Source organism: Mchenga conophoros, linkage group LG12 (assembly GCF_057382185.1).
Source record: "Mchenga conophoros isolate Kocher_MC1m ecotype Shallow Benthic linkage group LG12, M_conophoros_male_GT1.1, whole genome shotgun sequence".
NCBI classification, from domain to species: Eukaryota; Metazoa; Chordata; class Actinopteri; order Cichliformes; family Cichlidae; genus Mchenga; species Mchenga conophoros.
The window spans coordinates 11,725,206-11,795,309 of record NC_140537.1 but is presented as its reverse complement, the minus strand read 5'-3'; the positions used below and the strand labels follow the sequence as shown (position 1 = coordinate 11,795,309).

The following is a 70,104-nucleotide window of genomic DNA, read 5'->3' as shown; positions in this document are numbered from 1 at the left end:
GTGTTATCTGATTTCATCCTATTTCATAGAATTATAAATCTGACATATAGTACTATGTAAAAGACAGTCCTCATTGTTTTTATATTTTGGAACGAAAATGGTAAATACAATTTATTTGCAACATGTAAATACAAATACAGTATACGAGGCAAACACAAAGTTTAATTCTTACAAGATTGAAAGTCAGAATCACCTTTATTCTTCAACACAGTCTGGACTCTCTAAGGAAAGCTTTCTTACCATTTCTTTAAGTAGTCTTCAAGAATAGTTCTCCAGGCTTCTTAAAGGACATTCAAAGCTCTTCTTTGAATGTTGGCTGCCCTTCTGTTCGGTTCCCTGTCAAGACGATCTCACATAGCTTTAGTTGAGCTTTGGTCTCTGGGGAGGCCAATCCATGACTGACAGCATTTCATTCTGTGTTTTTCTATATAAACCTTTTTTACTGTGCTTGCAGTGTGTCCAGCTTTTGTAAAGCTTGGTTCTTGTGTCGGGTCTTTGCTGGATTTTTTTCCTATTTCTTAAGGACATGACTTTAAAATATTGTTCTTCGCCTGCCACTTTTTTCCTCCACTTACAAGAACACACTGCAAAGCACGCTGAGATATGCCTAGTTTTCAGCTAATAGAACATTGGAAATCACCTAGTTGGTGCAAAAATTCTCTTTTGTGCAAACTTTGGCATTTTTCATAAACTAAAGAAATGGAAACAATGATGTGTTTTTGCGACAGGCTGCGAGTAACAAAGTGCTTAAAGATACAATTTAAAATTTGTTATTTGCTAAGATGTCCGTTAAGTGTAGACTAGGGCAACCAACTGTCCTCTTTTTATGCACTTGTTGACTTATAAAAGCCTATATGACATTTTTTATTTCACCATTCATTAACCGCACAAAGAAGGCATTGTTTAAATATGTGTTATATATATTATATATGTTTAAATATAAGTATTATTAAAGTTCTTCATGACTGGGCCAAGTGTCCTCTTTTTTAGAACTCAAATATCGTCACCCCAGTGTAGACACAACACAGGTTTATCCCTTAACTTAAATGCCATTTTTATGCTTGAATGCTTTATAGTTTAGTGGCTTACCAAGCAAACAAAACAAACATAGAAAAACAAACACATATTCCTCTGAAAATGGTCACAGAACTGAACTGAAAATGAGTGAAAAACCAACCAATGTCCAGCTTTAAAGAATTATTCCTTGCTCTGGCTCCTTGCTAGCCAAATATAAACAAATGAGCATTTTTGTTCAGTACTATAGTCAGACTGGAAATCTGTGACTAAATTTAATATGTTTTTTTTAATGTACAGAGAAAGTATCTGACATAATGTATCCTCTTTAACGGTAAAGCAGTATATGTCACACACCTCCCCTATTTGAATTTGACTTCTTTGTGTTTTTGTGTGTAGTCACTCCTGTCGCCTTTGGCAGAATTCCCAAGACTTAATTCAAATTTAAAATACTATAATATTCCATATTTCACTTTGAAAAGTTTTTCTTAGCCCCGGGGATCCGAATTCAACTACCAAGACCCTATAACATATGAAAAAAGATGCATATTGTTACCACAGGGGGCAGTGTAGAGTCATAATGATCCCTTCAGGTGACTGTGAAAGCGAAGATGTCCTTCAGGCTACAGTTACGAGAATAGCTGCAAAAATCAAACGGCACCACGTATGCGCGTATGTGTATTGTTGTCTGTGCTCAGAGTTGTTCCTTTAACGCCATTATTTCCCGTTTTGTCACTGCCGCCATAGCCTTCCTTGAAACATGAAAATAAAGTTTTATGTAAAAAAAAAAATGCAGTTTCTATGACGTATTTTTAAGGCGACAGAAGGAGGGCGGTTTGAAAGCAGAGAGGGAAAATATTTTTAACACGTTTAAAATACGCCAAATTTACTCATAAGACAAAACATCTGCAGGCTAGCCGTGCATACGCTCTGATGTATTTTTACTTTTCAAACGACTTAGCTAGCGTTACATTAACTCAGTACGCCCGGTTGCTGGCTAACTAGCTAGTCACCGCCGCTGTGATGTGCAGCTGCCGACTGTCGTTAAAATTCCTCTCTGTTAAATGCTGACCGAGCGCACGTCAGAATCGATGTGAACGCTTTGAAGATGGCGAGTGTGCACGAAAGTTTGTATTTTAATCCCATGATGACGAACGGGGTCGTCCATGCTAACGTGTTTGGCATTAAAGACTGGGTGACTCCGTATAAAATCTCCGTGTTAGCGTTGCTGTATGAAATGACTGCCTCCAAGATAACACTGCCAGAGAGAAGGCGACTTAACAAGCTCATCCTCCCTCTACAGCAGGTTGGTTTTTATGAATGTCGGAAACTAAAACTACCCTTGAACCTATCCACCTTGTTGCATTGTTTACCTTGGCTCACTGTGATCTACCAGGGTCCAGACCTGACTCTCGGCCAGTTCCTCAAGACTGTGGAGGAGTGTTGTCCACAGACTGCATATGCTGTCAAACTGAGGTAGAAATCGATTTTTATCCCATTTGATTTCATTCTACCATTTGTGAAAGAAAAAAGACGATGCTTTAAGTTCACATGGAAAAATCTACACGCCAGTGTCCAACTCAATTTGTAGTGTTGGTCATATATTAGCTAATTTTGATCTAAGTGGGCAGTGTAAAGAAGTTTAACGGAATTTTTATCCCCGATATATCTCACTATAAGGAAAGAAGAGCAATTTTAGCAGTAGCGCTCAATTTTTCAACATGATTTAGGAATGTTCTATTAAATTAAAAGAAATCTGTAAGCACAATTCTGTTGGCTTTAATTGCAAGAAATAAATCTGTAAAGTGGAAGAATAAGGCCTGGTAGCTCATTGACCAGATGGTCTTGTAAATATACAAAAGAGAGGATTTGTTAAGCCATAGAAAAAATCATTTTTATTGTGGCTCATTGTAGGAAATACAAAAGAAAGAAAGAAAATATTCAAAAGTGGATAATGAAATAAACAGGATTTTTTTCTCTTTATCTGTTATATCATTACTTTTGGTTTAATATGAAAGGCCATTGCTGAGGTTTTTTATCTGTAGGAAAAGCTATAAAAATTAGAAAAATACAGTTAAAAGTCCCAAATTTGTGCCCTCTTTCACATATTCCAAAGCCATCCATTGGGCTGGACTGCAGTCTTTGCCATTTAAATTCTGGTCCCTAGGCCTTAGATTTCACTTCCCTTGGTGTAATATTAAAACACAATAACGTTTAAATGTTGATGTTGTAGTCAATCACGGTGTTGTTTCTCCTTTAAAGGCTCCATGAAATGGCAGATGGAGAGCTGAAAGACATGGAGTACTTCTTTTCTACTCTTCCCACTCCATTCACAGCTTTTGATACCGAAGCTTACAAAACCAGTGTAGTAGGTGAGTAATTTGCACCTTATTGCAGTCCTGATTATAACTCAGTGGAAGTCTGATTTGAGAATTGTTAAAATTGAAAAGTATTGTATTAAACAATATTTTCACCCCTTTTCAGGTCTTTTTATGCGACACATGCTTCTGGCCTACAACAAGCTTTCTTTCAGTCAGGTTTACAAGCTGTACAAATCCCTGCAGCACTACTACCACAGTCACTATGCCAAGCCTATGGACGGCCAGGTGCCGGCCTTGGTCGCAGACGACTCGGAGATGGACCTGACCAGCATTGAGGATACTGTAGGTGACAGAGTGGACAAGGAGGAGCTGGACACTCCACTGCACGAGTCAGAGCTTCAGTGAGTGAAATATGCACCAGTGTTTCAGCTGACCTGAAATATTTTGCCATTGTTGTTTTTGATTGGCGCCACCTCCTAATTTGTGTTGCAGAAGTGACAATACTCCAAGCAGAGGTCCCCTCTCACAAAAACAAGCAGAGTACTTTCTTGCTAGACAGGTGAGTGTTGATTATAAGTGGACATGAAACACTACATGTATGAACGCTAAATTAAGCCCTACTCTAAAAACTGCATTAGATTTAGCTCTGTCTGTGAAGCCAAATTTGAGAAATAACTGTTGAAAGTTACTTTTTTTTGTTTGGCTGAAACAGGAAAATCCACCTGTTAGTCATGCTTGGATGTGTTGATTTGCTGATTTATGTTTGTAGCTAGCATAAACTAATCTAAATCTCTTAGCAGCAATCAACCAAGCCAGTGATGTCATGTTCTGCACTGGCACTAGATGGCGCTAAGCATGCTCTTAAAAACAAAGTTAAAGCTATGATAGTTTTTTTAGAGCAGGGCTCCATGGTGCAAATTAGTTAAGACATGCAGTGTTTCATGTCCACTTTAAGGTGGGACTCTAAACCTTTGTACATACTGGAAGCTATTTGCACATTTCCTTGAACATGATTGCTGGTTACTTGCACACAGTCCAAGTTCCAGTTGCATAGGTGACGCTTTAATGTATTTGCTAGCAGGTCATATATCAATCAACAGTATTCTTCACTGTCATTGGTAGTCGTCTGGTAGGTGAGAATAGTTTATTGTGGGCTCCACCCACTTCACGTTACCAGCATATCAGCATATTCTCATTTTTATTTTCATGTCTATTTAAGCTTAATTTATAACAGTATGTTTGCACTGAAGCACCGCAGCAATTTCCTAATGTTGTAAACCCACTCAACATTTGGCAATAAAACCCTTTCTGATTCTGATTTTTCAACCACGATTACTTTAAGTCGTCAAGCATCGTTCACTTTCTGTGGTCTCATCATCGCTGCAATCTGCTACCAATGTGTATACAGCTTTAGAGTCTTCATATCAACAAATTTAATGAAATAAATACATTTTAAAAATTCAGTTATAGTATTTACAGACACCATGTTTAAACTTTCTGCAGGCATACCTACTCAAGAATGATGAGAATAAAGCTCTAAAGCCTGCTGCTCTGCAGGAAGAGCTCAACAACATGCTGAAGTTTAATCCTGACTTTGCTGAAGCGGTAAAGTTCATCTCCTTAACTTTTCCTTACTATATAAACAGATCAGTCAGCGGGTTGGTGTCTCCTTCATTAGCTCTCTTTTCTCTCTCTCTCGCTCCTCAGCATTATCTGAACTACTTGAACAGCATGAGAGTCCAGGACATCTTCCTGTCAGCCCACAGTCTCTTGCATTATTTTGATCGACTCATCTTGTCTGGAAATGACGGAAAGAGCAATGGGGACGAGGGCTATGGTCGAAGTCTCCGCTACGCTGCTCTTAACTTGGCAAGCTTGCACTGTCGCTTTGGCCATTAGTGAGTACTAATGGAGGAGTTGGAGGAGTCCAAGTACGTGGACAAGTTCCATAGAAAAGAATAAAAAAGAGATTTTTTCCCTTTTCTCTCCTGTTAGTCAACAGGCTGATCTGGCTCTACAGGAGGCTATCCGGATTGCCCAGGAGTCCAATGATCATGTGTGCTTGCAGCACTGTCTGGTACAACAGTTCCCACTTCATTATCTTCACTTCAGTGGTTGTGCCATGATGGATTGTTAATTACGTCTGAATCTAACACGCTCTCCTCCATCAGAGTTGGCTCTACACACTGGAACAGATGAAGGGTTCTGACAGCACTGTGCTAACCGAGGATTCAGTAAAAATGGCTGCCCATTTCTGCCTGCCAGTGAGTGCAACATGAGGTGTCACATATGAATTCCTCTATTAAAGTGATTTGGATCTTTATTATTTGTAAATTTCTTTGGCCCAATTTTCATAAGCATGTAAATTTCTCGGAGAATGCTATGCAGAAAATAATTGGATAACATACGAGCAGCAAAATATTATATTTGCTCACTGAAATTGACTTATTATTAGATTTTAAAATGTTATTAATCCTCTCCATTTACAGTATTTGGCATCTCTGGGCATTCAGTCATTGGTCCAGCAGGGGGCAACACAGGGTAAAACGGCACACAAGCTGATGGATGCCCTGAAGGACACAGACATTCTTCACTGGAAGCACAGTCTGTCGGAGCTGATCGAGATCAGCCTGGCTCAGACGACTTCCATATGGAGGATGTATGGAAAGAGGTCAGGCTCTTCACTCTGCCACCGTAACACACAGTTGCCACTTCTGCTCACTTTTGACTGCATACTAACACTGCAGCTTCTTAACCATTCATATCAAATCAAATCAGTGAAGTGGCTGAAATGCCTGATGTTGTACGCATGGATTAATAGCATTAATAGCAATAGCATGGACAGCCAGACATCTCCCACACAAGTTCGACTTTTCAAGTGCAGAAAAACGTGGGTTTTTTTGTAAGTAATTAATGTGGCCTCCTGTGTCTCCTGCAGCACGATGTCTCTGCAGCAGGCCCAGCTGCTTCTCAACATGAGCAGTCTTGAGCCAGTTAACTTCGGGGTCCAGCAGAACAACACAGAGGGCTTCGCTGTGGTCCTCTGTCACCTGGCCGAGCTACACGCTGAGCAGGTAACGTGTTTGATTTCATCTAGTCTGCCTGCTGTCTGCCCTGCTGTTGCGTATCTTAGACATTAAAGAAAAATTGACCAGGTCTGCTTTCGTGTTCTTGGCTGTAGTTCAAAACGTAACTCACGATCCCATCTACCTCTGCTTGTGTTGCAGGGCCTGTACGGTGTCGTTTCAGAGATTATTCTGCATCTGAAAGAACAGTTTCCTCCTCACACACAGCATGCCAAGGTACATTTTCTGAAACACACTGTGCTTCTCAGCGTATCAGTGCAGTAACTACAAAGAGGACAAAGTCGAAAAATAAGAGTTTTAAGTTTTCAGACCCAGAAAAACTTGTTCCAAAGCCTTGTTAGATATTTTTATATTCTCGAAAATAACTGACACGTATCACACGTTTACTCGCTACTTTGTACATAAAAGGTTGTACGTGAAAGGTGGACATGGGCAGAAAAATGCCTGTATTCTTTCAAATGAGCCCACAGGAGGTGGCGACTTCTGGGGGGGGGGGGGGGTGGGGTGGGATTGTATTTATATCTGTGGGGAAAATATCTCTTTGGCTCACTTGATCTGTGACTTCATTAAACACTATCATGGTTTGTTTATAGAATGCATTTGCCAGTTTCAAGTCTTTCTCAATATAATGAGATTTCCTTGCAGTTTATCCCCTTTAGTGTAAGAGAGGGTGATAAAGCTGAGTATGCTTTAGGGTGGGCTTCCTCGTGTTAGGTGCCTGCAGTGTTCTTTGATTTCTCAGTCACTTGTCACGTCTGGTTTATGATGGTGTTATGGTGACTACCTCCATCTTTTTTATGTAGTCTGTGCTTTGGAAACAAAAAAGGGAAATGATTATGTTCTTTCAGCTTCTCAGCTTTACCATTAAATATGAGATTTAAAGTTGGATGAACTTCACCAACCCGCATTAATAATTTGAGTCTAGCCTAAAGTGGAGAGGCAGATGTAGTTACTCTGATTTTTAACAGTGGTTCATGTGGAGGATTGTTTTCCCTGTGATAATTATATTTTGCTTCCTTGTGTCAAATAGCAAACTAATTACCATGTGTGTCACTTTCAGAATTGTTTCAGAATTGTACACGTTGTTTTGACTTAGATGTAATACACTACCAAAATATTAAAGTAACACCTAATAATCATCAGTAAAACACAAAATAATTTATACGTCAGGGGTTTCAGTGTGTCCAGTTAAGAAGAATAAAGCAGTGCAAACCCGCTTTACCTGCTTTGGTAAAAATGAAAGTGGCAACAGGTGCAGTGGAAAGGCAAGAATTCCCAAAAAGGGAATGGTTTAGCCGGTTGTGGCCCCAGGCCATTGCTTTCTCTTTCTCCCTCTTGTGGGATTTTTTTTTCTCCCCCCCCCCCCTCTATAGCTTTGCTTTGTTTTTCTTGTCACTGTTAGTAGCATGGCACAATACCCGCAGTCCATTGAGGTTGCAAAAGTAGTCTAGCTCCTCCAGGATGGTACAACCCAATTTGCAGAGTTTAGGAGTGCAGTGTAGATCAGGGCGGTAGAAAGGCATGAGCCCAGCAGCAGGACCAATGTTTCACACATGTTTCTGACCAGACACAAATGGACTTCATGAGGGTGGATTGAGGGCCTGACGTCCTTTGTGCTCACAGCCCAGAACGATGCAGCTCAGTTGGTATTCGCCGGAGTAAACAGGAACTGACTTGTCTGTTACTGTTATCCTGTTATCTTCTCAGATTATGTTGTAGGCATCGAAACATTTACCACAGTGTTTCAGACTTTTCCATGTCTGACACATTACTCGGTGTGAACCTCATCTCATCTGTGAACAGAACTGGGTGCCAGTAGCAGACCTGCCAGTTCCCATTCATTGGTGTTTGCCCAGCATTCACTTTTTGGAGGTTGTCTTATTGTTTCCTCTCTAGTCCTCTTTCATTTGCACCAAAGCAGGTGAAATGAATTCACAAAGGTGTGTGCTTCCTAACTGGACAGATTGATCCCCAAAGTTTAACTATATGTTGTAGTCTAATGATCAAGTGTTTTACTTAATCTTTCTTGGGCTGTGTAGAATTAGTAAAACAAACATTACAGAGTTCATTTATTCTGTAATTCATGGTATAATTTCACTGTAATGAAATTACTTTTCTGTGTCCCAAATGCAGCTCTGGATGCTGTGTGATCTGAAAATCCAGTTTGAGAGACATATGAATGAAGGGAAATATCACTTGGCAGAGCCTCTAGTCACAGCTATCGCTGCATTAAATCAGACAGAGGGTCTTTACAGGTAACTCAAATAAGTGAATCTGCAGGCCTTCTTATAACATATGCTGCCCTATACACTTTTTATTTGAGCTGCACAATAACTGTGTGCTCTGTGACAGGAAAGCTCAAGTTCTGAAGGCTCTCAACCGCAACACTGAAGCATACCACATCTTACAGCAGCTGCAGGCTCGCTGTGAGAAGGCTAAGTGTACAGAGATGGTTATCAGGTAGGACCCGGTTTTCTCATACCGTTACGGCTCCATTCAATTTGAGTAAATGCACTTATTCTACTATCATTTATTTTTATTTGTCCAATCAAACTTGTTTAAAAGGAATTAAGTTCAAACTATACATCACCGTTGCAAGTCTTAACTGTTCTCCTGTAAGATATAAAGATCCCAACATAAATGTATTTTGACCTTTATGCTTCAGAGATCACACAAAGTCATTTTATGTCTCTTTCAGAGTGATGCTGTCCACTGCTGAGCTCCACTGGGAGTCGTCTGGCTTCTCCACAGCTCTTCCTGTCCTCCTGCAGGCCTTGGCTCTGGCTAGACAGCACCACCTCCAGTCACTGGCCTCGGAAACCATCCTTCACCTGGCCTTCACTCAGGTCAGCTGCAGCATTAAAAGAGACTTCACTTAGCTGTGCAAATACCAGCTTGCGTTTATGCAAAAATCCCCCACATGGTTTATTTATTGCATTTGTTGTCTCTCGTTTCTGCAGCTGATGTTGGGGGTTCCTGAGCAAGCTCTGAATGTGCTGCATGAAGCCATCGAGCCTATTCTGGCCCACAGAGCAGTCATGGACAAAGGTCGTGCCATGCTGCTGGCAGCCCGCTGTCAGATGGCAGTGGCTGGGTTCAAGCCAAACAGACAAGGGCAAGCAGGTAACAGTTTGCTCCCCTGACACACCACCTCACCACATATATTGGTCCTCTGCTCATAATGCTGCATGGTTTTCATCTACATTTGCATACTGCTGTTTATGTCCCAGCAGATTTGTGTTTAGCAGCTTCGGCTCTCGACACGCTAAACGAGGCCGCCGCCTATTTCTCCCAGCTGAACTGTAAGGAGCGGCTGCGGGACGTGCACTATCTGCAGGCTCAACTCCACCGCTCTCTGGGACAAATCTTGGAGAGCAACAAAAGTGCCATGCTCTTCCGGCTATTGGACCAGGAGCTGCAATCGCCAGCACCGCCGGTCTCCATGCGGCTCTAAACTGCTCCCACTGCCCCATCAACAAAAACTGAACTGAATCACTGCAACTCACCACTAGATGGTGCCGAGGCTCTGTCCTGTTTTCTAGACTAAAACATTTCATTTGTGGCTGTGTTGAAAGAGAGGTGTTTGTGAAACATTTTGCACGGAGTAACAGGATGATAACTAAAAATGTAACATGACAGCAGCCATGAATTAAAATGAGTTTCCAGTACAAGAAGAACGTGTCCATTGTGTGTTTACTTACAGATATATGCGAATTTGAATGATGGTCCTAAATATAACATGTGCTTTAATGCCTTCCACCATAGCAAGTTAGTCTGACAGAAGTACATGTCACGCACCTGTGTAGGTTTAAAAAGAAAAGAAAGAAAAGTCAAAAGTTTAGATCAAAAGCCGACACGTGGCGTCCCGATGCACCCGCTGCGTTTTGATGAATGAGGGTAATATCAGAGTTGGCGACGAGATTAATGCATTCACTAGTGTGGATGATCCTGATTTTGCAGGAGGAATACTGATGAAGCCAAAGGCCATATTAGGAAATCATATCAACACTGTGTATATAAATGGCACATTTTTCTGAATTGTTTGCAGCAGTTATGTTGATTTATCAGAAACAGAATACTTTATTGATCCCTGGGGGAAATTATTTAATGTGTTCTGCCTGATGCGTAATACATTCATTGTGTCATGTGCTTCCTTAAGGAAAATAATTGGCTTCATCTTGGTTAATTTACATTTGGTCTGGCAAAAGTAGTCACAGGAAACACCTGCAGGAGGAATATGCTCACGCTAAGGTTCTCAGTCGTTGTGCTCGAACCCCAGAAATTCCAGTTGAATGAGTTTAAGTGGCGTGTTTGTCTTCCTGTACTTCTGTTGATAAACAGATTTCTAGTAAAGGCAGCCTTGTTGTCTATGCAAATACCACAGTGCTGTGGTAATTGGCACAGAGCCATAAAATACATGTATTTACATGTTTAGCATAATTGCAAGTGTCACCGAGTAGACTTCATGTAGCAGTTCCTCAATTTAAAAAGTGACAGTTTGTGTTATCATAGAGATTTGTAGCATGTGGATTTCAGTGCATGCTTTTTACCCAGTCAGAGCGGAGCTGTCTCCAAGAATAAAGGTAAATTTCACAAAAGTAACGCTAATAGACCTTAAAAAAAACTTGTTTATAAGAAAATGATGCCATTTCTCCTTTTGAGTTATTTTCAGTCCTTTGCCTTAAAAGCCACACAGGGAAAAAATAAGTGTCTAACCGATCCACTAAGCCTTTAATCTTTGTTCATTGTGTGTGTTCTACTGATTAAAGTAAACAAGTTAATAGTGTATTGTATAAAATGTATCTATTCATAGTTTGTGTAGCTGTTATATATAAAACGGCAATAGAAGCAGTCCCTGCACCCCTCCCCCCACTCTGTACAAGGCTAATAAGTTCGCAGGTTTTGCTTCTTACTGATCTAGTGGAAATAATCTAACTGAATGTTGCTTTTGAGCCCTGTCAAGTCCCTGAGTGCTTTCCATCTTGTGAATGCCTGTCTAAGGTTCATACTTGTCTTACTTGCAGTTTCCGTGACTCTCTTGCTTTGACTTCTTTGCCTCCCCCAGAAGGGCATTAAAGAAGGCAGATGCAGGGTGGCTGATACAGGTTGCAAGATTACTCCAGGTCCAGCATCCATTATGGAAAGCTATCTCGAAAACAAAAATGCTTCTTTTTTTTCTGTTTTCAAGATTGCACCATTACCTTGGGAGATGTTATTCCCAGTGGGAGACAAAATTTCATTGCTAAAGTCAGGACAAAAGGGAGTCAATCTGAAGGCTGATGTTGTCATTAGTCTACAGCCATAATGCAATTGACATTTAATGTCTTAGCACAACTGTCCCATCTGTTTTTAGTTGGTTTCTAGCAAGTCAAAGAAGGTGTGCAAATAAAACAAAAATAGAAAAAATAACAACTCAAGTAAAGTACAAATCCCTGAAGATTGTACTTAAGTACAGTAACAATGTATTTTCACTTCATTGCTTCCCGCTTCTATATAAAGACCAATACAAGAAGTTTGTGAAGGATATTCCAAATTTTACCAGTGCTGTTAATCACACCAGATGCAAAGTATAATTTCCCATTGTCTACTAGTATTTCATCATGTTGGAAACCCTCAAACATTCACCCCTCACAGGACACAGGGTGAGGCAGAGTACAGCTGATAATTGGAATCACGCTTCTGAAACCTCTTTTCACAAATTGTTATCCTTACTGTTACTATCCTGTGATTTCACTCACTTCTCTCCAAGTCCTTTTCTTTCACTCCTCAGCCATATAAGGCTGGGGTATTGTTGTCTGCTTACCAGGCAGGTGTGTGGCCTGAATATGCAATAACTGGACAATGAGGCCACATAGGCTTTTCAAATTATACCATAGGAGTATAATTGCTAGGAGCCTGAGCAAATACTCCTAGCTATTTGTTTTTTGTTTCGTTTTTTTGTCCATCTGAAAGAGAAATTGAACCTTATAGTTCTACCTGCTTTTCTTATTATCAATAACATCAGAAGACTCTTCATGACTCTGATGGATCCCAACTGATGGATTGTTGCAACACAGTGTTAAGCAAACTTTTTGCTGTAGCTGAAATATTTTCACTTGCACACAATCTCACATCAAAAAATCTTGTTACACAGAGTTTGCATTTTGAAATAATGTTGCTTCACATTTGGTGTGAATGCACCAATAGAATCTGTGGAAGCAGCTTGCTAGCCAAGTTTGCTAGCGCTAGCTAATAACATACACCCATTTGTGCTCAAATGGTAAATTCTGCCCCACCAAATTGCGCTAACAACACCAACACTGAGGCTCTCTCCAAAACCAATGGGTGACAACATAGTGTCAGTCTTTTATATTGAGTCTATGGTTTATTAGGCTGCTGTAATCGAATGACTTTAAAAACGGCTGTTCAGTTAGTCCAGAATTTCAGACTGAAAAGTCTGAGCAGCTGGAAGAAGCTGGCAGATATTTGTTGCCATCACAGTCATTCTTGTTTCACTGTGAGCTTCATAGTAAAATTTGTCAACAACTACTGATAATTTTCCCAACATTTGGCATTAAAACATATTTTCCATTACGATGGTTCAGTAACTCTTAATTTAGGCAAAGTACTTGAATTTGTTTGTAACCTCTGTAACTACTGACATTTCCATGAGGTTCAGCTGTAATTGTTGTTTGTTTTTGGCAGATGTTATTATATTAGTATAATGCACCAAGAGAAGCGTAAACATTCTATCTCGCTCACATTATGTATGATTGGTATTTAGCTAAAAAACAACATTATAGCTCTGTGTGCTTATAGTAGTTTTCTTCAGGTCTGGATATTAATGGTTGTTGTTTGTTTTGTTTTTTTAAATTGATTTATTAACCTCCTAGGACCTGGCATCCACATATGTGGACATCACATTTTGGGTGATGTCCACAAAATACTTAAATTTTCTCTGCAAGGGCCTGATATCCACTTACGAGGACATTATACTGAGTTCAGGTCTTAGGAGGTTAAAAATGAAAAAGAATTGATGATAGCGCTGGTATACAGACAGACAGAATCTGAGTAACATTGAATTTTGGGTCATTCTGACATTGAATCCATGCTCTGGAAAACAAACTCTCACTAACCTCAGATTTCTTGCCAAATATCCCGGTTCAGAAATAGCACAGCTTCTGTGGTAAAATATAACATCTTTGTTCAAAATGTTTAATAACAAGCATGGCAACAAACATGGCATATGAACAATGCATGTTTAGAAAAATATATCTGCAAATGTATTTTTCAGAATACACTATACATCGACTTAACCTCTACTCGATATTAAACATTTACAATTCAGAAGTGATAGTGTCACGGTAGAAAACAACACGGGCAGTTTCCTTTTGAATAGTGTCCATTTCAGGATCAGCTTACGTCAGGAGAAAAATGTGGGCAGACATTCGAGTAAAACAGGCAAACAACCTGAGATGTCTTCATGGTATACCTGCTTGCAGCTGTTTTTTTTTTTTTTTAACTCATGCTTCTTTATTTTCCCTTACCAGTTTCACATAAACAAACCCTCCTTTTCCAAACAAACTGTCCAGGTATTAACAAGAGTTTTTCCTTACAAAAGAAATGATATTACCTCGCGGACAACCTCCAACTTGTTGTTGAAACCTATGAACATTTCTTAATATGACATTCCCAGCGTTGGTTTATATTTGGATGTTTATAATAATGATGTGTCATACATGAACTGAAATGAATGTTCAAATGGTTTCTGCTTCAGTTCTCAAATACAACCCTGACCAGTATCCAGTAGTGATGATACAAGAGTCAAACTAGATACAACCTCTCATTTTACTTCAGAACACAAAATTAATGCCAAAAAAAAGAAATGAAGTGATGTTAAATAATTGAGTAAAAGAGGTATTGAAGTGGAGTTAATTTCCATGTTTGATTAAATTAATCTCAGAGAAGGCGCAGTGGCTGTGTCTCCGTAGCTTAAATAATGCTTAAGTCTTCAGTGCAGACACCGTCTCATTGTGATTCTGTCCAAGTGTCTTTGAGGAGACTGTCCCGCTGAGGGGAGCTGAGAAGAAATTGCAGCAATGCTCAGTATCCCGCAGGATAGCCTCCTTTCCTGGGGTCAGACTCTGCACAGAGACGCTCTCCCTGCCGCACCACAGCCTGGACCACCGAGTCTGGAGTCCTTAGCAGCTGCGTTACATGGTTCTTCTGGACCAGACCCTCCAGGACACTCTGGCATAGTTCCACCACACATACAAAAACATAGAGAAATAGTCTTGTGCAGGAGTTTTGGCTTTGTAATGCATAGAACACATGTGGAATTATTTTTTACCTTCCTGACTGCTGGCACATGTGTAAAAGTCAATGTGCATAAATCTAAAACTTGGTTGAGATAAGTAATATATAAAGAAACACTTGATTCCCTTTCCTTATTATCAAATCTCATTGCTATGTGTTTTTAACCCTGCTAAAGGGATGTCTAAAAATGTGTAGACCTTCAATGTGTCCAGAGGATGAATCCTTGTAACTCTGGTGATGTTATGGCTTTTCTTTCAGTACAAGGTCTGGATCAAGGTCTGATGACCAATTGCCAATTTAGGGAAACTGAAGGCCTCACAGAAAGAAGGAAATAAAAAATCGAACACTTTCATGCCTGAGTCATCTTAACGGTCAGAATCCTCGGAGGTGGGAACAGAGGAGTAGCAACAATCTTTCACTCTAGCTTCTTAATCAACCAAAGATGGAGACAGAGTTTTAATTCATTTGAAAACCTGACTCCTAACCTACACTCTAATAAAAAAATAAATAAAAAAAAAACATTTTTAGTTAAATTTCATCCATCTCCCCATCCATTCTATCCAATTTGCCAGTGTTTTTATCTGTTTTGGTTCAACTGTTTGGTTTTGTCAGTTCAATTGTAGTGGGTGATTTTAACATCCATGTAAACTGTAAAAATGACTGCCTCAACACAGCATTTAATCTATTCTCTCAAAATGTTAATGAGACCACTCACTCTTTAACCATACTTTTGATCTTACTCTGACATGTGGCACAGAAACTGGACATTTGACTGTATCGACATTAACTGCCGTAACTAAGTTTAATATCTTCAACACCGTGTGCCAACACAGTACAGAGCAGCTACCCAAACTTTGCTCCCACAGTGGTTGATTATTTTCTTATAAGTGTAACATCCTCACAGCATACAACCCTAGATAGTGTGGTTCCTCTTAAAAAAAAAAAAGAAAGCATCAAATCACAAGCGCTTGACTCCCTGGTGTAACTCACAAATGCACAATTTAAAGTACGTAACTGGCAGAGAAATGGCATCTGATTAACAACGAGTTTGTTGCTCTATTTGTTTTTGTTTTTTAAAAAGGACTCTGATTGATCTTTCTGAGTTAATTTCAATAATTGCTTCCTAAAAATCATCGACCTGTCTATTAGGACCCATTAAGACTGCTCAAAGAAGTCTTACCGTTAATTAATGCTTCAATCTCAGATATGATCAGTCTGTGCTGGCAAGTGTCATCTGCTCGTCACAGTACACAAAGAGTGCTAGCTTCTGTACAAAGGATCATTTTATTGCCTGTGACAGTGGACTCTTGTCCTGCTTGACTTCAATGCAGCATTTCATACTGATGACCATAATATTTTATTACAGAGATTATAGTGTGCTGTAGGTAGGGAGGGATTCCTCCTTAGACACCAATGTTAATTTTGGTGTCCCACAAGGTTCTGTGCTGGGATCAAGTCTGTTTACATCATATAGGCTTCCATTTTGTAACATTATGAGAAGGCATAGCATACATTTTCCTTGCTATGCACATGATACCCAGCTTTATCTATCCATGAAGGCAAATGCGAGACACCACATTGAAGGAATATCATAGAGACCTAAAGGTCTGAATGACCTCTGGTGCTAAATTCAGATAAAATTGTTGTTATTTGGCCCTAAAAATCTTAGAAACGTGGTCTCTAACCAGATACAATGAGTGGTATTATTTATAGAGAACATATATATAGAGAACACTTCTTCACTGCTCTAGAGTCCAGTGTTGGCATGCTTTATATCACTGCATTCAACACTGCATTTGGTGATGTAAGGCTTGCATGCAGCTGCTCGGCCATGTTAACCCATTTCATGAAGCTCTCTACACACTGTTCTTGAGCTAATCTAAAGGTCACATGAAGTCTATAGGTCTGTAGCAACTGACTCTGCAGAAAGTTCGCAACCTCTATGCACTTTCTTCATCCGGTGATCCTGCTCTGTGGTTTTATGTGACATACTCCTTTGTGACTGAGCTGCTGTTGCTCCCAGTCACTTCACTGTGTTATAATACCACTAACAATTAACTGTGGAATATTTAGTAGCAAGGAAATTTTACAACTGGATTTGTTGCACAGGAAACATCTTATAATGGTACCACACTGAAATTCAGTGACTTCCTGAGAGCCACCCATTCTTTCACAAATGCTTGTTGAAGAAGTCTACATGCCTAGGAGCTCATTTTTATATACCTGTGACCATGAAAATGATTGGAACTGGAATTTAATTATTTGGATGGGTGAGTAAATACTATGGGCAGTATAGCGTATTGCATTTCAGTAACATTTGTGATATCATAACATCTTGTCTCAGGGTGAGCTTCAGTGGAACCAGCTCTGCCCATATGGAAAAGAAATAGTAAAAACATATATGATTTACTCATGAAAGTGGCCACTTTCTCATTACTTTCATATATTTTTTTAGTAAGTATACAAAACATAGTTTCATTATATGATTTTTCAAGGGATCTTATATGTGTTTTCACTCTTGTATGCTTTTCATACAAGTTTCATACAAGACAGATAAAAACTTTAAAATATTTATATATATCTTTTCCATATGGGTGAGTTTGGATTCATGAAACAGAAAACTTCTGTACCTCTAAGATTAGGCTTAAAACTTTCCATTTTGATAAAGCTTATAGTTATGCTGTAATAGGCCTAGGCTGCTGAGGGCTTCCCACAATGAATGGAGGGTTTCTTGTTCACTCACTTCTAATCATTAGTTGTTATTAATCTACTGGCTCTCTTTCATAGTGTGTCTTTTGCCCAGCCTTGCTCCCCTCACCCCAAACCGGTCATAGCAGATGGTTGTCCCTCCCTGAGTCTGGCTCTCCTGCATGTTTCTTCCTGTTAAAAGGCAGATTTTTCATCCAGCTGTCACCAAGTGCTTGGTCATAGAGGGTTGTCAGATTATTGAGAGTTTTTCTGTATCATTGTGGGATCTTTACCTTACAATATAAAGCACCTTGAGGAGGCTGTTTTTGTTTTTTGGTTCTTTATTTAAAAAGGATTCGATAAATGTAATTGAAATGAATTGTTTTCACTCTTTTAAGGCTAAAAAAAACCTTTTTAAAGAAGTGTCGTGAAAATCAGTACACACGTTCTAGCATGAGGAGGATTTGTTATAGCTCTAGTGACCCTTTTGTTTTGAACTTTGTTTTTCAAGTCAAAGATTCATTCTTTTATATTATACTTATACTACATACTATATACTTATACTATACTACATTCTTTTATACTTCCCACTACACTCAGCTAAGTAGCAAAATGCTGCACTCTAAAACAATAAACAACTATTGTAAACAATATACAATCTAAGTATGAGCACAGCAAATTCATTCTACAAAATATGCATAAACATTGCGGTGGGGTGTGGTTTGTGGCTCAGCTGCAGGAGTGGAGCAGTGGGTTCAGGGTGTATTGTCAGGGGAGGCTGACTCACACACCTGACCTCATCACCTAATCATGCGTCCCCTGTTAAAGATGTTGTTCAGGAGGCTGTGTGTGCCACAGAAGCAGGACAGCTGGAAAGCTGCACCTTGGAAAAGTGGTCAATAAAAGAGGTTTAAAAACTGCAACTCTGCTGTCGTTGGATCCTCGTTGTCACACATATTTTTGTACTTTTGTACTTGATCCTGTTTTCACAGCAATTTTTATAGTCATAGTACACTAATGGTCACATGCATGGTACATTCATACATGCACATTCTTTGCTTATGATACAACTGTAATACTGCTAAGCTATGTTGCTGTCTGTGTGACCCACCTTTTCAAAGCCCTGCTCCACTACTGTCATATTTGGATTAAGCTGATTGTGAAGTCGTGGCTCTGTCACGGCTTTCTTTAGGTCATAGTTGAAAAACAAGGAGTTGAGGATTACCTGTTTTTAGGTAAGAAAAATGACAACATGTATGGGAGGTTTCACATTCCCAAGTCAACATGAGGGTGATGCATTTGAATGAATTAGACTTACTAATGCTGTGGCTGTGGTTATTTTTGTGCCCCCGGATGCTCCTACAACCATCTTCACTTGGTTTTCTTGGTCAAATATGATAGTAGGACACATGGAAGACAGCGGCCTTTTGCCTAGAAACAGATTGTAAAAAGAAGGTGGATTTGACTGCCTGATAGTTTTAGCAAAGTCATGCTGAATGTCAACAACTCAGCTCAATCACATCATAGTCTATTTGAGACACTACAACAAGCCGGTGACCCACAGAGTGAGAGAGGCGATTAGCTTATTGTATGGCAGCAAAACTGAGGATGAGTAAAAGGCCCTCCTCTGAATCATCCTCACCAGAGGAAGAATCTAGTAACACCATCTATCTTTGAAAAACATGAGGCTTAATTTAGCAAACACTGATATCCATCAACACTGACTAAAGGTCACTGCCCCACAGGGGATTAGAGAAGTACTAGTGTGATAACTCATTTCAGTCACACCTGGTTGAATGAAGTTGTTGGGTGAAGGGGGGATTCCAAACCCATTGGTCATGTATGGAGAGCTGAAGTCATCCATTTCATCATTAAAAATGATCCCAGTAGATCGAGACATGACCTTTGAACCAAAGCTGGGGAAATAAAGCCATTTTTTAAACCTTCACTCAGTGCGCTACATTGTAGTGAAGACAGTTCATTTACATGCATGGCTTTTGAGAGGCACATTTACTGACTTGATGTCAGCCTTGTCAGAGAAACTCACTATAGATTGATGGTGCTGGTTGCTGCCACAGCACTGCCATCCTCAGCAATGACTGACAGATGAGCTGTCCCGTGGTTGTCTGGAACAAAATACTCGGGCTCATAGTAGCTGTCTGGGTGGGTCGTGTCATCTGTAATTTTGCTCCTTATGCCATCAGCAAAGTAGTCTGAGGTCATGTTTTGGATTAGCTGAAAGGAGCAAAACAAATCAATTAAAGAGGAGAAAACAGGCATTTCAGACTATTTAAGAGTTAAAGAGTTTCCAGGAGACAATTTTATGGCCACAGTGAGAAAAATTATGCCGTAAATGCTCAAAAAACGAATGAAGAGGATTATAGCTGGAGCCCTTACATCAGTAATGTTGAGATACCGAGGGTCCCCCAATCTGCTCCTCTTGGCGTAAGCAAAACGAAAAGCCTCTACAATGCGATGGTACGTCAGAGTTTTCTTCTCTGCTGTAGAGACGCTCGTGTCTGAGAAGTTGTACCCTGCAATATATCCACAGGAAAAATACATCTGGAGCGAATGACAGTTAGATGACAATTTACTGGCCTGATCTGATCTTCTCTGTTATTGTGCTAAAAGTCAATGGCATGTTATTAAAAACTGCAATACAAATAGAATAAATGTGCAGGCACGCACCCCTCCAACTTCTTATATGAACACATTCAGTGCTCAATTTAAATGAATGATGCCACTTTTATTATGAAGCATGGCTTAATGATTCTCTGCCTGAACAGATGGAGTGTTGATGGTAAATTAAATTTGGCAGGCAGAACTAAGCAGCAGCTCAGTTTTCTGCTTCCAAAGAAGGGAAAGAAACATTCTAGAGATGACCTGGGGAAACCTGACATCCTCTCTTCTGCATGGCTGCACAAACACTCAGCCAGGCTGCTCACCATCCACTATGTTGAGTATGAGTGCCAGCACAGGGCCACTGGAGGGGGCATCTGGGACATGTATGGTGTATTCCCCGACGTTCAGCTTCAGAGGGTTCTCATTCAGCACGGGCTGGTACTCCAACAAATCTTCCAGGGTGATGATACCACCTGGAACCAGTACAGAAGTGTCGTTGTGAATTCAATAGGAGGAGTAACAACTGAAGCATCTGAAGACAACAGCGGATGAGGATACAGCAGAGCACCTGCCGCCTGGATGTCCTCAACAATGTTCTGTGCCATCGCCCCGTTATAAAACACATCAGGCCCCTCTTCTGCTATTCTTTGGTATGTTTCAGCCAGCTTTGGGAATCTAACAATATCATTCTCCTTCAGGATGTTTCTCTGAGAATCACAAAAGACCTCGCTGAGAGAGGGAAGAAAAGAAAACATGTATTAAAGAATATTAAAGCCATTGTAAGTAGAAATTGAGACCTTTAAAAAGAACCGCTGTGGTAAACAGCAATGCACCCAATTATCAGAGCAAGATAAGGGTGTAGAAAAGAAACACAGAGCCACTGAGTAATATCTGAATAATTTTCACAATGTGTTTTTAAAAGATATATATATATATATATATATATATATATATCTATATATATATATATATATATATATATATATATATATATATATATAAAGGCACAGTTTGACATGAAGCACAGTTATTATAGATATTTTATTTCCATCTAACATTTTGATTCATTTAGGTTTTGGTACCTCTGTCATTTCTGCTAAAGCACACCTGCTATGCTCATTTCCATCTTCTTATTCTTGTATTCTCTAAAGTAGAGAATAGTATATAGTATATAAATGGTAGACTCTAGGAAGACTGTTTTTATTTCAGTGAAATAAACAGGGTCAGCCATTTATTTGGCTCAGATTCTGAGGTAATGATGAGGCATTTATCATTAGATGTGCTGCTGGGTGGGTTGCTTTACCTCCAGCAGCAGCAGATTCAGACAACTGTTTTCCCCTGTTTCTGGTTTGATGCTGAACTAAGCTAAGAATAGTCTAATAAGCCAAGAATATCTACTGCAACATGTATTAGGCTACTGGCTGTAGCTTAATACATGCTGGCATAAGCATAGTATTTTCTCCTCTAACTTGTAGTTAAAGTGAACACATTTCCCCAAATATCTATTTCTTTCGGTTTACAGTGTATTATTAAGTATTCAGATATGAGAATATCACCCTCACCACATGTTGGCGTCTCCTTGAATGGAATCCTTGCTTTTTAAGATTGCATGAGCCAGGGCTTTTCCAATCGGAAATCCGTCACGAGCCAAGGCAATGCTGGGCTCAAACAGCTCCTTCCATGGCAGCCGGCCATGCCTTTTGTGTGCCATCTCATAACCGCGGATCTCTCCCGGAATGGCTATGGACAGTCCACCTGTCACGCAGAAACAGCAGTACCACTGATTTTAATTTCACAAGCTCTCTTTCTACCCCTTCTCTGAGTGAGGGACCACCATGCTAAGAGACATCAAGATAGTGTGAGATATCTATCGCTAAAGTGTTCTCATCCCAGAGCTTTTAAATGGGGGCAAAGGAAGGTATAATAAGGTTGTTAAGAATGTGAGAACATCTGACGAGAGCTCGATGGACTCTAAATCCCTATTTGATCTTGGGTAGCATCAACAACCTTTGAGAATTAAATGAAATCTGGTCTACATTTGGCCAATCAGCACCCGGGAAATACTCCAGCAGAGCACAGCAAGGTGCTACCTGTGCGAGAAAGCTTAGTGTTGTTGCCAAACATGTCTTCAGTGGCGTTCATGGGTGCAGTCTCCCTCGCATCAATGGTTTCCACCTTTCCTGTTGAGCAGAAAACGAGGACTGATTGATCAGCGTCTCCTCGGTTGTCTGTGCTGGCAATTTCTAACTAATGAGGCACGCTCACCTGTGGAAGCGTTATAGATGACAAAGAAGAGCCCTCCTCCGATGCCCATGCTGTGAGCGTTCAAAAGGCCAACACACAGCAAGGCAGCGATTGAAGCATCCACAGCAGAGCCGTTTTTCCTCAGAATGTCCCTGGAAACAAGAGAATACACTTAACAGCTAAGACGCGCACAGAAGAGCACGGCATCTGCTATATGTCGTCTTACCTCCCCACTTCCGAGCACTTTCCAGCATCAGCAGCCACGGCGGCCTTTGAGTAGAAGTGGTCTGAAGTGGGAGGTGTGTTTTTCTTCCCCAAACCCATGAACACCCCCAGGAACAGGCTCACTGCAGCCACCAGAAGGACCACCAGACCAGCAATCAGGGACTTCCCAACCATTTCTCTGCCGGGAGGGGAGAAATCAGCACACCTCGGAAAGACACCGGATTCTTCAGCTCAGAAGCAACAGTCTTCTCCTCCAGACATCGCCTATCATTATTTTTTAATTGGGAGCCAAACATTTACATATGTTTAACAATCTGAAGCAAAAAGAACACCACATTTTTATTTCACTCACCTTTGGTTTGTTTGTTTCACAGACTCATTGGAAATGCTGGACAGAACAGAAGGAATGACCTGACTCTTACTGAGCCTTAGCAATAATGACAGTGTTTTATATAACTAACTAAAGTCTCCGCTGATGTGTGCTGTGTCATCTTGGTTTGAAGGTGTGACTTCGCTCGGGTGTCACACTGTGATTCTGATGAGCAGTCCTTTCATATGAGCAATGCTGTTTTTTTTTTTTTGTTTGTTTTTTTATTAAGAAGAAGAAAAAGAAATGTGTATATATATGGAGAGAGAGAAAAAAAAGCATAGAGGAAGATGAGAGGTGGAAAGCAATCACCATCAAAGCTTTCTGGAGTGCCTACTGTGTGTGTGTTAGCTCTTGGGGATGTTGGAAGAAAAACAATAAGGTTCAAAATTCTGACAGAAAAAAAAACACATTTCCAGACATCCACATTCAATTCTTTAAAAAAAAATCTGAATTTAGGTGCTGCAATCTATTATTTCCATCATATTTCTCTCTTTAAACAACAACTGCTCTTCGCATCACTGATCACTTTGGAGTGAAGCTCTCAAGTTTGTCTTTCTGGTGCTCTATAACTTTCCATTTCACTCGGATATCAATATGCCAGGTTTGACAAAGTGAAGGTGAGAGTGATCTGTTTACAGATGCAAGCAGCATTCAGCTCTGACTCGGGGCTCTGTGTGATTGGCTCGGCCAGCAGCGTTGCCATGCTCAGTAACCGTGTCACATTCTATTTGGCTTTTTCTGCAGGCGTCCTCAGACCGATTAAGATGCCTTCGCCTTCGCCCGGGAGCACAAGTCCAAGCTGGCAGCGTCGGTGACGGTAGCTGCAGAACAGCAAATACCCTTCTGTGGTACCTCGGCTAATCCAGCGTGCACTCCTGTTGCTGGGCCACACTGATAAAGTGCTGTCAAAGGAGCCTGTGGTCTGCTGCTGCTGCTATGATTGTCTCTAAATCTAATTACTATATCCTGTTCTGGATCTCCCATGTTCAGAGCCACCCCAAGAGAGGGGAGTTTGTTCAGCAGGCAGAGCTGATTTATAGCAGAAGAGAGCAATTATATTTCTGTTTAGTTACAGATCACAGTGCTTCCTTCAGTTTTAATGCGAACAGCACTGTCACTGCACCGGAGTTGTTGTGTGAAATATCAGCTGGAGCTCTTTTCATATTTTTATCCGTCAGCTTAGAGGCTTATAGGTTTCGTTTTGACTTTGATGGGAGCAATGCACTCACACTACCCACCATGTTTCCCTCCAGTTGTTTTTCGTACAATAAAGAGGGAGGCTTGTTTATTCCTGTATACGCAGCAGCAGATCTGATCACACGCTGCTGTTGTTCCTCGGCGACAGGTGAAACGCAGCCTGCAGAAACATGGAGAGCAGAAAGGTGATGTAATGTGTTTTTATGGCCGGCTGCGCTCCTTTTAATGATAGGGACGCCACAGACAGGCTCTGGGATGTGTGCTGCAATTAGGAGTTGGTAGCTAAGCTGCTTCTGTCATAGCAGCACTGTACAAATGAGGGAGAACAGAGGCCACCCAGTCTTTTTTTGTTTGCAACCTCTTACAGTGTACATGAACGGGTCAAATTTAACACAGTGTGCAGTGTTGGGGGGATTTTTGACTGATTTTGTGAGTTATAGGCCAAGGGGTGCAATTTGAAGTGACGGTATCGCTGCTAGGTGGAGTGGGAAAACTGAAGGCCACAGCCACTACTTTAATAGGCCCACACAACAACAGTGAAACCTGATCGGTGGTATGTGCACAAATTAAGAGAACTGGAGTTACATTTTTTCTACAGCAGCTGTTTTTGGATATATGTATGAGGACAGGGATCGTAGGGTGAGGTGTGCAATAAGACTGAAAGGTGGGAGTGAGATTTTATCAAGAATTGACTCTAAGACCCTTCTTGTTTGGAGTGCTGATGGGCAGGCTGACAGATGAGGTCAGGCAGGAGTCTAAATGGACTGTGATGCTTGCAGACAGCTTTGTGATCTGTAGTGAGAGCAGGGAACAGGTGCAAGAGAGCCTGGAGATGTGGAGGTATACTCTGGAGAGAAGAGGAACGAAGCAAGAAACAATACATTTGTGTGAATGTGAGGGAGACAAGTGTAACAGTGAAGCTGCAAGGAGTAAGGGTTATGAAGGTGGATGAGTTTAAATACCTGGGTTCAACCATCCAAAGCACAAGAGAGGGGAAGATGAGAGTAGAGGTAGGGTGGAGATTAGTGACAGGGGTGATATGTGACAGAGGAACAGCAGCAAGCATGAAAGGGAAACTATACGGTAGTGAGACGTGCTATGATGTTTGGTTTGGAGACAGTGGCACTGACAAAAAGAGAGAAGGCAAAGCTGAAGATGCTGAAGATTTCTTGGGGTGTGACGAAAATGGATGGGATTAGAATATCAGAGAGAGCTCAGGCTGAGCAGCTTGGAGATAAAATCAGAGCGGCAAGGCTGAGATGGCTTGGACTTGTGCAAAGGAGGGATAGTGAATATATTGGACAAAGTGTGTCCGAGATGGAGCTGTCGGGCAAGAGGAAAAGAGAGAGACCACTAAGAAATGAAGGACATGCAGAGGGTTGGTGTGACAGAGGACGATGCTGGGGATAGGGCGTGATGGAGGCTAATGTTCACTGTGGTGATCTATAGGAGAAGAGGCCAGAAGAAGAAGAAATTGCTTATTATATATGAGTCATCATAATATAATTAGATGTGACAGTAGTAAACGGCCACAATAGAACATTACTATTGCGTCTACACGGATTCAACAGCAGAACAAAAGCTCAGTTTTGCCAACCCCAGAAAAATGGTTGCTACTCAGAGTCAGCATCCTAACCACTAAGCTGCTTGGGGGCAAGCAAATGACATCACTGTTTCACTGTTATCCTCTTGGGCTGCGTGATTTCTTTGCTATTTTGACCATGACCTGTTTTTTGTTTTTTTTTACTATTTCATTTGTCGTGCTACATCATGTTGATATCAATTAACCTGCAGTTCATAAACATCTTCAGGTAGAACAGTTATAGATTAACGTGCTTTGGCTTGTCAAGACAGAAAAGGACAACAAATACTGAATATTACAATAAGAGAATTCCCCATATTGTAGATAATGGGCTGATGCAAAGCTTAGAAGAGCTTTAAAATAGTAATAAAAATGTATGTATGTGTACTCATTAATTTGTCCCATTAGACCCTCTCTGCCTGTTAAATGTGAGTCTCTTTCAAACAGCGATAACCCTGCTGCCACTGTGAAGCTGCAATCACACAGGATATAATAAAGCTGACAGAGTAGTGCTCCCTGCGATATGTAAATCAAACAGAATCTGTGCACCTTAATCATCACCAGACCCCACCAAAAGTTGGCCACTGGGTTGAGAATCTTTTTTTAATGTCCATTAACTGTTTCTAGGTGCAGATTTAATTCTCTTGTCACAAAAACTTTGCAAACCTGAAACAGGAAAGCAGCATTTAGAGCAAGCTGTTCAATTGGGTCGCTTTACCGGCATTGCTCCGAGAGTCAAGGATCTGACAAAACAAGTCAGTGCCGTGAGGATGCTGCATTAAATTAAGGGCACTGGTCAATCATAATTACAACCTCTAAAAAAAATATGCAGCTGGGCCGGTCCAGAGCCAGGGAAAATAATTATTAGACAACAGATCACAGCGCTGTGCTCTCCACTAAACAAGAGTGAGCCTGAATCATGAGAGCAAATAAGGTCAAGTCAGGCTCAAAGTCCTTAAAGCCACAATGATGGGAGCTGGGCTACAAATAGAATAGGTGTGGATGGGGGCTGAAATAACTGAGAGCTGTCTATTATGTCGCTGGCTGCACCTCAGGGGCCCCCCATTCACCGACCTCCGTGGAAATAAATAAAGAGAGATGGCAATGTGACAAAAAGACGAGATGTGGACATTTTTCAGTGAATTCTGTGATTTAGTGAAGCTGTGATTGATGCAAACAGGAGCTGACAGCTCATGCAAAGGCTGAACAACAACAAGACTGCCAAAAGAGAAATTTCAGATTTATACCGGGGCCCATGGCGAAGCACGTACTTGAGAATCTGGAGCTAAAAGACAAACTTTCAGGTCTTCTGGAAGATAAACCGAAGACCCCCCTAAGAGAAAAAAAAAAATCAAACTGAAAGTGGCACATTCAAAGCATTTTTAAAAAATCCCTTTCTTTCAACGATTCTTTTGCTTACATTGGTATCACGTGCTGAATATTCTTGTGATTTGATTCCCCTTTTTGCAGCTGCACGGGGAGGAGAGGGAGAGGGCTGAGGGGGGTTTATGGCTGGGAGGAGAGACGCGCAGCAGGCACCAGATGCTGCGATTGGTCGGACTCTCCACGTTGCACAAATCTAAACAGCAGCGTAAAAGCAGACACGACCGGAGGATGAAGCAGCCGGAGCATCATCATCATCATCTGAGCCTGGCGCACGTAGCGCACAGTGGCGGCGACGGAGGAGAAAAACAAAGCGAGATATACTAACGCGTGACGGGTGCACGAGGCAACGATGATCGTTTAGAGCGTTCTAGGATATTATGTGGCTCTGTACCGGATCCCCAGCCATCTGACAGCCAGTCGCAGAGCCAGACAACACGACGCTGTTGTTTTTTGTTTTTTTTTCTCTACCATCCACTTAGGAGCATCTGCTGGAAACGGGCAACTGGAGCTCGTCATGGGATTGTCCTTTTGGTAGTGGTGCTGTCTGACTGTGTCAAAAAAAAGAGAAAGAAACAAGCCAACAAACAACAACAACACCATGGGCTCCAGACTGAGCAGGCAGAGCAGCTTGGACAACGAGAATTTCTCCAAAAGGCGACGCAAGCTCCTGAACAGCGCCGGAGAGAGCGAGAGGGGAGGTCGGGGCGGCGGGGACTTTCTGTTTGCGCTGATGCTCAAATCAGACAAACTGCCTGGAATGCTGCGAAGGACTAACCACAGCCCGTACATGAGGAGAGTGGCGTGGATCAAAGAGATCCAGAAGCTGCTCCGTGACCGCAGGATAGACCAGGCGACCGACGTGCTCAAATTACTGAGGAAGGTAAGGAAGAAACCTGCACAGGGCATGGTGAAGTCGGACGTTGTTTGCCAACAGCAGCGCTGCCCTAAAGCCTGCTGTGGTGTTGATGCGGGCATGCATTGTTTTCCCATCTCACAGAGAGCGGTGAGGGACTGTGTACGTGCGTGAATGAGTCTTTTGCATGCATATCCAAAATGTAGCGGTGGCACAGGTGCACTGTAGTGTTCTCCAGCATTTTCTGTAACGGCCTCTGACCTCTGACCTAAGCCCACATTATTCGTTCATTTCCCTTTGCGGTTACTACACGCGTGTGTGGGCTCACTCCTTTGGCCACTTCCTCCTGAAGCATTTGTTTTTTATGGAAAGTAGGCCACTGGCAGAGCACTGTACCTGTGACACAGTGTTTCATTGGCAGACACAGCACGTGACTCACCACTCTCTCTCACTGTGGCTAAACGTGCTCAGTGTTGACATTAGATTTGATAGGATTACCTACCCACCAAATGAGGAAATGTTCAAACTCCACACTGTGTCATCGCATTACCTCAAATTTGATTTTCTCCTGATGGTTCTGGATATTTCCTGAAATGCAGAGCACAAATAAATCTCCATCCCTGTCTGCATTTGTCCTTGTTTCCCTTCTCTTCTAAAGCCAGAGTTTCACCTTTTCCTTAGGCTGTTCTAATGTGCCCATTAGAGCGACCTAGCACCTCCATCACTCCCCACTCTTAATGTCTCTCTCTCTCACTGTAATGGCCTGTGCTCCAGCAGCAACAATGAGAGCCCTGAAGTCTTGTGTTCACCAATACAAAATATTATTCCACTTCAAAAGGTTTTATTAACTCTTACCTAAAGAAATGAAAATCTAGGCCACTGTCATTGCTTTCCTTATTTATTTATTTTTGTAAATATTCTAGTGTGTGTGTGCCTATAGTCATGTGAAGATTTGGTATTTTTGTCATTTTAAAATGAATTGAGGAAACTAAATCAATTACCTCTAAAATGCATCATCATCAAGCTAAGAACACACTCAGTGCGATGATTTGATGTAGTTTTTGCAAAATTAAGTAGGACGAGTTTTCTACACATGACCTCAAATGTCCTACACTCCACCATACAGGATCTTAATCAAAGGGCTTCTTTAAAGCCTCTTCTCGCCTGCTTTGGCAAATGTGTAAAACACGCATGAAAGGATATGTGGACACATCAAAGATACAGCAATATCCTAAGTGATCTCATTTGTTTGCTTGCCCTTAGGGCTTTCCTCTGTCTTTTAGCTGTCCGGTGTTAATTACTCTGAAGCCTTGACACAGGAGAGAGTGGAACCTCCTTAATCAAGCCAAGGAGATAAACTGGCCTGGCCAGGCTCCATGACAGCCACATCACAGGGGACGGGAGGCTCACTTTCCCCTAAATGAGCTCTACTTTTATTAAATGATCCTCACTTTATCTTTTTTTTTTCTTGCAGAGTTTGCAGCAGATATTGACGAGATTCTGTTCTCAGAATTAGCTGCAGATTTAATTGGTGTGTAACAGCGAGCTCTGCCGCAGATAGGAAAGAGATCTGAGCTTCGTTGCAGATATGAGGACGGATCCAGGCTTGGTTTCACACTCGCACGTGACAGTTGATCAGGCATGAACACTGAAGGGAGATATTTTTACACCTTCTCTTTCTTAGAAGTCTTTCTTAGAAGAGCAAAAGCAGCTTCTCCCATGCTTTGGGTTCAGTCTGTGTTTACTGCCACCCTTGTTAAAAGGACTGCCAGGAATGTGGAGCTGCAAGCCTCCCACTCCAACTGTCTTTTACAATCAATGCAGATTGTGTTTAAGGAAGGAAAAAAAGCGGATGTGTCTGAATGTGTGTGCATGCGCGCAGGTGTGTGCGTACCGTATGTAGTGTCTCAAAGGCTTTCTTTTCTCATTAAACTTGCATGGGCTGCACAAGTGCTCGCCATCATAGATTGGCTCATTAGGACCTTGAGGATGGACATGTGGATGAAGGCGAGTTGGTATGGTTCAGCGCGCACAGCAGCACCGCTGACTGCTGCTTGTCTCATCACTCTCGAAAGGTCATCTGACATCTCCTCTTTTTAGTTGGTTTGATTTCTTTTTTTCACCGCAGATCCTCTCGGATTCATCATAACTGCGTGCAAGCTGCCGTGACAGCTGTCAGTTCTGACCTCTTTGCAGATGTATTTACGTGCAGCACAAATGAAATGTATTCAAACTCTAACATATTGAAGTGCCACGGCAAGAAGAGAATTATAAATGAGGAAAAATAGATGCATGTGCACTGAGATATTAAATGCATTTGAAAGTTATTGGGTTGAGTTGTTTTTTCCCCAAGTTTTAAACAACCAATGAAAGTAGAGCATGTAGAAATCAGAGGTTTGATCTGAGGTATTAAACATGAGGTCAGAGAGAGTCAGGCATGGGTTGCTTTCTGCAAACAGTAAGTACTATGGTATGTCAAGATATGCCCTGTGGATAAGTGCCACCGAGGGGTGATATGTCCAAACACAGCCTCTCCCCAGTGACTCCCCCCCACTTACATTTCACTTTGCTACTGTAGATGAAAACGCAGCCTGTCTTCTTTAATGAATATTTAAAACAAAACGCTTCTTTTATCTTTCCATTAGGAGTCACGATGCCCTTGACACAGTAGGGACCTGTTTGTCGGACTAAATCAACATTCTTAGACCCCTAATTGTGTATTTCTGCAACTGCATCTTGCTGGGTTTGTGATTCTTTTTTGTTATCTTGTCTTCTCTGGTAGGATCTGGGTTTAGAAGGCACATCGCTCAACGACATCTTGTACAAAAACGCTGCCTTCCTCAATCTAGTGGATCCCATCTCACACGAGCTGCTGCTCAGTCTGGCTCGAGAGATGCAGTGTCCTAAGAAGGTCAGGTTTCTTTCCTTTTTTCTGTGTGTTTTTGTGTTTCCCTGACAAGCTTGGTGTTAGCACTCTGCAAAGGAAAGCTTTCTCCTAAGAACATTTCCCTTATGAATTCCGTTTGTGAATCGCTGTCTTCTTAAGAAAATCTCATCCGAGGATGTTATTGACATTCCTACAGACAGATGTTCGAAAGAAATTCCGCCGACACATGTTACTCTCGAGGAGCTAGAAATAGCTGCTCAGTAAGAATCCTGGAAAACCGCTTAATGCAGTTTGTTAAATTTTTCATACCTGAAACTCATAAAGCTGGAGTGACCTGACAGTGCCAGCAAGATTGAATAAATCAAAATAGCACCTTGAAACAGAATAAGGTTGAATTTTATGTACAGATGGGAATGTGTAATTCAGCCTGTCTGAAAAATCAAAGATGAAAACTGAATCATTATTATTATTTTTATTTTTATTATTATTATGATGATGATGATGATGATGATGATGATGATGATTATTATTATTATTATTATTATTATTATTATTATTATTATTATTATGTAGGCAGTGGTCACCAGGAGCCACAGCATGATTAATACATTGAAATTATCTGGGTTTATCAGTAGCTGCTGTATCTCACCTCTGCTTACTACTTCCTGTGTTTTGCTTCCCAGTGCATGCTGCATGTGATTAGATTTTCTTGCTCCAGCAAGTCAGTTAAATTGTATTTTGTTCAGGAGTAGCTCAAGGCTTCAAGAATAATAATAAACCATTAATATTTCTGTTCAGGTGAAATATGGTGGAGCTACAGGTTGATGAGTGTAAAAAAAAAAAAAGAATCGAGGAAACTTGGCAGGATTTAAAACCTTGAGAGGTATAAGAGCTGCAAAGAACTGTTTTTCTCTTTTACTTCCACGGGCAGAAAAAGCTGCTGCCTTAGTACTATTACTCTCATGCTCTGTGTTCCTTTATCAGCACTCTTTCTGTCCTCGTCTACAGGATGCAGACACCATAAAGTCTTCTGATAAGATTTGCAGACAGCTGATCTATCACCTGACCCCACACTCAAAGTGGTTGAGGCAGAGCATGTCCAGACGGAAATCCCAGGCCTGGTAAGCCCTTCTGTCCAGACATTCAGTCTGTAATAAGTCAGCCGCCGCACACACAACAGAGAACAGGGCTCGGCTCCATGTCGAGCAGTAGAGATTTTCATCTTTGTACCTGACACTGAAATACGACGGAGCTGGCCATGGGCTGACCTGATAGAAACGTTAAGAATAACCACAGCTGTCAATCATATCTGAGAGGACCGTGCGGTGGATTTGCATCGCTACTGGCGTTTCGCTCTTCAAAAGTGGCAGCAAACGTGTCATCTGTATGCCAAAAAAAGCTGGGAGGGTTGTGCTAAAATGTAATTGTAGCTATTTTCATGAAAAAGTGCATTGCTTTTGATGTGCAAATGATGAATAGAGAATTAGGTTGCACACAAATAACACAAACAAAATTTTTTGTGTCTAGGTGTTACTTGGTAATCCTATTCATGAACAGAAAAAGCCTATCATAATTGTTTCTCGTGTAATTGCTTATTCTACATCTGACTACACACTGCAAATAATGGATTAATTTTAAAGAGATGAAAACAATCTGAGGGCTGAAAACGAGACGATGTGAGCTCAGCGAGATCAGACGGGTTTATTGCGAGTCATTCAGAGGTGACACGCAAAAACTGGAAGAAAAGCTTATGTAGATCAGACATTTCACTGTTTAGCTGCACAGGCAGGGCTTTGTTGTCCTCACGGACATTTATTTCAGCTCGGAAGAGGAAAAAAACACGACTTTACTGAAACTGACAGCTTCTCTGAAAATGTGTGGAATCATACAGTCGCTAAATTCCGATAGCTCTTTTTCACTTAGTCTTGTTGTTGGCTTCATAAACCTGCAGTGAGACGGTGTGACACTGGCTGAGACAGCAGGAACAACATGAATCATTAAAACAAGAAATCCACCCTAAAACAGAATATTAATACAGCAGGTGTTGTGAGCTCTGACAGCTTCGCCTGCTGTTGTGTTCATGAACAAATACCTGTCAAGGCTAGACAGAGATGAGACAGGTCCAGTCTGCTGCTGACTGTGAAAAGGAAGTTCACCTCCCAAACTTAAGTTTTTGGAGATAGCCTACTTTTTCCAGTTAAGAGCTTAACTCGTCATTTTATTTCTGATTCAAATATTTATAAGGTCATTTAGAGTAACTTGCATTGCCTCTTGGGAACTCTGCTAGCAGTTTAGCTTAGCAATTAGCTTAGCCTGGAATAACTACTAAAATTAGGCACAAAGATTGACTTTGTTAGATATATTTAGGACATCTGCTAGCATCTGTGAAGCTCACAAAAATCAAACCATATAATTCATTTTTTCCTCTAAGATGTAAAGTAAATAGGAAAACATGTGTATTCCCCAAGTAAATTGCAACTGGTTGCTGGCTGTCGCTGGATAAGATCGGTTGTAAAGATGGTCATGTACCAAAACCCTTCATGTATCCAATCAATTTCCCATCAACTGTCAGGCACCACTCACCAGCAGGTCAGGGAATAAATATTTTTCCCCTCATTACTAGTGGTTGCTAAATTGTCACAATCCAGTCTCTAGGCCTTTGTGACCGGAAACAGTCACATATCTACAAAACGTTAGTAGCTATTTTGCTTTTGTTGAAAACTAAAAGGTGAAGATTTCTTATATAACTTAAAGCTTGTGAATATTTTTTTTACAGTAACTAAAGTATGTATTATACTGTGTGGCATAATTTTGTGCTTGTGTTGTAATTACTTGCCTTGTAGGTACAGAAAATATATATTATTACATTATTGTTGTGGCCAGAAGAAGAAAGTAGTGCTTTTAGGGAATGGCAGCTTTGAGTGACAACTGGGTGCTGTATCGTCGAGTTTCAGTCACACAAGAGAGTCGAATTTGGTTTGTCCAGTTCATTGAGTACAGATACAGTCAATTATATGTGCCATGCTATCCAAGCCGACTAGTCATCGTTGGCTATAAACTGTAAAAAGAACCAACCCCACCACCCCCTCAAAAACGAATTTAGCCAAGGTTTAGCCAATACAAAAACATTGGCTAAACCTGCATTCTTTCTAAAGGTCAGCAGGAGGCGACTCCTCTTGTTACTAAAAGAAGTCCACACTCAAAAAAAAAGAAATTGGATGGTTGTTACATGTACTAAATAATTTCATGTTTCTATGGTGAACGTAATTAAATCATGTAGCATCTGCATGAAATTCAGCAACTTAATTTGTTCTTTTTTTGTTTTTGTTTTTTTTTATTAATTTCACCTGTTGAGAATGAAAAAAGAAAACAAGCAGAAGAAAACGAGAGCAAAAGAATAAACAACATCACGATGACATATGGGAATATAACAGTAAATACTAAATATTAAACATTATTGTGCAGCACGTAAGATTGACAGCGCACAGTGTGCTTTGAGGTAGGACTTAATTTGTTCTTGTTGAGATGACATGATAATCTAGTAAGAGTGGTTAGTTGTTAGTTGATCACAAGATCACATTAGATCTCAAACTGCAGGAAAATCGCTGGAGTTTTAAGAGCCAGACAACTATACCCACACCATGTATGTGCTATCGCTATTTATTGTGGTTTAACCTGTCAAGGACAAAAACGTACGGAGAATTCTGTATCAAGCCTTGTAATCATAGCTTTCCTAGTTTTGTTAAGCCTGGCTTGACAGTTTTGTGGCGTGATGGTTAGTGCTGTTGCCTCACAGCAAGAAGGGCCTGGGTTCAAATCCACATCTGGCTGGTTTGCAGTGTGTTATTAGAGTTAGGTTAATTGGTGATTCTAAGTTACCCATGAATGTAAGAGCAAATGGTTGTTTGTCTCTATGAAATCATCAACCCCCATATTGGTTCATTAAGCAAGACTAGCAGTAATTGCCTTGATTAACAAAGTAGTTGTTCAAACAACAAGATTTCATTGTGTTTTCCTAAAGTTTTTAACTTGTGTAGAATAAATTAAAACAAATTTCACTCTACATACTTATTTAAATCACTTCAAGTAATTCCAAGTATACTACGTTGATCCAACGTAATCTGATTACATTAAACCACCAAATGCCAAATGTGTTGGTTTGACATGGTCAAAAATGGGTTATTGTACTTGGTTAAGTCACGTGGAAAAAGGTGCCATGATTAAATTGTGTTCATTCAACAACTGATTTTTTTTAGTGCAGCTGTAGAGATGTCTAAGGAAAAATTACCTTTTGACTCCCTGGTTCTTACTAGTTATAAGTCTTCTTGATTATAATTATAATCTAATGTTCATCATGTAAATCATGTTCCACATTAGAGTCAAAAAGAAGGTTAAAGCAGGATATGTGTGATTATTAAGTTGCTAGCCTATACTGTAACTATCCAGTGTCTCTTGGCTTCTCATTCAAATCTGCCGCTTGCTTACATCTGATTTTAAACACACAGATGACGTAGGCGAAAACCCTCGGCTTTTTCACAGTAGCTATGTCCATCTTTCATATACAGTCTGTGGCTTAAGCTGGCAGCTCTAAATGGCCTGCATTTGTATAGCGCTTTTCTAGTCCCTAAGGACCCCAAAGCGCTTCACACTACATTCAGTCATTCACCCATTCACACACACATTCACACTACAATATCACTCTCTTGTCTGAAGTCGAGTGCTAAACCTAAGGCAACAGAAACCAGTAGGAGACAAACTTATTACTATGTCCATCTTTTATAAACAGTCTATCAACTTTGAGTGTAATAAAACATTAGAACCGTGTTTTTTGTCAATAATTAAACAAAAACATCATATTTTGTTTTTAAAAAAGTGAACTTCAGAGGTGCAGCTAGGCCGCTGCTTGTGTTCTTGGCTGTAACTTTATAACTATCACACAACCATAAGAGCATTTTTGTAGAAATTCCAAGTCTATCCTTTGTCAAATAAGGTTTTATTGGTCTACATTTACAGAGCAAATAAACCAAAGAAAGTGTGTCACAAATACAAATTTAGAGTGGATTTATATTCCCTTTCTCTTCCATCTTTGTTCAGCTGCAGACAGCCTGGCTCCTCTGTGCAAGAAATAAAATTTTTAAAAAAAGCAACAAATCCATTTCTGTGGGGTTTCTCTCCACTCAGAGGAAACAGAAACAGCTCAGTCCTTTTTAATGCCACGGGACTGTTCATCCCTTCATTATCTAGCATTAGTGCGGCACACGCAGTCCTCTAAGTACTGTACACACTTGTGTGACTGAAATGCCACACTGAATTAATATCTGAAACTCAGTAATCCCATTAATCTCAATCTAATCTAATTAGTTTATTTAGGATTGGCTAGAAAACTTTCCTTGGTTTTTTTTTCCAAGTGCAATGAAAAAAAATGGGCTTGATGGATGCAGTGACCCAGATACGCTACTGAAGTGCTCTCACCTTAAGGCTAAATTCATGTCAGTATAAAATTTGCAGACACTTTTTGTGACCTTTTCTCTTTTTTGACTTTTACAGAAGTGTTTTTCTTTCCCATAAGCTTTACGTGACTTAATAATTTGCTTTTGTTTTCTCACCTAACACTCAGAAACAGAATAACCTGAACTATCATATAGTTTTTAGGCTTAATCTGTGTTGTATGGTCATTAAAGGATCCTCAAAAGCACCACAAGTTCCCTCAAGTACTTGCTTGGGGCTTGTATGGACGGGTGTCAGCCAAGTCTATAGGGATGTTAGGTAGGCAGTATATGTCAAAATAATGTCCACATAAACGCCAGGATCCAGCATTTTACAGCAGTCCATTACACTGCAACAAGCTATTCAGAGTTATCCACTTTCCCTGTCAGTGGCTTTAATGTTGCGGCTGATTGGTGCATGGGAGGGAACTGCCTTTAGCGATACGGATTGTGAAGTGTGAGGTTGAATACCCTGCAGCATGAAGGACAATGCAGTGCTGAGAGGGATTATGTGCGTGTGATTTCTATCTGTAGTGCACGCCGACCTCATCTGTACGTCTTTATGATGAGCGTGCAGTGGAAAATATACGTGACATCAGGGAGCAGGTGTGACGAGACTGCTCATCTCATGCAGATGGGCTTTACCCACCAGAGGACTGAGATGAATAATAGAGAAAAGTTTGAACGTAAATGACTCGACAAAAAAGACAAAATGGCGTGAGTAATGCAATAACAGCCCAGAGGGGAGATGAGGAGGAAACTGAACTGCATGTTTAGAAAAAACTGTTTCTTAATTTAAAAAAATATATATATACAATCTCACTTCTACTCAGCAAGCTTTAGAATGAATATTTACTTTATTAAATCCCAACAGCGATTTGATTTGTGCTTACTGAATTAGAACGCGGCCTCGTTGAATTAAATCGCTGACACTTGGAGACTGATGAGCCACACGTAGAGACAAGCGGTGCACTCTTGGTGGGAATACTTAATATATGGCACCACAATGTAAAATTAATTGATTTCTTAACTATGTAAAGGGTGTTTATTAGGTTGCTTGTTTGTAAATATGCATTGTTATTAAAGGCTGATGTCATTACTGTAAGTCCTTACTGGATTCAGTGTATAATTATTATTTCTTTGGGCATCTACTTAGCCACAGATATCCAGCATCATACCTCTGCACTGTTTCTTAATTTAAACTGAGCCCTGATATTCATGTTCTTGGATGTAAAATTCACAAGAAAAACCATCTACTCAAAGTTATCAGTAGCGCTCATGTTTTGTGGTATCAGATCTTGACGCAGGATGTAAGAAGCTTCCAGTGTGTATGCCTCAGACATACTTTTTTTGTGCAGACTGGGCTCAAAAGCCTGTCTGAAAAGGAAGGAGCTGCGTGATCAAAACCTATTCACACCTGGAGCGAAGCCTCTGCCACGGCCATTAGGACCTTTGTGCCTCTGGTTAAAATGAGGTTTCTGTCATGTAAAAAAGGATGCGAGAGACAGAAGAGAGAGAAAGAACTCTGGCTCACAAGAGTCTGATAGAAGTGCAGCATGCTTGGCATATTTCTTGTCCTCTGCACCTGATTAAAACTTCTTTTTAAATCCTGGTGATATCTGCAGATTTTGGGGGGGTTTTCACGAGTTATTTGATCATCAGCCCATCACCTGCTTTTAAAAAAAAAAGGAGCTGTGCATGCTGCTGAGGGCACATCCATTTTCAGCACCACAAAAAAACCCCACTTGGGTGCATAACAAGTGACAGGTGCATGTCACAGTAAGTCGCAAGGGCGCTGGGAATGCTTTAATTCACTCTGACACCAAATCAGCTTGGAGGCCACTTCAGTAACAGCTCAAGTTAAACACACTGCCTCCTCTAGGGCTGGGGTGAGGAGGTGAGTGAGGAGTCGGGCGCTTGTAAATGTAAGGGACTGCAAACAAAGGGGCAAAGGAGCGTGCAAGTAATTCAGAAATGTTTTCGGCACGAATGCTAGCTGCAGAAAGGGATCATAATATCGCCTATATTTAGATTCAGCTTCAAATCGTGCTTTCATTATGCAATGTCCTGAAAGGATTTCGAAGATATTCCAGGGGTTATACCGAGTATGCACTGAAACAGATAGAAATCCTGGGCAGAAAAGTAATCATTTAAAGCTTCCCTGATTGAATTTCAACTCAGAAATCCCCTTTAAAGACAGAAAAATCAGGCAGAGGGACTGAACTTTTCAAACATGCTATAATCCTGTTAAAGCATCTGCTGAGCTTAAACAATGTTTGTCTGCCTTGTTTATAGCAGGTGTTGTAAAGTCACTGTAGTCAGATCAGTGTATGTTCATGTGAGCAAATTAAACCAATCTGCCAACAATTAATGTCTGTCAGTATCAGAGTTAATGCACTCATTTCTATGCCACCAAACTCACTGCAGTTTTCCACTGCGCTCAGTCGACCTTTATGAAAGTCCTCATACATAAGGTGCTTTGAGAAACCTGGCTGGCAGGTGTACATCTACATGTTGCTGCATGAACCACTGATCCACAGATACAGTACTGAGTAATGCTGACAAGCCACAGTCAGAAGCCAAAAACAAGATTGATATCAAGTTTTCCTTTATGAGCTCATGATCGTTTATCTGTGACATTATTCATCACCTGCTAAATGTTTTTGGCTACTTCAAACTCACATTGCATGTTCTTCCCTCTCAAAGAGGCTTGTCAAAAGCTGCTGTCTACAACAAACAAACAAAAAAGCACTTTTCTGTAATAGAATCACAGTTATTATGATACAGGTTACTTAATGGGTGAGATCATATTTAGCTTGTAATTTATTAAGTGTTAGCTATTTGCATGAATAGTCATTCTGACGTGATAATTTATTAATGGCGAGCAGTGTGAATTAATGACGCATTATTCATTGCTGCATTCCTGCGGCATATGTTTTGTGGCCTAATCATGATGTGTTACAGACATTCATACACAACATGTCAGCCACGGCTCATGAGAAGATTCTGTTATGTGTAGCAAACTGGGGACGTTTTGTGTGATTCCATACTCCTTTGCTCAATTGCACCAAAATCTTTTATCAGGTGGCACGTCGCTGACCAACAAAAGAAAAGAGGCAAAGTCATGTCTTTCTTTAGCCTCCCCATAACTGAAATGGCCAGATTTATTCAGATTAGTTCCTCCAAAGCACTTCATAATTTATCTCTGCAGGGGGAAACGGTTGTGACCTTGCACTATAAGGAGCCCCGTGCTTCTGGCCCACATAGCTTTAAGCTCAAGCTGCTGGTTCGCTCGGATGTTTTGACTCTTCTGTTTACACTAGCAAATCCCCATGCTGGAGTCTCTGTACCAGCCTTCCGCTCAAGCTGGACCAGTTACCCCCCTCCTTTATACAGCTCAGGAAACACAGCATAAAACTACTGCTTTGTTTTTTTCATCAATCGGGGAATCATTCAAAGATCATTTCATCCTCCAGCCAAAAGCAATTTCTGTCTGTGTATGTGCAAGAGACATCTAAGTAATACCACTCTCTTCTCTTCATATTCCCAACAGTCTCAAGACAACCCTACAGAAAAAAATGTCCAGCGACTCCGTCGACTTGTCTGGTATTCCCCTCTCGACCCGGGACGTCCGTCAAGTCGCCTTCTACCTCCAAAACAACAGAGACAGTGTGGTGGCTGTAGACATCAGCTTCACCGAACTTGTTGACGAAAATTTGAGGTTTCTCTTGCCTTTCCTCGCCTCGCTGCCCAAACTCAGCACCTTAGCCCTCAATGGCAACCGCCTCACCCTGGCTATACTCAAAGACCTCACCGAAATGCTCAAAGACCCCAAGAAATTCGCCAGCCTGGCCTGGATCGACCTAGGGAACAACATGGACATTTTCACCATGCCTCAGCCTCTGCTAGTCGCATTGCGCCGGCGCTGCAGCCTAAAGAGCAGCCTGCCGACGATCTACGAGTACACCGAGGGTCAGCCCTACTCCTACCACCTGGAGACATCCATTGAAGAGCCCAGCCACTATGAGGAGGACGAGGAGGAAGATGAAGATGATGAGGATGATGTGGGGGACAAATTTGAGCTGGAGCCCTGGGGGTTAGGGGAGAAGCAGCTCTCCAAAGACTTTACCCTTCACTACTGTGAGAGGTGATGGGGTCATTTTGTCTCCGAGGTTCTTTCAACTGTGGTTGAAACGTCGTCCCACAGCACTCCGCTACTTCCTTCGCCTTCTTGCCCTCACACCACGAGCCCAGTTACCCCTCAAGACATGAGGGAGACCAGTGCCCACATTGTGAACTTCTTGTCCCAACACAGCTACCAAGCTATTCCTAACCATCTCTGAGTTAACCCACACAAGATAGTGACAATGAAGCGACAGCCGCAGCGGCCATGACTTACCGTGTTGGTGGATGGTGCTCTTGGGAACGAGGTGCGGTTTCATTGGAGGGGGGGCCGGAAGGATTAACAAACCAGTGCTCTCTCTCTTTCTCGCTTGCTGTCTCTCTTTCTCTCTGTCTCTCTTTCTCTCTGTGACAGTGGCAGCTGAGAAGCCAATCTTGAGGAGGTTTGAGATCAGTTGCTCAGATGGAGGAGCAGCATCCCGGCGGTAGCTGAAGAGGAACTCGAGCCAGTTTGGAAACAGTGGGTCCCTCCGGGTTTCTCTACCAGGACTGAGTCTATCTCTGGCAGGCAGGGCCTAGCTCCACATTGTGTGTTCTCTGTTAATCTCTCAACAAAAGCTATGACACAAGTTCAACAGACTATACAGCCGACGACCCATCACGTGACGCCCGGCAAAACTGCTAGGTCGACTTTTTGCGTTTTCCCCCCCTTTCCAAATGTCCACTTGTGAATACCCACGCACACCCTTGTGTAGTTGTAAATGAGGACACAAAACATGGCTCTGTTGTGTTTCCACAGGCTATTTTTGTGCACTTTTCGGTGAACAAAGCAATCTTAGAAGACAACAGGTAGGACCAAACAATGGATAGCGGTCACTGATTGCTTTTGTACTCGCCCGAATGCTCTTATTCCCTTCTCTGTGTGATTATTGAGATGTTGTGCTCATCCCCACTGTGTGTTTCAGTGCATTTGTGACACCACAGCCAGCTGTTCATGCGGGCCACTAAGTCAGAGCAGTGTCCAAGCTGCCCTTTCCTACTGCTGTGTGTCTCTACAGATATGTTGTCGTTCCCATTTATTGATGCTGTACTTTAGTGGTCCTGTGTTTTCTAATCAGACGCAGCCATGACTGTTATCTGTTGGTTCTAGTCTGCTTGTAGTAGCACATGATGTTTAAGTTAGACTGACCGAAACACTGCGATGCACTTTAAGGCAGTTTGATTTTTTTTTTATATATTTCAGTTTCACCATAGCATAGCCTCTGTGTACATCGATTATAAGCAGTGAAGCAGAGAGCTGAAAGTATACCTGCAGACGGGGAAATGACGGCTCCTGATTGTTGAAGCAATCATTAAAAAATCATCACTAGATATATAATAAATGTTTGCTGTGTGTTATATGTGTGTATCCGTAATTTGTCCGATTGTTGCTGTAATGATTTGTGTTATTGTTTCGGTGTTTTGTCACTTGTCCAACTCAGTAGTTACAATAACGACTATGAAACTGAGCCCTGCGACCCGCTGTTAGCTTGAACAATAGAGCAAAAAGGGAAGCGGCCGATGGGACGACGCAATAAAACAGAAAATAGATCAGTGAATGTAGTTCACAGTCAGAGCGGACACCTCTTTCCATGTCGAATGTTTACTGGGAGTGATGGAGAAGGCTGTCCACCTGGTTTGTAGTTTGTTTTCATGTGTCAATGTCAAACTCTTCCTTGTTGTAGCCTTTGTGTATCTGTCTCATGCCCAACACTGACTGCCAATAAATGAACCAATTCAAACTAAGAGCAGATGTCGGGTTTTATTTTAACAGTCAAAGTACACACCGAACAGCTGGAACATCTGGGTCACCAGAAGAGCCTGCACCTGACCCCCAAAAGGAAGATTTATTTATTTATGCAGATTAGTCTGCAAATAGGGCAATCAAAGAAATCAGCTCAGCCCGTGCTGTTTGGGATTTGTTATTGGAATGTCGTGCTTGTTTCCCAGCCAGCAGATCATCTGCGCTGCTGTGAGCTGTCAGTGAAATGCCTGAACTGCCACTGTTTGCCAGGGAAAAGCAGGGTGGTCATCGCATGAGGCCCTACCCATGATCCTCTCCTGGCAACCTTTTGTTCCTGCTGCCAGACATGGTAATGTGACATTTGCAGCAGGTGGCTCCTATAAGGTCAGGGCACAGTGTGACTGTCACACCCCCCGAGGTCCAAATACCATGTGACGGGGCAAAGCAGCCCACCCTAAAAAACACCAGGATCTTATCATCTGACCTTTTCCCTTCAGGATTGATTTATTTTCCTGTATTATGAGTAAAATAACATTTTATCTGTGTTGCTGTGAGAATTGATTGCGTGCTGTAGGTGTTCACTGGAAAGTGCGTCAAACTTTCGCTCAGCAAACGTCTCTGCTGAATGTATGAGTCAACGTTTGATCGGATTATCTTGTTCCAACTGCTACAATGTCCCCCACAAAAAATTTCAAACTGATCTATGAGAAACAACATAGACAGGCTGCACAGACTACATTACGGGGCACACATCAATAACAGTGACCTCAGGTTGGAGGGAGAGACCAACAGCAGAAGGGCACATTGGTACATCCACAAAAAAGCCATTACTGCCCGGCTGTCAAACATCGACTGCGACCAGAATTTATTTTTTCCTTTTGTTTACTTTATTTTCAACTGTATATTCATTTTTTAATCATTTTGGTTTTACAAAAAAAAAAATAGAAACCAGATTTTCAATGCATCTATAACATTTTAAGGTGAAATTTAAAGTACTGACCATTCAACCATTTATTATAAAAATGAGCAACTTTGAAGATGTATCCATTACTATTATACACACAGGGAATATGTTTTGCACAAATGCAAAATTTTCATTTGATATATGTACATAAAATAACAGTGACAAAGCAGCTCATGTGCAAAGGGTAAAAATGCTATGCATGAACAGCTATTTATATGTCAGACATAAGAACCTCTGATCCAAAAGAAAAAAAAAAACTAAAGTTAAGAAGCAAAAAATATTTAGTATTTCATTTTTTTAAAGAATTTTAACCTCCTAAGACCTAAACTCTTTCATGGCATGCATTTTTCATTTCTCTTTGTTATTTGGGCTTTTGGGACCTGATGAATGTAAAAAAATTACCTGATTTTTTTTTTCCTGATTTTTGTTTCTGAGAAAAATGAGATCCACATAAGATGACATTCTATCTAAATTTCGATAGAACAGTGGCAGTATAATGTCCTCGTAAGTGGATATCAGGCCCTTGTAGAGCAAAATTTAGTATGTTGGTCTAGACAAACCAAAATGTGATGTCCACTGATGTGGATGCCATGTCCTAGGAGGTTAAACTGATGCCACACACCCTGCGACCAAATGGACGAATATCTCAATTTAAGACAACATTATGAATTAATCTCTATAGTCTGTTGCCTCTAGATTTTGTGAAGCTGACAATGACAATCGCACCAGTGTTATTTGGTTTAGCCTATTAAGTTTTAATTGTGAGTTTTACAAAGCTTGAATATACAAGTGGGACACGGGCACTGTGAAGTTACCCACTACTTTGTAGTGTTCTATTTCTAATGTCTTATGCCTGTCACCATTTTTTTTGTTTCATCCATCTGAACAATCATGTGAAGCATAGTTTACAAAACATGTAATCTATAAGACTTAAAAGCAAGAACTGAGCCTATAAATCCACCACAATCGAGCCGTTTTCCCACAGATTTCTATACAACTGTCTCTAGCTGGCACGACGCTTAGAAAAAACGCAGGTTTAAGTAATTTTAAACTATGTGCTTCTTTCACTTCTTTTATCTGCAGTCTATGTGAATGATTGTTTTTTTTTTTATTCAGTCTATTCATGTCCAAATTTTGGCATCAAACAAAGAATATTTTTTGAATATTTGCATGATTGTGAAATCAACATTTAAGAGAAAGATTTGGCTGTTAAATATCAGACCAACTATTATCCTAAATTGGCTGATAAAAATTTAGATAATGAAATTCAATATCAATATATCCCCAATAATTTATAAAATATAATAACATTTTTTTCAGTTTTTATGATGTATTTGTTTTCTTTGTACTCTTTTGGCTTTATGATTTGAACATTGAATTATTTTATCATTAAACTCAGTTTTATTATGCACATGCCTGAAACACGAGTGTAGTATCATGTACCTTACATATGTATCTGTTGCTTTTACTACAGAAAACCTGAAAGAAATGCCAGAGAAGAGAGAAATGGCAGAAGTACCAGATGGTAAAATGTGTACAAATAAGCAGAAGAGTGAAAGGGGGGGGGTCAGGCACAGTCACAGATAAGGCTGTTGCTTCTTCTTGTGCAGCAAAATCCATCATGTTACTGTTAGAGTCAGTTGTGTCTAGAGGCCACGAGTTCAACTGCTACATGCTTCTGTAGGTACTCAGCTGAAGAAGACAGATAATCAGCATCTTGTTCAATGATTTTCCAGCAGGACAGACACCATCTGCTACAGATTTTGTGGTTTTGTGGCTGCAAGAATTTGTATAACCTTAAAGCTATGCTATTAAACTAACATCCCTGGCTTTTGGCCTCAGTAACCAGCTGCTTTGCCTTTTTTCCTTTCATCAGACCATGCAGAGATACAGCTGTCTTCCTTTTCCACAGCGTTAACTACATTGTAGAAACGTGTTGCTGGTTGATGATTGTGTCCCTTTTTCTTAAGAGCCTCAATTACATCCTGAAGTACAAAGAGGAGAAGAGATTCAGATAGAACAAAAGCAGAATTTCTTATTGTGCTATCATTTAAATACACTGAATATTTACACGTACCTTTTCAAAGTTGGGTTCAAACTTTACTGCATTTTCAGAGTCGACATAAACAACTGGAGTATTAATTGCGTCCTTAAGGCTCTTTCCAAACCAAAGGTGGTTTATGAGCGCCTTGAAGAGAAATAGTAGAATACATTGCAGTCTTTCAGATGGGAAAGTGATGATTAAAGAATGGATTAGGGTGAAAATGCCTCTGACTACAATGTTTACTCTAACACCAAAGAGGGTTTGCATCATTTTATCTCCTGGACACGTACCGAGGCCATTCCAGTAGTGATCATATTCCCACCAGTCGATCCAATCACCAGTGTCTTCGACTGAGACTTCAGCACAACTGGAGCCATAGAGGAGGGAGGCTGCTCTCCTGAGAAATACAACAAAAGCCTTGAGTGACAGCACAAAACTACAATCCACACTCATCACTGTTAGGAGAAAAATGATCACAAAATGATTGCTTCTGAATGATGTGAAGCAGAGGGTGAAGGGCATTTATTCAACCCTGACATGTGCCGTTTACTTTTGTTCAGCATCTGACATCAGACATCAATGTTCACATTGGCATCCTCGTCTTCAAGCAACTTAAAGAAGTCCAGACGCTTTTCTTTGCAAGCTCCTTTCACCAAAATAAAAGCTTTCCAAAAACCTCCGGTGCAAAAGTCTGCTGGTAGTGGTCAGACACGTTCTCACTCCCAAAGCGTAATAATTTTCGCTAGGTGACAAATTGTCAACATTTTATGCTTTCGGGTACCCAACACGTTCCTAAATTACGGCATCGGAAAAAGGAGAGCACATGAGAACCGTTTGGACTCAATCTACACATGTTGTTCATTTTCTAAAAATCGATTTGGAAAACACTATTTTACGTCATTTAACTGCTAGTAAAGGTTAGGAATAAGGTTATAGTTAGGGATAAGGTTAGGTTTAGGGCTGGAACACATGGCTGGAACGTCTATTATGGCGGGACCGTCATTCCACTGGAATTCAGCCATAACCCGACCATGAGAAAGCACGTCCGGCGATTTAGCTGACAACATCGGAAGATCCGTTTTGTCGGCCATCCAAAGGTTTAGCAGTAGTGCACTCTTAGCAGCTGCAGTCTCCACTTCACAATCGCTGCAGCACATGTCCAGCAAAATCGCTGGACATGCTCGTAGGCAAGAAGTGAAGCGGGGAGAAGTGTGGAGGAGAACAGACAATTTTGCACCGGAGGTTTTCGGGAAGCTTTTATTTTGGTATTTCCATTGATCCGTACAATTAATTTGCATATTAGCCTAAACATTTAGGTTTAACATTTAACATTTAGCATTTAGATTTAACATTTAGATTTAGATTTAACATTTAACATTTAGATTTAAATATAATATTTAGATTTAACATTTAACATTTAGATTTAACATTTAACATTTAGATTTAAATATAATATTTAGATTTAATATTTAACATTTAGATTTAATATTTAACATTTGATGAAAAGTTACAAATATTTTACTAAATGTTGTAAAAAATTACTCAAAAAAATACGTTTTTGTAAGGTTTTGAGCTAAATGTGGAAAAATGTTGCCGTTAATTTCAGCATGTTTCACTTTACAAACGGCGCCCCATAGATATCCACAGCTCCTAAAGGTGTAAAAGGTGCTAAAGCTTCATATTAACTAGCTCTAGAATACAGCCGTAGCCATGAATCCCTGCTTTGGTACAGAAGAGCTTTTAGCATTTAGCTAACAATAGCATGCTAATTTTAGCTAAATGCTAAAATGCCAACATGCTCACAACCTAACATGCTAATATTAAATATGCATTTTTATCAGGTATATAAATACCTCAGTTACATCAACATATGATACATCGACAGAAAAGTGCCAGTGTAGCTAAGTACTCACACGTGTTTGTACAGAAATATAGAAAGAAATTTCGAATATGTCTGGACCAATAATAATATCCAAATAGAAAATGATTTATTCAAATGCCCAACCACAAACGCATAAAATGTGCCGCTAAGTAAACAGATTATTTCTAACCTTGGACAGCTTGGTATGTAGACTATTTGAAGTTGGCTAAATCTCTATTACAATTACTAGCAAAAACACCATTCTGTATTTAGTGGTGACTTAAACAATACACAGATGCAAATGTTGGTCACCTTTAAGTTAGGTATAGGTGGGGTACACTGAACGTGACATGTGAAACAAAAAAAATGGAGAACATAACGTCGCATTCGCAGAGGAATGATGGAAAAAAAACATAAAAATTGCTGTATTAATAATATTAATAATCGCTGTATGTGTGACGATGTTTGTGCAAAGTTTTGTTCAGATTAGTCCACCGGTTAAGGAGGTGATAGGGTACATACAGACATACAGTGGGGCAAAAAAGTATTTAGTCAGCCACCGATTGTGCAAGTTCCCCCACTTAAAACGATGACAGAGGTCAGTAATTTGCACCAGAGGTACACTTCAACTGTGAGAGACAGAATGTGAAAAAAAAATCCATGAATCCACATGGTAGGATTTGTAAAGAATTTATTCGTAAATCAGGGTGGAAAATAAGTATTTGGTCAATAACAAAAATACAACTCAATACTTTGTAACATAACCTTTGTTGGCAATAACAGAGGTCAAACGTTTACTATAGGTCTTTACCAGGTTTGCACACACAGTAGCTGGTATTTTGGCCCATTCCTCCATGCAGATCTTCTCGAGAGCAGTGATGTTTTGGGGCTGTCGCCGAGCAACACGGACTTTCAACTCCCGCCACAGATTTTCTATGGGGTTGAGGTCTGGAGACTGGCTAGGCCACTCCAGGACTTTCAAATGCTTCTTACGGAGCCACTCCTTTGTTGCCCGGGCGGTGTGTTTTGGATCATTGTCATGTTGCAAGACCCAGCCTCGTTTCATCTTCAAAGTTCTCACTGATGGAAGGAGGTTTTGGCTCAAAATCTCACGATACATGGCCCCATTCATTCTGTCCTTAACACGGATCAGTCGTCCTGTCCCCTTGGCAGAAAAACAGCCCCATAGCATGATGTTTCCACCCCCATGCTTCACAGTAGGTATGGTGTTCTTGGGATGCAACTCACTATTCTTCTTCCTCCAAACACGACGAGTTGAGTTTATACCAAAAAGTTCTACTTTGGTTTCATCTGACCACATGACATTCTCCCAATCCTCTGCTGTATCATCCATGTGCTCTCTGGCAAACTTCAGACGGGCCTGGACATGCACTGGCTTCAGCAGCGGAACACGTCTGGCACTGCGGGATTTGATTCCCTGCCGTTGTAGTGTGTTACTGATGGTGACCTTTGTTACTTTGGTCCCAGCTCTCTGCAGGTCATTCACCAGGTCCCCCCGTGTGGTTCTGGGATCTTTGCTCACCGTTCTCATGATCATTTTGACCCCACGGGATGAGATCTTGCGTGGAGCCCCAGATCGAGGGAGATTATCAGTGGTCTTGTATGTCTTCCATTTTCTGATGATTGCTCCCACAGTTGATTTTTTCACACCAAGCTGCTTGCCTATTGTAGATTCACTCTTCCCAGTCTGGTGCAGGTCTACAATACTTTTCCTGGTGTCCTTCGAAAGCTCTTTGGTCTTGGCCATGGCGGAGTTTGGAGTCTGACTGTTTGAGGCTGTGGACAGGTGTCTTTTATACAGATGATCAGTTCAAACAGGTGCCATTCATACAGGTAATGAGTGGGGGACAGAAAAGCTTCTTACAGAAGACGTTACAGGTCTGTGAGAGCCAGAGATTTTCCTTGTTTGAGGTGACCAAATACTTATTTTCCACCCTAATTTACGAATAAATTCTTTACAAATCCTGCCATGTGAATTCCTGGATTTTTTTTTTCACATTCTGTCTCTCACAGTTGAAGTGTACCTCTGGTGCAAATTACTGACCTCTGTCATCATTTTAAGTGGGAGAACTTGCACAATCGGTGGCTGACTAAATACTTTTTTGCCCCACTGTATATACATAAATATGCTATAATCATTATAGTAATGTCATGGTCCTGCGACCATGACTCGGTGACTTTGTGTTTGTGTTCTTTATTGTTATTACTTTTATTATTATTCATGGCTGTTTTGGGATGGTTTGTGTTTGGGATTTTAGATACTGGGTTTTGGGTTTGTGCTCCCTCTATTGGTCCCTGGTGTCAGTGTTCCCCTGTCTCGTCAGGTTAACCAGGTCCAGCTGTGTCTCCCACCTGTGTGTGATTTCCCAGTGTCTCTCTGTGTACTTATAGTGTGTGTTTTCCTCTGCTCCTCGTCGCGTCGTCTGTATTCATACCTTGTGAAATCCCCTGCGTGCTCTCCCTGCTGGTCTCCCTTCATGTTCAGGTTTGCCACTCCTCTGTGTAGTTTATCCCAGTTTAGTTCGTCCTTAGTTCTGTTTGCCATCTCCACTTTATGTCTGGTATTGTTAATAAATCACCCTTCACATCTGAATAAGTGCTGCATCTGAGTCCTCCTTTCCACTCTTCACACGGCCGCTGCCCCGGACCGTGACAGTACGACGTGACCACAAGATGGACCCAGCAGCGCTTAATCCGTCCAGGGAGCTACGGGAGACGCTCATCGATGCCACACAGGAGCTCATCGACCTGTGGCTGGAAAACCCGGGTGGCACGTCCCAGCGCGCTATAGAGAGGCAGCTACAGCGTCTGGTGACCGGTCTCCCATGGCTTCTGGGCTCGCTTCGTTCGTGGGAGCAGGAGTTTCTTCTTTTGGACCTTGGACTTCTCCCCCCATCTGCATTCACTTTCGAGCAGCCCGATGCGGTGAGTGAGCGGGATGCATTGCTTTCCCCAGTTTCCGGGACTTTGTTTTCTGGGGCTATTCAGAGCGGGATGGGAGACTGTATGGATCGCTTACCTACCTTCGTGGTAACGGATCCTTCCCAAGTGGGCGTGTACAAACCCGCTGCAAAACTGACAGACTGTGTCTGTCTGAGCCAGGACTTTATTGCCATTCTCCGGCTCAGTTCTGTGTCCAGCCACAAGCTTCCCAGTCTGTAGCTCAACCATTAGCCTCCCTTAAGCCACAATTTTCACACTGTTTTTCCACCGCTGTTTCTGAGCAGGGAGACAAACTGTTTCACTACGGACCTGTTCCTCAAAAGCTGGCTACATTAGAGACTATTGCTCACTCCGGGGCTTCCCCAGAGGCTGGGTTACTGCCCTCAGCTTACTCTGGACCCCTGGAGGCCAAGATGCCAGCTGTGAACTGCACCGGGCTGTCACTGCCTGAGCAGGGTCAGTGCTCTGCGCAGCTGCAGCCCTCCTTATGTGTGCCGGAGGCCCACGTGCCTACTGGTTTTGTTTCATACGTGCCAGAGGCCCACGTGCCTACTGGTTTTGTTTCATATGTGCCAGAGGCCCACGTGCCTACTGGTTTTGTCTCATATGTGCCAGAGGCCCACGTGCCTACTGGTTTTGTTTCATGTGTGCCAGAGGCCCACGTGCCTACTGGTTTTGTTTCATGTGTGCCAGAGGCCCACGTGCCTACTGGTTTTGTTTCATGTGTGCCGGGGGCCCCGGTGCCCACTGGTTCTGCAGCTGTTTTCGCTGGGGGGCCCGAGGAGCCCGTCCAGCCTCCTGCTTCGCCTGCTGGGGGGCCCGAGGAGCCCGTCCAGCCTCCTGCTTCGCCTGCTGGGGGGCCCGAGGAGCCCGTCCAGCCTCATGCCACACTGACTGCCACGTCGGCTGGGGGGCCCGAGGATCCCGTCCGGCCACCTGTGGCTGCTTCTCCACCTGTGGCTGCTTCTCCACCTGTGGCTGCAGCGCCGCCTCCTGCAGTACCATCACCTGCAGCGCTACCACCTGCTACTGCCACGCCTCAGCCTGAAGCTTCAGCCTCGCCTGGTTCTGGTCCAGCTTCATCCTCACCTGGCCCAGCTTCAGCTTCAGCGTCAGCTTCGCCTGACCCAGCTTCGGCTACAGCTTCATCATCGCCTGGTCCTGCTTCATCCTCGCCTGGCCCGGTTTCATCCACGCCTGGCCCGGTTTCATCCACGCCTGGTCCGGCTTCATCCTCGGCTTCAGCCTCGCCTGATTCTGGTCCAGCTTCATCCTCACCTGGCCCAGCTTCAGCTACAGCTTCGTCCTCGCCCGGCCCGGCTTCAGCTACAGCTTCTTCATCGCCTGGCCCGGTTTCATCCACGCCTGGCCCGGTTTCATCCACGCCTGGCCCGGTTTCATCTCCAGCTTCATCCACGCCTGGTCCGGCTTCGGCTTCTGCTTCAGCATCGCCTGGTCCAGCTTCGGCTTCTGCTTCAGCATCGCCTGGTCCAGCCTTTGTGTCTGCATCCTCGTCTGGTCCAGCCTTCGTGCCCGCATCCTCGGCCACAGCATCCTCATCTTCACCCACTGCGCCTGGTCCAGCCTCCGCTTCAGCATCCTCATCAGCCTCGCCTGGTCCAGCCTTCGTGTCTGCATCCTCGTCTGGTCCAGCCTTCGTGTCTGCATCCTCGTCTGGTCCAGCCTTCGTGTCTGCATCTTCGCCTGCAGCAGCGTCTTCAGCATCCGCACCATCGCCTGCAGCAGCGTCTTCAGCATCTTCGCCCGCTGCGGCCCCGGCTTCCGTGCCTTCAGCCTCGCCTGGCCCAGCCTCGTTTGGGTCTGGAGCTAAACGGCCGTTTTCTAGACCGCTGGCTAGGCTACTGGCCGGGCGCCATCGCCTGAGCGGCCGCCGTTGCCTTCCGCACAGCCGGCCCCCGGACCGCCATCGCCTGAGCGGCCGCCGTTGCCTTCCGCACGGCCGGCCCCTGGACCGCCATCGCCTGAGCGGCCGCCGTTGCCTTCTTCGTGGCCGGCCGCCTGAACTGTGTTTCGGACTCGGCTCCCCTGTGGGTTTTGTGAACGTTTGTTTGGGACTCTGGGGCCTTCGTTTTGGTCATGGCCCGGTCCCTCCGTCCTGGGCCCCCTGCCACCCGCCCGGGTCTGGTGGTGTGTTTCTGTGGCTGTCAGGGGCCAGCCCTTGAGGGGGGGGTACTGTCATGGTCCTGCGACCATGACTCGGTGACTTTGTGTTTGTGTTCTTTATTGTTATTACTTTCATTATTATTCATGGCTGTTTTGGGATGGTTTGTGTTTGGGATTTTAGATACTGGGTTTTGGGTTTGTGCTCCCTCTATTGGTCCCTGGTGTCAGTGTTCCCCTGTCTCGTCAGGTTAACCAGGTCCAGCTGTGTCTCCCACCTGTGTGTGATTTCCCAGTATCTCTCTGTGTACTTATAGTGTGTGTTTTCCTCTGCTCCTCGTCGCGTCGTCTGTATTCATACCTTGTGAAATCCCCTGCGTGCTCTCCCTGCTGTTCTCCCTTCATGTTCAGGTTTGCCACTCCTCTGTGTAGTTTATCCCAGTTTAGTTCGTCCTTAGTTCTGTTTGCCATCTCCACTTTATGTCTGGTATTGTTAATAAATCACCCTTCACATCTGAATAAGTGCTGCATTTGAGTCCTCCTTCCACTCTTCACACGGCCGCTGCCCCGGACCGTGACAAGTAAGTTGCAACCTTACTAATTGTTTTGGAACTGTGGAAATTTCTCTGTATTTATGTAACTACATCATAAGTGTGAAGTCTCTCCTTTGGGTCCCAAACTGTCCCAGTGACCTAGATGAGCAGCTGGCTGGCACTGACATTACCTGATTTTGAGGAATATGTGTCTTAATGTTACGGCAGCCTCTTCTGAATCTTTGACATAATTACATAAAAGAAAAATATGTTGTGTCAGGAAAATGATTTCAGAACTGTGAGATAATAATAGGTCACAACAAGATGTGTTTACTTAGTTTATCTTGTTTATCTTGATGTAAGGTATGATAACGTTTTGGAGGGTTTTTTGTATCAAGCTCCTGAGTCTCCCGTTGCTCCAGTTTAAAACTGGTCTCACAAGATTTGTCTAACAATGAGGCAGTGTTTCATTAATCCCACTGCTGAAAGGGAAAATAACAGTTACCACTAAAAAAATAAACTCTTTGTGCCATTAGTAAAAAGCCATTGAAAGAATCCTCACTGTGCCACCTCTTCTGCCTAATGCTCTCCCGTGATTGCTTGAGTTTCATAAATATTAAATGTAAAATGGATCGTGCTGATCCTTTACCTGTAGAGATACTTTCAGCTCTTCTACAGAAGTCATACAACTGGTTGTTGAGGATGATTCCAGTACTTGGAGAGAAGACTTTGGAGCCAAATCTGTAAAGAAAACAACATTAAATCAACTAGATCTACACCCTGTGACGCAGACAACACAAACTCATTCTGCAGTACAGCCATTGTACAAAGCAGCTTCTAAAAATAATCTCTTAAACCTTTTTAATCTTTCAGTTTCAAAGGAAGACACATTTTTGATAGCTGCTTATGTGCGATTTTTTTCAGTCGCGCGATTAAAAGTTCATAGGTCACGATGCAGGGTCTCACACTATACGGCCCGATGCTCTGATGCGACCTGAGTGCTCACACTGTGCGTACATAAAACGAAGGTTATAACAGAAATTCTATCGCTCGCTCTCCCTCTCTGTCTTTCACTCACACAGACACGCACACCACCACCATCAACTTTGCTAAATTGCTAATGAAAAACATTGATCAGGCAGCTGTGATTGAGCAGCAGTGTAGATCCAACTATTTTCACGGTTGTTGTGGTCGTGATAATTTTGTGAGGCCACATCGAAAAGGCTCGGATGAGCTTTCCAAAGTTCTACAAGTTGTGCCTCCATCGCTTGTGTCCAGATCACACGCTGCACTGCCGTGCTGCGCCGTCTTTTTCGCTGACATTTGTGTTTGCGCGTGCGCAGTGTGACAAACTGCAGTGACACCCTCACGACCAAGCGATTGATGATCTGGAGCTGGTCGTGAGGTGTTAATCGCGTCTCGTTACCCCACGTATACTATACGATGCACGATGAAGGCCAAAATCGGGCCGATCGTCAAAACGGTCGCACGACTCAAAAATCGGCTCAAAATGGGCCAAAAATCGCACAGTGTAAGCCCAGCATAAGTCCAGCATAACAGTGAAACAGATTCATCCAGACACTGACATGTGGTTGATGCTGCTGGTGACAGACACAGCGGATCCATCTTCAGTCAGCACAGACACATGTGTGGTACCCATGCTCTCCAGATACGGAGTGATGCCGTAATACTGGAGATCGTGAGTCTTGTCGCTGCTGATCAAGATCCGTATGTTGTCTGCAAAGCTACCCTCTGTGAAATTCTTTGCCATCTGTTAGAAGTACAGATGGCAAAAAAACAAACGCATTACAGAAAATACAGGAATATCAAGACAAACAACAAATTAGAGCCAAATCTAAAAGGGATTTGAGTTCATCTGCTTTTAAAACTCTTATTTGTTACTTATTTATTTCAAACATTACACTGCCTGTCAGAATTATCATGTTGAAATGAAAGATTTATGGGAGAAAGCACTCTATGCAGTAATGTGAAAAACTAAGTACACCCTTACTGCTTCCATAAGAATTAAGAGGGTAAGTAGCAGCCTGATGCTGTTAATCAAATGCACTTGATCAGATGTAAGAGTGAGCACACATACATGTATAAAAGAAGACGTTTGCTAGTCTAGAGTGTTCCATTGCTTTAACACAATGCTACAATCTTCCCACGACTGGAAATTGCTGTAAATTTACCCTAAAGTCAAAGTGTGCATTGCTCAAAGAAATTGATATAAACTAGAGAAAACCTCTAAACTCACAGTACAGCGAGGAAAGACTAACACTAATGGCTTGTTTAGAAGGGTTGACAGAAGAAGGCCTCTTCTCCAAACCACCTCAACTTGAGGAGTAGTGGCTGTACTCTGAGCCCCTCCTGAGCTCCTCATCCTAACTCAGAGGCTAAGCACAGTCACCCTTCAGAGGAAGCTCATTTTCACTGCCTGTATCTCTTCCTTTTTCACTACCCACACAGCATATCATCACAAACACCTCATAACGAACTGTCAAGCACAGTAGTGGAGGAGGGACGGTTTGGGCTTTGGTACCTTGTGAAGCATGTAAAAGGCAGACATTTATTTGCAAACGTTCAGTTTTGCAAATGTTCAGTCATGATCCAGACCCTAGAGAGGGCCAGATTCCTCCACAGTAATGTGAGAGACTGATAAAGCCGTATAGAAAATGATTGTTTTAAGATAGTGTTGCTAAAAGTGGTTCAACACACCACTGAATCATGGGATGTACTTAGTTTTCTACAAGACTGTACAGCAAAGGTCCTGCAAGTTCTTTTTCACATTACTGTACAGTGAAGGGGAAATAATTACTTGATCCCCTGATTAATTTGTAAGTTTACAAAGAAATGTCTCTAATTTATGGTACTTTTGTTTTAACGGAGACAGAATATCAACCAAACATCCAGAAAAAAAACCAAAAAACAAAACACACATTACATAAAAGTTATAAACTGATTTGCCTGTTACTGAGTGAAATTAGTTTTGGTAAAACATGACTTTGTACTTGTTGGAGAAACCTAATGCCTGAATCTTCTTGTTGGTATTTTCAGATACTTACTTTATTTGAGTGGAACTTTGGATCTCGGATATGTTTCTTTAATCCATTGGAAAATTTGAAAGCTTCAATATAACGATGATAATATAATATTTTTTCATCAGTCGTCTTAAGTTCTGAGTTCATTTTATATCCTGAAAATATAAACAATTGTTATTTCTTTTATTTAAAAATATATTCTCACTGTATCACACTTGTAAAGATTTGATAGGACCTGTTTCTTCCATGCAAAAAACACCATATGCAACAACCAATAAATGCAATAATTTGAACAGCTCAGCTCAAAAAATAAAATGATCCAAAAGCATCACATAGTGATTTCGAAGTATAGATGATCAGAATCTCTGCAGTCAGTGTCTAACAGGAACCTTTCATGATGTTGAGGATGAAGCTGAGGATGATTCCTCCGGCAGGGGGCGGAGGGAAGTACATCTGGTACTCTCCCAAAGGAACAGCCCACGCATCAGTCACTGTAACTTTATATGAGGCCAAGTCCTGCAGTGTGAGTGTTCCTCCTGAGCAAAAACATTGAAATAAATGGTTCTGCTAAGCACAACTGAACACAGTGCATCTCATAATCAAAACTTTTAATGGATCCAGACAGCCCACAGTGTAGCCTATGAGGGATCATGGCAGAGATTCACAGAGCCAATTGATTTGTTCGTTTGTAATTAGATCATTGTGCCTGGCAGACATAGAAAATGGTCAGAAAAGAGAGCAGGATAAAACCTGTCTGACAATACCTTCTTTCTGTATGTCACTGATTAAATCCTTCGCTATTGTTCCGCTGTAAAACACATCTGGTCCCTCATTTGCGATCATCTCCAAAGTGTCAGCCAGTTTCTCAAATTTCACAGTATCACCGGCTTTAAGAAGGTTTCCGTTCTCGTCTGAATATAGTTTCCTAAAAGACAAAGACAGGGAGATAAAACATTGATTGCTTGCTCCTCATATTTTTGAACTCACATTGTCGACATATTTCATACCGCAGTGACTGGGTGCTGCTTGTATTGATGGTTGGGAGGTATAGACTTTGGACGTAAGGAAGAGGGAATCCTTCCCTGGCCAGTTTGATGGTCGGCTGAAAGAGGTCGGCCCACGGCAACTTCCCATAAAGCTGATGTGCCTCTGCATAACCTCGAATTTCCCCAGGAACCCCAATCCATCTGCTATCTGATCACAGTAACACATACATTTACTCATGTTTTGAGTTTACTGTAACTCCTTTATCATCCATATGTAGCGCTTCTCTACTCTATCTGAGCACTCAAAGTATTTTATACAACTTGTTCATTCACCCAATCACTTTGCTAGGTTTTTAGTTCTATCTAACTGACATGCATCCGTCGAGCTTCTCGATGGATGCATCAGAGAGCAACCTGGGGTTAGCATCTTGCCCAAGGATATTTGGCATGCAGACTGGAGCAGACTGGGATCGAAACAACCTTCCGGTTAGTAGGTGACCCGCTCTACTACCTGAGCTACAGCCACCCCATGTTTCTATTTGACTATTTGTTTTTACATGTCTACAGTTTTCCTGGTTTAATAATGTTTACACAATATAATTTACATACTTTACTTTCCATTTATGTCCGCCTACATTAACACTAAACTGAATAGAAGATTAATCACTTTGCTGTTCTAGCACGTGTGATCTTGCAGTGCCTTGGGTATGTAACCGCAGCTACTTGAAGTCATCCCTGTCAAAGAAAATATATCTGCAGAATGGTCTGACAGGATCTGCTGCTTATGTCATGACAAACCACCAAACAGAAGTCTTTAAACTTTGAGCCCTGAGCTTGTAAATTCATTACTCAATGTGGAGCTTCTCAAGCCGGTAATTGGGCATGACACATGGAAGATTAAAACAAGAAAGACAGCCTACAAAAGACGCAGGGGAATAAAAAACTGATGCAGAAGTCTTATAAAAGAAAAGCAGCCTACCTTTTTTTACTTGAATAGTGCTGTTACATGACTTAAGCAGGTCAGGGTTCAAGTTTGCAGGGGCGGTCTCTCTGGAATTGATGATTTTCACTTTACCTTTGAAAAGATGAGACATTATAACTTGATCCTTTCCGGCAGGCCTGAAGCGCTGCATTAGAATAAGGGGAGTGAGGGTGTCTTGTTACCAGAGACGTCCATAATTGTGAATATGGACCCCCCTCCGATACCAGCACTCTGTGGATTCATGATTGAGGTGCACAGCAGCGCAGCAATGGCGCCATCTACTGGCGAGCCGCCTTTCTGAAGAATGTCCCTAAATGAACAGAAGAATGTCCTTCATCACTTTGCGTTCCTATTTTCGTTGTCGAGTGCGCCTTAAAAGTAGGGAAATGTTTATGTTTTGCATAGACCGCTGTTTTGCAAATCACCTCCAATTTCCACTCTTATGAAATGTTACATGGTTATGCAATCGCATACTGAAGCGTGCTCATTGAACTCATGAACTCATTACTTGGGTGAGGAGCTGCCTCGTAAATAGAGAAACACCATAATCCTCCACTTCCGTGATGATGATTATCCGGGTTAAGATCCCCAAAATGTTTTAGTGTTTGCCAAACTTTGGTTAAGAAACCAGCATATTTTGCCTTAGTTGGAACATAGTAAAGAGAGCAGTTTGGTTGAAAAGTTTCAAATGTCACTCACCGTCCGATCTCTGAACATCTCCCTGAGTCTGCGGCCACTGCAGCTTTCCAGAAAGTGCCAGTTGGGCATTTGCGTCTCGCAAGTACAGCAATACACACAATTATAGCAACCAAGCAGAGTAGTATCAGTGCGCAACAAGTGTACACTCTCGCCTTAGACCTCGCCATGGCTGTTGTTTCTCTGTGTCACCACTTCATCTGACCGACTACTTCTCTAAAATTTTACAACCTGATGAATAAATTGGGACGTGCTTGGCTCCACCCACCGCGATAAGCGCGCGGAGAGGAGGACAGGAAAGAAACCAGCTGCTGATCCAGTCTCAGAACTTTGCGCAGAGAAATCATAGAGTTGATAGAGTCGAGTAGCTCGATAAAACATGCTTATTAAAAAAAATAGTGCAGCATTCTGGGATTTGCTGGAGATGCACAAAAACATTACAGCTTAAATCGTCAAGAATATGAGGTTTCATGGGAGGGGGGGGGGTCTTCTTTTAGTCTGGAAGCTGCTTTTTGTGTGATATCTTCACAAGTGTTTAAGCAAATGTCTGCCTTTTACATAAACCAGCCAGGGCCTGTCACAATGATATTCAGGAAGAAGTCGCAGGTAACAGTGTCATATCATGTTACTATATGTTGTTGTGCTTGTTCTACAAGTGAGGCTCGTTTAGAAAGGAGAGTGCACAGCTGTAGATTTCCCTGTGGTGGAGCCAAGAATGATTGTACGGTGTCCAGCTTTCGTTTTAACGACAGGAACATATATTATAGACATACTCCAGATCTCCAAAATAACCTTCTTTTGGACCTTATTGCAAGCTTCAAAAATATGATAAAGCTGACAGATGTGCTCTGGAAAGTAAAAATGATTTCATCATCACTAAAATGTGTTTGCAAAAGAATTTGCAAAGTCATGCCGATTCATCACGAAACACTGAATCAAACTCCTTTATAAGTTAAAAGTATCCCTATTGGTATTGGCAATAGTGGCCCTGTATTTACTTGGTTTCAGATCAATACCAAAATGTATTGTATTGCACAGCACTACCAAACTCTCAAACCACAGGCGATGGGTGAGCCACGAGAAGGACCTCCCAGCTCAGTGAAGAGATTATGAGACAAAAAATGGATATAAGTCCATTGGGCTATTACTTTACCTTCAAGGTAAAGTAATAGCCCATGGCAAATTTGGAAACTGTTGGCAGTTGACTATCTTCAACACATCTGCATTTGTTTTGCAATTTTCAAGTAGGCTCATGTGTTAAAACTACCTGTGCAAGCTCAAAGTACTTCCCAAAGTCTGCATAGGCCCATCTGCTCAGTGTCCTCCTCAGTCACGCTGGTTACCATGATTTCTGGTACGATTCAGTTTAACTTACACCCACAGTGTATCAGTGGAATTCAGCTGTGTGTGTGTGTGTGTATCAGTGGACATAATTTTATACATAGAGGTTAGAGTGTGGCTATGAAGAAAGCTTTTCTTAAAAAAAAAGAGTTTAGGGACAGTTTAGGACATAATTACAAAACTTGTCCCATCCTGACGACCTCTTCCACTGTGATCTGGACCAATCTGTATTTTATCTCTTCTACACCCTCCAACTTGAACTTAAGTATGTGAAATATACTTTTATCAAGATTAAAGAGAGTACTGCTTGCTACTGACTTTAATGTAAATTAACTTTACTGTTAACATTCCTCGTCTTTTACTTTGAAAGGTACAAATAGAAATAGTATTGGACATTCCTTTCTTTGCTACAGGCCGGGTGGGCTCCTAGTAAAGTTTGCAGTATTTACATCAGTGTTGTCTGAAGCCTGTCCATCACAGACAGTGAATCCACCCGTTGGATCTTTTAATGAATTTATTCGATGGTTCTTGGTTCCAGTCAGCTCTGTACATTTATTCGCCCCAGTCTTGGTTCCTGTATGACTGTAGCACACACAGAGTGTGTCTAGTAGAAACTGAAGCATAAGTTACATGACTCTTCTATAATTAACACATCAACTGTGAGCATTCCCTATTTCCCTTACCTCTCTCTCATGTTGGCCACACACCTGAGACTATTCAGACAGATCTGTTGATCACAGATAATTATGTTGTTTTCTAAAGCAGACTTGCATTTGACAACTGAAGAGCATTTTAGGCCAGTAAGTTTCTTTCTGGAATCAGTGGGCCATTCAGAGTTCATTGATGCACGCTCATTAAATGAGACCACCTCTTCCTTAAAAATAAAGTCTGCCAACTTTGACAAGAAATGAGTCGAAACACAAGCATTTTAAAAAAAAAGTAATAAGAAAAATGTATGGATTTATTTGAACTGATGAAAGATGAAAAGCATTCAGTTATGTTACACGCAATAACTCCATTTGATGTTACATCTTTATGATATATGTGATCAGTGGGAGCAGATGACTCCTCAATCCCTCATTGAAAGACCTTGTGGTTCATTAAACATGCATCTCCCTCCCACCATCACCACCAAAGAATATTGTAAATACAATGCAGCAAACAAAGTGGTGGCCTTCCTGTACCGTGTCACATTTCTGCAGTTTCAGAACCTCAATAGAAGCCCCACATGGACCAGAAGAGTGGTTTTCTTTGTCATCACTTACCTTCCTTAGGTTTTTGTTTCTCCTATGCCAAACAAGAATCTATTAAAGATCCTTTTTTGTCTACATCTGAGTAGGTGGGGCGATCGTGGCTCAAGAGTTGGAAGTTCGCCTTGTAATCGGAAGGTTGCCGGTTTGAGCCTTGGACAGTTTCGTTCGTTGTGTTCTTGGGCAAGACACTTCACCCGTTGCCTACTGGTGGTGGTCAGAGGGCCCAGTGGCGCCAGTGTTTGGCAACCTCGCCTCTGTCAGTGCGCCCCAGGGTGGCTGTGGCTACAATGTAGCTTGCCATCACCAGTGTGTGAATGTGTACACTCTAAAAACTATTGTTTAAGCTCAACAAAAAAAATTAACGCAACAGTTTCCATTAATCTTTTTGCGTTAAGATAACTTGTGTAGAAATTACGTTGAACCAACAAACTACATTGAGTTAGAGGAATGAACTTTTCCTCTATAAGTAAAGGTAATTTTAATTACCATATACTTAATAATTGGTAACTTAAAAACATGTTTTTAAGTTGTTTACTCAAATAATTTATGTTCCTCCAACTTCTTTTTCCATATTATTCAAAACTGTTTTTTAAGTGTTATGTAATTAATGATAGTAGTTACGAAAACATTTTTTTAAGTTAATCATTTAAAATATTAAGTAGCTAATTTTCTTCATTATCATCATAATTTTAGCTTTTTCTTGTTTTTATTATTGCACTAGCTTTTAAGAATTGAATGAATTCCACATTTTTAAGCAATTAACTTTTTTTATTGTTTGTACAGTTTGTACAATTTATATTTTACTTTAGGCAATTCAACACCTTATAGTTAAACAGTGAAAATAAACCAGAAATCCACTTAGAAAACATTTGTACTAAGTGTTCAGTAAATGTTAACTTTCAGTGTTCAAACTTTCATGCAGTAAACACATTTAAGATTAATTTTACACATACAGGACTCAAAATGGTTAACAATTTTTGAAACAGAGTCAACATGTTTAACATAATGCTGGTTCATTCATCAGCACATCTCTTTGAGGATTAAATGCAGGATAAGTTTTAAGGACAGGGTAGTACAACAACTGTCAAGACACATTTCTTGAATATAATATCAAAAATAACTAGATAGAAAAAAATTAGTGTCTTCTATTTTTTATCAACACTATCATTTTTTTCCCAGTGGACTTCCAAATACAAAGTAACACAATCTGAATAAAATTTCTTAGTGCTCAAAACAAGTGACATCTTTAGAACATACTGTTCTTGAGACTTACTTTTGCACTGGCTCTCAGTCCATCAAGATCAAGCAACAGCTTCTGAAAGACTTCGAAAGTATATTTCAGTTCCTTGCAATAGCTCAGATTGAGAGCATATATTATGCCCATGAGTAACGCACAGCAACTTGGGATATCCGGGCCCTCCAGGATTTTTGTTCCTTCTACCACAATGGTTGCAGTCTTGTGGTCAGATCCAGGGGTATACCGGTCACCGATGATGGCAATTTTCATCACCTGCCTTTCTAGGTTGGCCTCAAATTCTTCTGTGTCCTTGTAAAGCACATTTTAAAAATAGGTTAGTTGATTATAGTGTTGCAGGAATTGCTGTCTTGTGTGTGACTGGGTGCAGTAAGGAGTGTATGTGATGTGTGTGTGAGCATGCGCGTGAAGGAAACGCGGGGCGCGAAAGAGGGAAAAGAGAGAGAGAGAGCGTGTCATGGGTAGAGAGGGCGACCGGGAGCAGCGTTCTAATGGGCTACAGGCTATGCAGTGTGTTTTCAAAGTGTGCAGTACTGTTATTAAAGCCTCATCTCTTCAGTACTCTCCGGTGCCTCGGCTGATTTCTGTCTGCCTCACTACTCCACAAAAGTGAAGGGAGTTAACCCCGGAGGAGGACAAACTTCGGCCCTGGAGGAAGCATCTCCCCTCGCGTCTCCCGACCACGGTCAGAGGACTGACGGCGAGGAATGGTTAACAATAGATTAGACTTTTATCCTTGCTGAATCTTAATAATTCAGAAGATCAGTGCACACACACACACACACACACACACACACACACACACACACACACACACACACACACACACACACACACACACACACACACACACACTGACCCAAATAGGATGCATCAATAAGCATGAGACAAAATTATGGTATCATAAGACAAATCAATAAAAACACAGCCCGTTTTTTGTTTTGATTTTTTTTAACCACACAACATGAACAACATTTTCTATGACCAGTTTGACCTGCTCTACCTAAATCGATTTCTAACATGGGATTTACTTGCTTAATGTGAGGTTCACTTGTGTAGGCCTAAAGACAACATTCTAGTTTGTTTTTAAGAAAACTAAACAACAGTATGCCAGGTTTGGTCATCAATTTAGAATGTAAAACTAAGGAAAACAATAAACTCAAATCGAACATATACATAATTATTAGCTTTGACATATTGGATTAGCTGAAATGATTAAGTGAAACGCTACAATCATTAGTTGAATTGTTCAAGGAGCCTTTTGCCATGCCCAACACCTAAGCTGAATAGGCCATTGCTATGATATTATTGGTCAGGGTGTGACCTTAAGTGAAAAATATTTACAAATTTACACTGTGATTGTGTGGATTTATTTGTGTTTAAGATGCTGAATTACTTACACCAAACTCCATGAAAAGGTCTTCTTCCTTCTCTCCAAGGTATGTGATAAGGCAGGGGATGGCTACTTCTCTGCGCATTTCAATTGTATTGTGCTATTCAAGAAAAAAAAAGATAAAGTATGAGTATAAACTACATGGGTGACTGCCAACAAAGTGCATTTCAAAGATAACACAAAGTGCAACACAAAGTCTAAATAGTTATCATACCTCAAGAAGCATGTCCTTGATCTGCCTGATTCTCACTCCTTTAGCTCCTCCCCTTGATGAAACGACATCCATCAGTTTTGGGATGCAATGGTCAAGTTTAGCCATTAACGTGGATTCCAGGCTTACAGTGGTTATTCTCTTGAACTCTTCCTTTATCTGTAGATGACACAAACAGAAGAATTAATCCTTGCAGACAATTAGCTATATTGCATTAATGAATGTTCTAATACATTAGTTAAAGAGGAACAACTAAATCTGTATGAACCACAGCAGTAAAATGGACAACATCAAAATGGCCCACTATTACTGATTGTTTTTTCCCCATACTCTTTAAATGAGTCACTTGTGAAAACCTGGACCAGTTAAATACTCTGTTATAGGAAACTGCAGACTTCACCAAAATTATCTTTAAAAGAAACCTGTTGTTTTTAAAGCATTTAGGATAAACTTGCTTTAAACTGATAATCCACCACATTCATCTTTTTTTTTTTCTGTAATGTTGGAGTCATGTTTCTGCTTATTTACTGTTGCATTCAAAAATATTTGTGTATGAGAATGTTTATTTATTTATTTTTTTACTTTGTGCATTAGGATTAAGATTGTAATCAGAAAATCAAATATAGAACATATGGGGAGTGATATGAGTGTATTATGTATGAAATGTAAGAGAAAATTTTTGTTACCTGTGTCGCATCAAATAATGCAGGCCAACGCTCCATGAAGTTCCTGATAGCGGGTGCCTCATATACGATTTCTTGCCTGCGAAGAGAGAATGTCTTACCCATTTTCCCTGCAATCACCTGGCAATTATCCCTCTTCATCACTTCACACAAGAGGTCCACTCTTTCCTTCTCCAAACTTCCACTTGTTTCCCCTTGAGGATGTGGAGGTAGGTAATTTACTTCAGCCTTTTTAGGCTTTTTAACATTTTTAGCAGGAGCCTGCTCATGTGCTGGTTTCCTCTTGAGTGAGTTCACCACAATTTCGGGGCAGCCAGTACCTCGAAGATTGGATCTGAAGTTGTTCATTTTATATTTGAGGCGCTGAATCCATCCATAACATCCATGAAAAGAACCTGGTTCTTTGAGGCAGGGATGTTTTTTAGTCAAGGTCTCTGCTACTTGATTTAGTTGTGCACTTGATGGATAAGCAGTGTACTCAAAAATAGCCTCAGCTAAACTTCCAAGGATGTCTGGAAGTAGTGTGATGAGATCTTTAGTACCAAAAACAGTCCCAGAACAAATGAAGTTTTGATTGCCGGACTGCAGCAGAATCTCCGTACTGGTAGAGAAACGAGGGATTGGAAATTCTATGGGCCATCCATTTGATCGCTGGACTGGTATTTCTGTCTCTAATTCTGAAGAGACAGGCAATGTGTCATGTGACAATGCAGATGAGCAGGCATCATCAGAAAATTGAAGAGGATCATCAGCAAGGCTTGTAAAGGATCTGTCTACATCTGTTAAGGTCAGAGTTAGTGTAGGAGGTTCCTGGATATAGATCACCTTGATAGTGTCCTTATCCTTAATGTCAGTTGTTGAAAGCAAGGAGAAAAACTCATTACCAAAATCAGCATCCTTGTAATGAAAACAGAAATCCCCAGAAATCCTAAATGTATCTTGAACAACTGAATGAAGTTCCTCAACTGTTCCAGGGATTCCAGATGGTAATGCCAGTTTCTCGACATCATGTTCTGAAAGAATCACTCGTAGATGGGCTGGTTGTGACATCTGTAATAATAAAAAAAAAAGGTTTAAAATGTTTCAGTGAGCACCATAACAATGAAGGTAAGTAAAAAATGCACAATAGCGTTTCCCACAGAGTTGGCTTCACAAAATACCAGGCCAACACCAAACTCTATTCCTTCTAATTTTTCTCAATCTGTTTTAAATGCAAACATGAAGACTACATTATAACAACGTCAACAACAATATCATACTATGTTCTTGCACTTTATTTGCATCTTGTACCCACATCTTAATGTAATGTCAAGGCTGATCATCATATAAAAGTTACAAATGAGAAAACCCTGTTACTGTCTTTTTGTTCTGGACTTTTGTTGACTTCCAAATTTGACAAGTCAAGGCTATGTTGGCATTCTATGGGACATAAATGTAACGTTTCAGGGTTACAATGCTTTTTCCACCAAGCATGTAAGGTGTTAAGGGGAAGATATCAGACAGCTCTGATGGCTCTAGCACTTTCACAGTGTGTGTTTTCTCAAGAACATAGCTCCTGAGATGCTCAATTGACCAAGCACTTAAGCATTTAACAATGAATACAAGCATGCCCTTCAAAACAACTATTTGGATCAACTCTCCAAAATCTGTCACACCACCTGTCGAGCCATTAGCCAAAATCATGCCAACTGCATACTTTGTGCCGCTATAACATACATTGTTGGCTATCTGAATGCGTGTTTCACCAGCAAATTTAGCATGCAGTGCTTCCTTGATGTCTTCTCTTAGCACAGTAACATCTACAGTAGACTAGAAAAGCGCTATACAAATGCAGGCCATTTACCATTTTACCTCCTCCTCCAAGCTCACAAGGTCTTTCAGCAGTGGCTCCAGTACAGTACTGTAACCAAATCTTTTCACATCATCAGCCTTGCAGAGAATTGCTAAGAAGATGGAGGTCAGTGAAGATCTGAGCTGTGCAGGAATATCAGCTATCACCCAGTACACAGCAGTGACTTTGTGTTTTTTCCTTGACGTACTGTTAAGATTCAAAGTTGAGGAAGGAGAGTACACACCACCCATGGTCCAGAGGATCTTTGGTCAAACAATGATTTTAATGAATACACGCGTGGGAAGACACTCTGTACGCAGACAGCCAGTAGTCCTCGACTTAATCAAAGCATGAACAGATATTTTATAGCATCAGGGTTTGTTTACTGACGCCCCTTCATACGTCACAGACACATTTTATACATAGATCAAATCAAAACCACAACGACTTTTGACACAGTTTAAAAGAACAATTGTCTCCTATCTTCACAACAGGTGCTTCCTGTCACTGCCGGATGCTCGCAGCAGTTCTGCGACAAACTGCTCTTTGCAACATCAGCAAAACATAATTAAACTTTCACCTATAAATGATTCTCTAACTAGGTGTGTGTCTGTGTGCTAACCACAATTGCACCCTGTTTCACCTCGCGACTAGCTCCTGACCCCTCACCAGACAGAGAGACAGAAACCACTCTCGTATGTGTAATAATCGAACTGAAACTATGGATATGACTTTTACTAAATAAATGTTTTAATCAAGAACCTCTACTAAACATAATAACTGTGTGCATAAGCATCTTAAGGCCTTCTTAAAGCTATCTGTTACATTGTTAAAGCAATGATCATACTGTTGCTTAAAATAACTTCCTGCTTGTGCAAACTCTCTGCAAGCCTGTTTCCTGTCAGCCTGTGACTTTTAGCCTTTCTGAAAGACACACACTGTTCAACCCCTGAATGCAATATAAACTCCAGATTATATTATTAATGCAATGGTACTGGTGACAATTATTTAACAATAGCAGTAAAATAATTTCCCTTCTCCACAGTACCCAAGGGATTGCATGGGTAAGTCATCAATATACAGAATAATAGCAATGGTAGGATCTTCTCCAGAAAACAACTCATTTGTTTTATAATAAATGCCATCACAAAATGCCCTGTACTGTGTTCCATCTTTACCTTGAGGTTTTTCATCATGCAAGATCAAATCCTGGATCTCTTTCCGTGTCATAGCCTGAAGCAATGACTTCAGAATAGGAACATACTGGAAGCTTCTGTCTGCCTCCCTACTAAGTGCATACTCCACTGGTTCCACTACAGCAAACTGCTCCCTAAAATATGCCCTTCTCTTGTAGGCAGAAGAAAGTGAACCACCACTACACAAGGTGGAGGTAAAGGGGTTGGCCTCACAAAGCTCTGTCACCATATCTGACACAACAGATTCATCTATCTCACAATTGTTCTTCCTCAGACAGGACTGTAAAATCTCTTTTATGAGGGGGCCTGATGCTGTTTCGGTGATAAAGTGTAATTCCTCAATAATCTCATCAATACACTTGTTAGATACGTTAAATTTGCTCTCCAGTTTTAGAAACAACAATGCCATGTTTTTTTCAATGATATTTGGTAGATCTCTCACATCATCATCGTTACCTTGACCATCATTGGTAATCGATAATTCCTCATCCTGAACATCCATATTACTACAATCTTCTGTGTTTGAAGAACACACATACCTTTTTAACAGGTTTTCCTTGAAGTCTTGCAGTGAATGAGGAGTATGCCTTCGGCTTCTGTGGGAGGCAAATGTTCCATAAACATTAGTGCTGAAATTGCAGTTTTTAAATACACAAATGACCGTTTCGTGTTTTTTCAAATGTCGACCAAGGTGCTCGAAAAACATTTTTTCTGTGGAGATTGCACTGGTGCTACAACACTGGCAAGTGAAAGACAGAGTTTCTGCAGATGTGACTCGTTCCTGAGTTTCCTGAGAGTGATTTCTTGATAGATGTGATCTAAGGCTACCCCAAGTTTTGAAGGAACAAAAACAATCTTGGTGAGGACATGGGAGACATCCCCCTCCATAACTATGGCGTAATCTATAATGTTTTAGCAGCCCTGTTTTTGTAGTGTTTTTGTAGTTAGAAATGTACACATTTTGCACACCCAGCCCATTTTGTAAAAATGTGTACTAACTTAACAAACTACTAATGACCCTAGATAATCATACTATGTACAAACTGCTTACGTAAAGTCTTAATGTCAAGTAGGTTTACATAGCCTATGCCAGAATGATGCTGTCGGAATCACATTAACAATATTTCACACAACCTGTGTTAGAAAAAGTAATAAAGCTAGATACAACTTTAAAGATCAAGAACAATACATACTTTAAGCTGTATCACAATAGTAACCACAATAAAATGTAATATTATTTATGGCGTCTCGTTATGCAAGTTTTATAAAGACATAAAATAAGTGAGCCAGACAGAAAAAAAAAGGTTTCTATGGTTATCCCACTGACAAAGCTATTCACAGCTTAAAGGCTTCTAATGTTGGTTTTTAAAAAAAGTCAGCCTAAAAAAAGTCACAATTTCTGATCAAAATTAGATTGCATTGTGTAGCAAAACTTCAACCATGCTTTTCCTAGCCACAGCAACACTATCTAGCTAAAGACTTTTGTCAAATGAAACTTTATAAGTCTTAACCACACCTGTGCTAAAGTTTAGAATGGCTAGCATTAGCTACATGTGGTAGTGTAAAATATTTCCTCAAGTGTATCAGCATAACATCATACACAAATCCACCAATGTGACTAGCACAAATCCTTTGCTTTAGTAGAACTGTTATTTGTAAATTAAATGTTACTTACCTTGAAATTTCTTTTACATAAGCTTGCAAGTCCGCCATGCAAGCACAGTCTTAATATGTGAATTTGCCCGGGTACGTTAAGTGGGTAGGGGAGGGAACTTGAAATCAGAAGTTAAAATGGAGAAAAAATAAGTTATCTATTCAATTTCTTTGAGTAATTGCAACTTGAATTTTGTTTTGGACACATTAATATTGGGATTTAATTTCATATTACATACAAAATTAATTTGATGTAATTACCAAAATTATTAATTCATCACAACCCCAAAAATAAAGTTTGCAACTTAGAAGATCTATCTTAATCAGTAAATTGAATTTTTATCTTGCAACCATGGATTTAATCAAGTGGTGGTAAACGGCCTGATGAATTAGCGCTTTGGGGTCCTAGGAACTAGTAAAGCGCTATATAAATACAGACCATTTACATCTGAGTAAAGTGCTCAGGCATTGAAATTAAGTTTTAATTCATATGGAAAATACCTGATTCATTCACTATCTGTGTATAAAAGGCTCTGGGAATTTATGTTCTGCAATATTGTGTGGGGTGGAGCCATAGGAAATGACATAGGCGGAAGTTTAGGGTACCGCGCAGTGTTGCCAACTTAGCGACTTTGTCGCTATATTTAGCGAGTTTTCAGACCCCTTAGTGACTTTTTTTTTTTAAACCAAAAAAAGTCGCTAAAAAAGACGTGAAAGCGCGTATCACTTTTACTCTGAACAAGCAGCGGGTGCTGTAACGCAGTCAGTTCTTTTACTCTTTTACTCTTATGCTGTTACTCTTATGCTGTTTTGTGTGTGTGTTTACTTATAAACACACACACAAAGTAACTCCACCAGAGTGCCTATTTCGGGTCACTTTTGCCGGTCCAAGCCCGGGTAAAGGAGCAGGGTTGGAATTGTGACATTAAAAAAAA

General features: G+C 41.2%; 5 protein-coding genes across 9 annotated transcripts; 2 read left to right on the top strand and 3 right to left on the bottom strand.

The window, feature by feature from the left end:
* The first annotated feature begins 1,708 nt into the window (after positions 1–1,708).
* Positions 1,709–10,032, top strand: anapc5 (anaphase promoting complex subunit 5). Of its 2 annotated transcripts, none has more exons than XM_085293694.1 (17): positions 1,709–2,320; positions 2,411–2,490; positions 3,277–3,386; positions 3,499–3,736; positions 3,828–3,894; positions 4,839–4,940; positions 5,043–5,233; positions 5,331–5,412; positions 5,507–5,599; positions 5,825–6,006; positions 6,274–6,409; positions 6,563–6,637; positions 8,555–8,676; positions 8,774–8,881; positions 9,120–9,267; positions 9,382–9,544; positions 9,652–10,032. In XM_085293694.1, the coding sequence occupies exons 1-17, from the start codon at positions 2,123–2,125 to the stop codon at positions 9,873–9,875; spliced, it is 2,319 nt and encodes a 772-aa protein (XP_085149820.1). In that variant the 5' UTR covers positions 1,709–2,122; the 3' UTR covers positions 9,876–10,032. The 2 variants fall into 2 exon arrangements, with proteins under 2 accessions (XP_085149820.1, XP_085149821.1); XM_085293695.1 differs by having other exon boundaries at positions 1,713–2,320; positions 9,655–10,032.
* A 3,568-nt stretch (positions 10,033–13,600) lies between these two features.
* On the bottom strand, positions 13,601–23,034 carry LOC146562177 (glutathione hydrolase 1 proenzyme-like). 2 transcript variants are annotated; one of them, XM_085293690.1, is made up of 13 exons: positions 22,848–23,031; positions 22,497–22,759; positions 22,292–22,422; positions 22,117–22,206; positions 21,589–21,781; positions 20,595–20,755; positions 20,350–20,499; positions 19,802–19,938; positions 19,452–19,639; positions 19,193–19,320; positions 18,723–18,835; positions 18,516–18,629; positions 13,601–14,650 (listed from the first exon to the last, which is right to left on the bottom strand). In XM_085293690.1, the coding sequence occupies exons 2-13, from the start codon at positions 22,667–22,669 to the stop codon at positions 14,504–14,506; spliced, it is 1,725 nt and encodes a 574-aa protein (XP_085149816.1). In that variant the 5' UTR covers positions 22,670–22,759; positions 22,848–23,031; the 3' UTR covers positions 13,601–14,503. The 2 variants fall into 2 exon arrangements, with proteins under 2 accessions (XP_085149816.1, XP_085149817.1); XM_085293691.1 differs by lacking the exon at positions 13,601–14,650 and adding an exon at positions 14,662–18,287 and having other exon boundaries at positions 22,848–23,034.
* Positions 23,035–27,201: 4,167 nt separating this feature from the next.
* lrrc75ba (leucine rich repeat containing 75Ba) lies at positions 27,202–42,163 on the top strand. Its single transcript, XM_085293693.1, has 4 exons — positions 27,202–27,910; positions 30,666–30,794; positions 31,779–31,891; positions 39,810–42,163. Exons 1-4 carry the CDS (start codon positions 27,629–27,631, stop codon positions 40,405–40,407), a joined length of 1,122 nt encoding a protein of 373 aa, XP_085149819.1. The 5' UTR covers positions 27,202–27,628; the 3' UTR covers positions 40,408–42,163.
* A 365-nt stretch (positions 42,164–42,528) lies between these two features.
* On the bottom strand, positions 42,529–58,573 carry LOC146562175 (glutathione hydrolase 5 proenzyme-like). Its single transcript, XM_085293692.1, has 12 exons — positions 58,357–58,573; positions 57,840–57,967; positions 57,655–57,750; positions 56,697–56,883; positions 56,454–56,614; positions 56,079–56,225; positions 55,714–55,844; positions 54,235–54,419; positions 53,298–53,389; positions 45,460–45,566; positions 45,203–45,313; positions 42,529–45,110 (listed from the first exon to the last, which is right to left on the bottom strand). Exons 1-12 carry the CDS (start codon positions 58,521–58,523, stop codon positions 44,964–44,966), a joined length of 1,659 nt encoding a protein of 552 aa, XP_085149818.1. The 5' UTR covers positions 58,524–58,573; the 3' UTR covers positions 42,529–44,963.
* Positions 58,574–61,706: 3,133 nt separating this feature from the next.
* LOC146562174 (uncharacterized) lies at positions 61,707–67,609 on the bottom strand. 3 transcript variants are annotated; one of them, XM_085293688.1, is made up of 5 exons: positions 67,499–67,609; positions 64,493–65,539; positions 63,810–63,965; positions 63,603–63,695; positions 61,707–62,493 (listed from the first exon to the last, which is right to left on the bottom strand). In XM_085293688.1, the coding sequence occupies exons 1-5, from the start codon at positions 67,514–67,516 to the stop codon at positions 62,194–62,196; spliced, it is 1,614 nt and encodes a 537-aa protein (XP_085149814.1). In that variant the 5' UTR covers positions 67,517–67,609; the 3' UTR covers positions 61,707–62,193. The 3 variants fall into 3 exon arrangements, with proteins under 3 accessions (XP_085149814.1, XP_085149812.1, XP_085149815.1); XM_085293686.1 differs by lacking the exon at positions 67,499–67,609 and adding an exon at positions 66,341–66,931; XM_085293689.1 differs by lacking the exon at positions 67,499–67,609 and adding an exon at positions 66,333–66,468.
* Positions 67,610–70,104: the final 2,495 nt, after the last annotated feature.

Coding starts and splice junctions, on each gene's coding strand:
- anapc5 (XM_085293694.1), top strand. CDS start 2,123: ATGGCGAGTGTGCACGAAAGTTTGTATTTTAATCCCATGATGACGAAC. Junction 5,234..5,330: donor CACTGTCGCTTTGGCCATTA/GTGAGTACTAAT, acceptor CTCTCCTGTTAG/TCAACAGGCTGATCTGGCTC. Junction 5,600..5,824: donor CTGCCCATTTCTGCCTGCCA/GTGAGTGCAACA, acceptor CTCCATTTACAG/TATTTGGCATCTCTGGGCAT.
- LOC146562177 (XM_085293690.1), bottom strand. CDS start 22,669: ATGGTTGGGAAGTCCCTGATTGCTGGTCTGGTGGTCCTTCTGGTGGCT. Junction 21,782..22,116: donor CACTAAGCTTTCTCGCACAG/GTAGCACCTTGC, acceptor TCTGCGTGACAG/GTGGACTGTCCATAGCCATT. Junction 20,756..21,588: donor CAAGGAGACGCCAACATGTG/GTGAGGGTGATA, acceptor TCCCTCTCTCAG/CGAGGTCTTTTGTGATTCTC.
- lrrc75ba (XM_085293693.1), top strand. CDS start 27,629: ATGGGCTCCAGACTGAGCAGGCAGAGCAGCTTGGACAACGAGAATTTC. Junction 30,795..31,778: donor AGATGCAGTGTCCTAAGAAG/GTCAGGTTTCTT, acceptor CCTCGTCTACAG/GATGCAGACACCATAAAGTC. Junction 31,892..39,809: donor AGACGGAAATCCCAGGCCTG/GTAAGCCCTTCT, acceptor TATTCCCAACAG/TCTCAAGACAACCCTACAGA.
- LOC146562175 (XM_085293692.1), bottom strand. CDS start 58,523: ATGGCGAGGTCTAAGGCGAGAGTGTACACTTGTTGCGCACTGATACTA. Junction 56,226..56,453: donor CAGTGACATACAGAAAGAAG/GTATTGTCAGAC, acceptor GTTTTTGCTCAG/GAGGAACACTCACACTGCAG. Junction 45,314..45,459: donor TCACTACTGGAATGGCCTCG/GTACGTGTCCAG, acceptor TTTCTCTTCAAG/GCGCTCATAAACCACCTTTG.
- LOC146562174 (XM_085293686.1), bottom strand. CDS start 66,571: ATGGGTGGTGTGTACTCTCCTTCCTCAACTTTGAATCTTAACAGTACG. Junction 65,540..66,340: donor TTGTGAGCTTGGAGGAGGAG/GTAAAATGGTAA, acceptor TTATTATTACAG/ATGTCACAACCAGCCCATCT. Junction 63,966..64,492: donor CATTATTTGATGCGACACAG/GTAACAAAAATT, acceptor TGTCATCTACAG/ATAAAGGAAGAGTTCAAGAG.